This window comes from Zingiber officinale, chromosome 8B, assembly GCF_018446385.1.
Source record: "Zingiber officinale cultivar Zhangliang chromosome 8B, Zo_v1.1, whole genome shotgun sequence".
Lineage (NCBI taxonomy): Eukaryota > Viridiplantae > Streptophyta > Magnoliopsida > Zingiberales > Zingiberaceae > Zingiber > Zingiber officinale.
In genome coordinates, this window is record NC_056001.1 from 113,901,195 (window position 1) to 113,973,283 (window position 72,089).

Below are 72,089 nucleotides of genomic sequence, written 5' to 3' on the forward strand. Positions count from 1 at the left end.
GTTCATGATTTAAAAGAGAGTTTAAAAATTAAATATTCCATTTTATAAGTTTCTACAAAAGATTAAGAAAAGATTTGATATCTTTCCTTATTTGTATATTGAAAGAAGATTTTAATTTTTAAAGATAATTTTCCTTTTTGAAAATCATCCACATGTTTAAAAGAAAGAATTTAATTTATGAAATTTTCTTTTACAATCCACCATGAAGGGAAAAATTATTGGAGAAATTTTTTATAAATTTCTGGAAATAAATTAGGAAGTTTTAATTCTTGTGTTAATTAAAACTCTCCTTGTTTTGGAGTTTATAGGTGGTCGGCCATGTTAATAATAAAAAGGAAATTGTTTTTTAATTAAATAAATTTTCCTTTTCATGGCAAAAAAATTAAGGAAGTTTTTATTTAAATTTCCTTATTTGCCAAGACCAAGGATTATAAAAGAGGGGGTAGAGATGCCTTCATGGGTGAGAACTCTATTCTATTTCTTCCTCTCTTTTCCTCCTTGGTGTGGCCAGCCCTAGAGGTTCTCCCTCTCCTCTTCTCTTCTTCTTTAGTGGTCGTTTTCATCTTTCTCTTGGAGCTTTTGATGGTGGCCAGTTCTAGCTAGGAGAAGAAGGAGAGAAAGGAGGCTTTGTTTCTTGCATCCCTTGGAGCTTGGTGGTGGTGGCCGAAATTCTACATCCTTGGAGGATTCTTGGTTTGGCCGAAACTTGCAAGGAGGAAGGAGAAGGGCTTGGGTGGTTCTCATCTCGGTAGATCGTTGCCCACACAACGTCCGGGATAAGAAGAGGAATACGGTAGAAGATCAAGAGGTTATTTGCTTACAAAGAAAGGTATAACTAGTAATTATTTTCCGCATCATACTAGTTTTCTTTGTATAGTTATTTTTGGAAATACCAAATACAAGAGGCATATGATTATAGAGTTTTCAAATTTGTTTCGAATTTGTATTTCTTTTGTTTTATTTTTTGATCTTGTGATTCGATTGTTCTTTTTGGTTAAACCTAATATTATTTTAGGAAATTAAATATTAGCTTTCCTTAAAAGGTTTTGTCTAGGAAGTGGTGGTTGCTCCCATATCCAAGAAGGCCTTGTGCCTCACCATGTTTAACCTGGAAGCCAATTTTGGAAATTAATATTTAATTGAATTTATAACATAGGTGGATTTGGATCAATAGTGTTAAGTTCCGCTTGCGATCCAAGTTTAAACCATTAAGAACAGATAAGTTAAATTTGGAATCAATAATATTAAGTTTCATTTGCGATTCCTAATTTAACTTCTAAAGAATACAATAGGTTGTTTAGGAAAAGGTTCGACACTTGTATAAAATTTTTGTACAGTGGAACCGGTACGATCTTCCTAGGACCAACCAACACTTTTGGGGATATGCTCTAGACACAACAGCCTTCACACTTAACCGTGTTCCATCCAAAGCTGTGATAAATACACCATATAGGATATGGACTGGGAGAGATGCCCAGATATCTTTTATGAGGATTTGGGGTTGTGAGGCTTACGTTCGACGTCAAGTCTCAGACAAACTGAGACCTAAATCTGATAAGTGATATTTTATAGGATATCCCAAGAAAACGAAGGGATATTACTTCTATATTCCCAGTCAACACAAAGTGTTTGTGGCTAAGACTGGGGTATTTCTAGAAAAGACTTTGTTTATAGAAAAACTAGTGGGAGTACGTTCGATCTTGAAGAAGTTCAAGATATGGACCATAGCACTGAAGCCTTGATGGAAGTTGAACTGGAACCACAAAGTGTTGTGGATGATGAGATTGCTCCACAAGGAGTTGAGGAACAACAACCAGTTCAAGTAGACCTACCTCTTCACAGGTCTGATAGGGTACGTCATCAGCCTGAAAGATACTCATTTCTCTTGTCTGACCATGATGATGTTATGCTCATTGAGAATGAGCCTACCTCCTATTAAGAAGCTGTGATGAGACCAGATTTTGAGAAATGGCTAGAGGCCATGAGATCCGAAATGGAATCCATGTACACCAACCAAGTATGGACTTTGGTTGATCCACTTGAAGGCGTCAAACCCATTGGGTGTAAGTGGGTCTTTAAGAGAAAGATTGACATAGATGGACTTATTACCTATAAGGGTCGTTTGGTAGCTAAAGGTTTCAAGCAAATTCATGGTATTGACTATGATGAAACCTTTTCTCCAGTAGCGATGTTTAAGTCCATTCAAATCATGCTTGCTATTGCAGCATACCACGATTATGAGATCTGGCAGATGGATGTCAAAACCGCGTTTCTGAATGAAAACTTGCTCAAGGATGTGTACATGACACAACCTGAGGGTTTTGTAGATCCACTACATACTGGCAGAGTATGCAAGTTGCATAAGTTCATTTATGGACTAAAGCAAGCTTCTCGGATCCGAAATCTTCGATTCGATGATGCGATCAAACAGTTTGGTTTCATCAAGAATGAAGATGAACCCTGTGCCTACAAGAAGGTTGTTGGGAACACAGTTATCTTCCTTGTTTTGTATGTGGATGATATACTACTCATTGGAAATGACATCCCTTTGCTACAGTCTGTAAAGACTTGGCTGGGGAATTGTTTCTCAATAAAGGACTTAGGTGAAGCAGCCTATATTCTAGGCATAAAGATCTATAGAGATAGATCTAAGAGATTGCTTGGCCTAAGTCAAAGTACATATATTGACATGGTATTACTACGGTTTGTCATGCAGAATTCCAAGAAAGGATTTCTGCCGATGTCACATGGTGTGAGTCTTTCGAAGACTCAAAGTCTCTCTTCTAGAGAGGAGAGAGACCACATAGATAAGATCCCTTATGCTTCAGCTATAGGATCTATCATGTACGCCATGCTATGTACTCGTCCTGATGTTTCGTATGCTTTGAGCATGACGAGCAGATATCAGTTAGATCCTCGTGAGCGTCACTGGATAGCGGTCAAGAATATTATTAAGTACCTGAGAAGGACTAAAGACTATTTCTTGATATTTGGAGGCGATGACGAGCTAGCTGTAAAGGGTTACAGTGATGTCATCTTCCAAACTGACCAGGATGATTATAGATCACAGTCTGGGCTCGTGTTTTGCTTGAATGGTGGTACTGTGAGCTGGAAGAGTTCGAAGCAAGACACAGTTGCTGATTCTACAATAGAGGTCGAGTATATTGCTGCATCAGAAGCAGTAAAGGAGGCAGTTCGGATCCGCAAGTTCATTATTGAGCTTGGGATGGTTCCTAGCATAGCCGATCCTATAAAGCTCTATTGTGACAACAATGGAGCAATTGCACAGGCTAAGGAACCTCGCTCACACCAGCAGACCAAACACATACTACGGTGCTTCCATCTCATTCGAGAGATCATCGATAGAGGTGATGTGAAAATTTACAGAGTACCCACAGAGGCAAACGTCGCTGATCCCTTGACCAAGGCTTTGGCATAGAGAAAGCATGATGGTCACACTAAGTCATTGGGCCTTAGAGTTTACACTGATTGGCACTAGTGCTAGTGGGAGATTGTTAGTGAGAGCCCTAGAGCCAATCATGTGATGATTGTTGTATGGACTCGATGTATCATATTCCTATATATTTATAAAGGTATTTCTTTATGGTTATTATACTTACTTGTATTGGTATCAAATAACTAAGTATAATAGCATCCTTGAGTAGAAGGTTCTTATCTATATCAATCGATTAGTTGAATTGATAGTGAGATGATATAGAGAACACTACTCTTAATCATTCCTAGTCAAGTATTAATATTCAGGGACAATGTTAATACGATGAAACTAGCATGTAGGTCAACTCGATGATTTGATCTCACAAGTCATGGATATAGAGATATCAAGTTGACACATGGATATGCATTGGAGAATGTATACTGGATGACCCGCCATGAGAAAGTATCATGGATCGTTATATGAGTGTCATATACTTTCTCATGTGACTATTAGTATGACTATCAATCCTTGGACCTGAAGTCACCATGGTTCCCTACATAAAGAGTTGCATACTTTGGCTTCGTCAAACGTCACCCGTAAATGGGTGGACTATAAAGGCGACTACTGGGTATGTAATAAATTATGCAGAGGGATGTGAGTGATGTAGATGGGATCTATCCCTCCTATATGATGGGAGTGACATCATGATTCTTGATAGAGTGAGACCAATAAGTGTAAGGTCATGCCCAAATGGGTCAATATGAAATATTGAGCTCATTTGATTAGAGTGAGTCTACTTGGAGTTTAAGACATAGATTGATTAGAGGATGACATGGTCTATGCCTCGATTTAATCAATCTGGATGTCAAGGATAGAAGGGCATTGTCACATATTTTGACAGTCACAATTAGTAGTCACAAAGGTGATGTTGGATCTCAACATTCTTGTAACTTGGGTAGTAATGATGTGTTGCTAGATACCGCTCATTACTTATGTTTCTAAATGGGTTTAAGAGCATTGCCAACGTTACAAGAACCTATAGGGTCACACACAAAGGGCAATTGATGGAAATTAGGTCCATATGATGGACCAAGAGGATTAGGTTCATTGATGAACCAAATTGGATCAAGAGTAATCCAAATTAGACTAATTAAGTTAAACTCAATTTGATTCATGTGTTGAATAAGTCTAATTTTGACTATGATTCATTGAGTCAATTTAATTCAATGAATAGAGATTCATTCAATTAAATTTGACTTGAATCAAAGGTTAGATTTGATCAACCATGGGAGATAAAAGGTCAAGTTTGAATTGACTTGAGAGAGAAGATGAAGGGTCAAGTTTGACTTGACCAAATGCCACCTCATTGTGACTTGGCATGGGGTCGGCCAATGATGGTGTTCCACATCATCAAGGCTACATCATTGTGTGCCACCTCATGAGGAAGACCAAGAGTCATGACTCTTGGTATTACATGGAGGTATTAAAGCACCAATAATGTAGCCGGCCATATTGAATCAATGTAATTCACTTCTTCTTCTTCTTCCTCTCTAGTTTTTCTCTCCTTCTCATCCTCCATTGCCGAGACTTCTCAAGGGTGCTAGCACATTCTAAGTTGTTCTCTCCACCTTTTTTCCATGTGGATACGTGTAGAGGAGTGTTCACTTGACACTCTACGAGATCCGGCAACCTTTGGACGAGTGGGATAAGCGAAGGGCATCGCTACAAGGGTAACGCTCTTTTCATGTAGATCTAAGGTAGATCTAGTGTAGACAAACATGTACAAGATTATTTTATATATTTTCACACGGATTCATGGCTAGCTTCGGGGTTTTCGCAACGTAAAAAGTGATTTTTACGGCTCGAATCGCTAACACCGCCGTCGAACCTAGACTTAGTGGAAGTATACCAGAGCCCAAGGACGGTGGCGGGGGGTTGTGAGGAGCTTTCCATCAAAAACAAAGAGATTGAAGAAGTGCAACGAAAGGATTCGATTGAAAGGAGGAGGAAACTTACTGGAAAGATCGCTGGAGAGAGAAAAAACGAAACATCATCAGAGAACTTGAAGACAAAGGTGCGCGAAGGAAGAAGGCGACGCACACGAGGTTTATAAACCTCATGGAAGATCGACCTGGGCCGTCCGATCCAGGGTTGCAAAAAACTAGGAAAAGATCCAGCCATTGAATTCAAAAAGGTGCCTGTCACATCGTTAGCGGATATCCGCATGTCACAAGAAACGTGCGGCGACAGAGAGAAGGGCACGTGATGCTTGGCCAATAGACAATATTAATGAGGCTTAATTAAAAGGTATGACTACATGCTCGGCCATAATGATCAGGGATTTGCACGGTCTCTGAGAAATCTAGATGGCATCATGGCCCTCGGCTAAGGAGCGCAAGAAAAAGATTTTTCTCCAAGTGCTGCCACACACCGCCTGAGCGGCGCAAATAAGCGATCATTACACAGTCGAACGGCTGAAGCACAGTTTTCTTTGAAAAGATTGGGTCGAGCGGTGTTTGCATACTCGATCTGGCAAGGTGCGGCCGAATGACGAAGGCGTGGGAATCATCAGGGACTGCACTAGTCCAGTCAGTCGGACTTGCAATCTCCTTCGACTAGATTTGAGGGGGAGGCTTGTGATGCGGCGACGAAAGGAGACCTACCTAGCACGGGGTCAACTTTCATGGTGGAGGTCAAAGTCAAGATGAGCAACGCTCAAACGTCAAAGAGTCGAACGGAGGATAAATGCAACGGTCGGTCAGGACAGTCAGGGACCGATCGGCAGGAGGCATGTCCGAGCGGGTAACCCTTCCGACTCGAGAGGATATGATAAGCAGGCGCTCAAGTCATATTATCAGGACGTCGGTGGGGACCGGATGGTTTGTCCGAATGGAGGCAGGTTAGTATAGCTACCGCAGGAAATAGCAACATGAGTTTGCTAGAGCGGATGGGGTCCTGGCCGATCGGCTACCCCGCTCGGCCAACAATGGGACCATTGTAGTATCTCCCGACATCATTTTGGGAGATCGTGCCACTAACACAAGGCATGGTCGACAGGTGGATCGTACGACAGAAGCTTCTACTGTTGCATCAGGGATATATATGACCTGTTAAGGTATAATGTCAGAAGTACTTTCATGACAAGGCCTTTTCATGGGACACCTGAGGGAGCGTGCTCATACCTTGAGAAGCGTATACGTTGCCCACCAGGGCTCTATATAAAGAGGGGTCCATTACCAACGGAGGTATGCATTATTCTTGAGTTCTACTATTACTACTGTTGCTCCGCTTTTCTCCACATTATTTCGATGACTGACTTGAACGTCAGAGTGCCAACGCCGAGGACCCCTTCCCTAATCCGGCACTAATGCTATTTATTTTGCAGAACGGAGTGAAGTTCACGTCTGGTCAATGAAGCTGCCACCTCCCATTTTTCTAACTTCACGGTTTCAGACATGATTATATACGAAATTACTTCTTTCATGGAAATACTTTACCTTTTTTGATATTTTTGTTAGAACTTTCGAGCCGCAAAAACCGATTTTTGCGTTGCGGAAATCCCGAAGTTCTTAGCCATTGGATCTGTGAGAAGATAAATTTTTTTATGTACTTAGTTTTTCTACTCTAGATCTACTTTAGATCTACATGACAAGGGATATACCTTTGAAGCGAAGCCCTTCGCAAATCCCGCTCGTCTAAGGTTCTATGGATCTCGAGTGTGTTCAAGCGGACATACCTCTAGAAGTATCCACACGAACAAGAGATGGAGAGAACAAACTAAGAGTGTGCTAGCACCCTTAGAAGTCACGGTAAGGATGAGAGGGAGAGGGAAGAAGAGAGGAGGAGGAAGATCACTTGAATGAGCACACCAAAAAAATTTTTCACACACTTGTAACTCCTCTCCTCTTTAAGTGGCCAGCCACTCATGGAAGACCAAGAGTCATGGCTCTTGGTTTTCCTCATGAGGTGGCACACACTTGAGCTAGCTTTGATGATGTGGAACACCATCATTGGCCGGCCCCATGCCATGTCACAAATGAGGTGGCAAATGGTCAAGTCAAAATTGACCCTTCATCTTCCCTCTCAAGTCAAGTCAAACTTGACCTCTTATCTCCCATGGTTGAACAAATCCAACCTTTGATTCAAGTCAATTTTGATTTAATGAATCTTTATTCATTGAATTAAATTGACTCAATGAATCATAATTTAAATTAGACTCATTGGACACATGAATCAAATTGAGTCCAACTCAATTAGTTTAATTTGGATTACTCTTAATCCAATTTGGTTCATCACATGAACCTAATCCTCTAGGTTCATCAAATGAACCTAATCTCCATCTAATTGCCCTTTGTGTGTGATCCTATAGGTTCTTGTAACGTTGACAATGTTCCTAAACTCATTTAGAAACATAAGTAATGAGCGGTATCTAGCAACACAACATTACTACCCAAGTTACAAGAATGTTGAGATCCAACATCACCTTATGACTACTAATTGTGACTCTCACAATATATGACAATGTCCTTCTATCCTTGACATATAGATTGATTAATTGAGGCATAGACCGTGTCATCCTCTAATCAATCTATATCTTGAACTCCAAGTAGACTCACTATAATCAAATGAGCTCAATATCTCATATTGACTCACTTGGGCATGGCCATGCACTTAGTGGTCTCACTCTATCAAGAATCATGATGTCTCTCCCGTCATATAGGAGGGATAGATCTCATCTACATCACTCACATCCCTCTGCATAATTTGTTACATACCTAGTAATCGCCTTTATAGTCCACCTAGTTACGGGTGACGTTTGACAAAGCCAAAGTATGCAACTCCTTATGTAGGGAATTATGGTGACTTCAGGTCCAAGGACTAATAGTTATACTAATAGTCACATGAGAAAGTATATGACAATCATATAACGATCCATGATACTTTCTCATGGCGGGTCATTCAGTATACATTCTCCAATGCATACTCATGTGTCAACTTGATATCTCTATATCCATTAGATCAAGTCATCAAGTTGACCTACATACTAGTCTCAGCGCATTAACATTGTCCCTGAATGTTAATACTTGACTAGGAATGATTAAGAGTAATATTCTCTATATCGTCTCACTATCGATTCAATCAATCGATTGATATAGATAAGAACATTCTACTCAAGGACGATATTATACTTAGTTATTTGATACCAATATAAGTAAGTATAATAACCATAAAGAAATGTCTTTATAAACATATAGGAATATGATACATCAAGTCCATACAACAATTATCACATGATTGACTCTAGGGCTCTAATTAACAATTTTCGCCTTAATTCGGTATCGTGTCCTCCTGAAAAGGAATCTTCTCATGTATCTACATCTGATCTATGCATTGCTGATTGCTGTTTAGAATCATATAGATTTCAAACTAATCCTATTTTAGCTTTTTCTTTTTGGATGATTTTTTTGATGGCGACAAATAGATTTTGTTATCGGTGGATCATTTTGGAGTTTGGAAGGCGATGTGAAGTGCATTTGGAGTGTTGTTTTATTATTATTATTTATTTTTTAGAAGCACTAGAGGTGAGATTTTTTTACTTTTGTTATATTTGCTTGATGGTAGTTCAGGGAGGATTGAAAAATCTCTTGTACTAAAGTGAAAATCTATTTGTTTGATTCTCATTCAATGTTTGATCTCATAACATATAGACTTGGATTTTATTCGTGAATGTGGACTTGTTGTAGTTTTATTTTCCATATGTGCTTGTGTTATTCTACTAGGGAAAACAACATTTTAGCCATGCTGTCTTTTGGTGGAAATATTTTATATTCTAGAGGAACTGGATTTGAATCTATAAATTGTGGTTTGAGCTAGTAAGTGGTGTTAGAAAGTCTCCAGTCTCATCTAATAATATCCAAGGCACTTGGGTTTCCAATACATTATGTAGGAAGATTCAGATTTGCAGTAAAATTAATCCAGTAGATACTACAAGCTATCGAGAAATAGTTCATTCAAACTGTCTATAATTATATATTCATAATTTCATTTGTCTCTAAACCTGCATCATTTTATCTGACTTTTAACTTCATAACCGGAGGATTTTGTAGTTAAGAAATGGCTGATTGATACTAGCCTTAGCAGGATCAAGGTGTTATAGTTTGCAATCTCAACTCTGAAACACATTTATAGTGAAATATAATTCTCATAGCAGTCTGATTAGAGTGTTTGTCCGAGAGTGTTGATAAGTGAGAGAATTTCAAGGTTAATTTTATAGAAGCATATTTTATCCTTGTATCTGAGATTTCCTGATTATCGCTGTTTTTTTAAAACTTGTGTTATATATATATATATATAGTTTAGATATTAAATATTTAAAATTATAGTTAAAATAAATTTTAATCAAAATTTTAATTTTTTACTAGTTAAATTATATTTGATCAATAATTTTTTTATTTTTTATAGATTAAAGTTAAATTTAATTGGACTAAAATTTATTTTCATCCATAATTTAAATTTTTTACTAGTCAAATTATATTTGATCAATAATTTTTAATTTTTTATATTTAATCAATAATTTTAATTTTTATAGTTTAAAGTTAAATTTGATCGTTTTCAATTTTTTTTTACTCATGTTAGTTTTGACTGATAATTTTTATTTTTTAATATTAAAATTAGATTTAGTTGGTAATTTATTTTTATTTTTTTTATTAAAATTTGACTCATAATTTTTAATTTTTTACTTATAAAAAATTAATTTAATAATCAAAATTAAATTTGTTTAACAAATTAAAAATACTTATTGTTAACTTAATTGATATCTTTTTATAAAAAGACTTTTGAAAGTAAAAAAGATATTTTATATTGTACTATTATTTCTCTCTAAATTAATTTTATGTTTCTTTCTTTCTTCTACTTTATTATCAGTTTTTACAAAATTATTATTGTGTCCTTGTATTATACACACCTTTTTAATAATTTGCTGTCGATGTTTATTAGCTAAATATTTTTGATTAAATAAATTTAATTAATAATTTATTGAAGTTAAAATTTATAAAAAGATAACTTATTTCATAAAAGTCTTGCAATATAGAATCCTAGGGAAGGATCTATTATACGTCGTGCCTATATCTACTACTCGAATCTATTACATGTAGATCACATAATAATAATTTTTATCGTTGCGTTAAGACTTTACTTCGTCGAAGTTAAAATTGATTGATATTTTTAAAAAAATAGTAATTAAAATATATATGAATAGTATTATAATAATTTATTACTCATTGTCAAATTAGTTAACATAAAATATTTTTTATTTTTAAAATTTTACTAATAAAAAAAGTAAGGTTTAACCCAATATAAAATTATTAGGATGTGACCTAGTTGATCATTCTTCCTAATTGCATAAATAATTATTGACAATATATGAAATTATTCTTTTAAATTTTACTAATAAAATAAAATATCTCTAATAATATTTTCAATATTTATTTTTTAAAAGATATTAAGATCTTAATTTTTTTCTCGCCTGAGACCTCTTACCTAATGCCTCAGGAATGGTTAAGACAGGCCTGTATTTTCATCAAGGTAGATTTAATTTGAACCCAGTACCTTTAGTTTCAAAGCCTTTACCAGCTACATAAGTTGACACCTTTATAATTTCCTTCTTATTGTTTGAGCAAGCAGGTATGTTTTGGGTGTAATTTCTTGGTCAAAATTTTTAGGGCGCTCGATCATTTTAGTTGAGTTGTCTAGATGTTCTTCTGGATCAGTTCTGACAATACCCATAAACAAACCTTATCTGAAACTCGGATGCCTCCGGATGTTGTAACTGTGAGAAGAACGTAACGTTGTTTCCGAACTCAATTCGACTTGCACTAGAGGCAAAAGGTTTCTTCTTTTAGAAACAACATTATATACTGATATGGTATTGCACCCATGCACACAACTTAGTGACTGATCTGCTGCCTGTGTTGAATCCTAGCGTTATATTCGATGGATTTATTTAACTCACGAAAATTTGCAATTCTATTGTAATCTGAATTATAAAAAACTAACAACAGCAAACGTAATCATAGAAATACGGCAACGCTGCCGCGCGTGGGGGTAAGTGTACCCATTATTATAGTAACCCGTCCAACCAGCCTCTGCCACCGTCATGTTCACCTTCATGATCTTCTCCTCTGCTGGTCGATATCCTTTTTCTTCTCCTTCTTAGGCTCCACCACCTCAGCTTTCCAATTCAGCTTCGCCTCAAAGATCGCCGGCAATGCTTTCCCGTTCATTGTTCCTTGGACGGTGACCAGATTCCTCTCTGGGTCCACCACCACCTTCTTCACTCCTGGTTCATATATTAATTGAATGAATTAAAATACCAAATTAATATTATGATTATGATTATTTACAATATTGAATTAAAACTCATCCATTGTAATTATTTAAATAAATACTGAAATTTATTAAACCTTTAATCTCTTCCATAGTTTTGTGGATTTTGTCCATGTGTCCCTTGCAAGGGCAACGTAACTCTACTTTTAGCACCACCGTTGTCGCCTTCACCAAAGTAAATTAATCAACAAAATTGTAAGATTTATTATTAATGATTTAAAATTAAAAATCACAAACCTTAATTTTCTTGTTATCGGATTCGGGTTTACTCTTAGCGGGGGTGAGGACCTCCAACTTTTTCTCCGCTCGATCCCGAGCCTCCACCTGCTTCTCCGTCTTGACCAACACCCGATCACGGACCTCCACCTTCCTCACCGTCTTGACCACCACCCCTTCCCGGATCTTCACCTTCGTCTCCGTCTTGACCGCCACCCGATCCCGGATCTCCACCTTCCTCTCCGTCTTGGCCGCCACCGTCATCCGCTCGCTCTTCCCCTGCAGAACCACCACCATCACGTCGTCCCCGCCGCGCGCAGCTGCTGTTGCTCTTCCCCTGCAGAAGCAAATAGAACGGCGATTGTTAGCTCAATAGAAACCTAATTAAGCTAACGTCTTAATTAATTAGACTAATGACCTTGCTCGTCCCAGTTTTAAGCCTTAATCTTCGTGAGCGAGAGGAAGGTTTAAATAGAAGGTCGGATGAGAACGTGATGGCCCAGTGTTTGAATTCCTTGGGAGACCTGATCTGGATAGGAACCGTGCGATGGAGATCGGATGGCAGATGGAGTCAACCGAGTCGTCGCCGCGACAATGTCATTGTCGACGCGGAGGACAGCACACTTGACTTGACTTGAGTTGACTTGACTTCAATGGATTTACGATTGGTCCGCAAAATTACATCGTAAAGAAAAAAAGGTGAAGGCTAGGGTTCTATTGCGAATTGACGGTATGAGTGGCGAAGAGAACAGCAATGCCTCCTGTGACGGGGGAGCAAGGCGTGACTCTTCCTACTGAACGAACGAGACGACTCTGACGGAATTCTAAAAGTGAGAGAGGTTCGCCGGAATCCTTGTCACTTTGTGGCATTTCCTCGCACAGTTGCCGAGCATCCGCCAGTTCAAACAACAGAGAAGAGAATACTCACTTGGAAGAGTAGAGCACTCAATGGAGCCAATGGGCCATGTTTCAAGGCCCAATTCTAGGAAAGGCGCCTTGAAATTTGATCTAATAGGCCGGTCCAAGCAACACGGTTCACTATAGCATCGTTCTGGTTCGCTTGATCATCTCCTTCTCTATTTGTTGATCTAGTAGACTGGTCCATTGAAAATAGGGATGATAATTTTTTTCAAATTTAGTAGAGAATATGATATCCGACTTAAATAGAAAAAGGTACGAAGGGAATTTTTAGATCCAATTAGTAATCGGATATTTAAGTGAGTATTTTCAATTCAAATACGAAGGAGATATGATAAAATCTTATTATATATATAAATGAGCGACGCTCACAGAACATGCTTGTTTTTTTTTAATTAAAATTTACGCTTGTGTCAATAACCTTTTGACTTTAAAGTTTAGGAAATATATATATATATATATATATATATACGAAAAGTTTTTTTTTTTTTTTTTTTTTTTTTTTTTTTTTTTGCCCTCCATTCTATTTTTTTATGATTGATATATGGCGCTTTTAAAGTCAATAACTTGACTTGATGTTTTTATCCACGTTTCATAAATATTAGGATTATATCCAACAAATACAACATACGTTTTCCCCTATATTAAAAGAATATTCAGAATTTTGTATAAATAAAATATTAGAATTTAAAATGAAATGATTTATCATTCGTTGATAAACGGAAACGTTGTTTTACAAGTTTCCTGCATAACCAATATGAAAAACATAATTGATAGTATACATAATTGACAATAGATGACGGTATAACTAGGGGTGTAATCGAGCCGAGCCGAGCCTGTTAGGACCAAAAGTAGCTAGAGGGGGGGGTGAATAGCTCGTCGCGTGCTCGTCGCTTGGCGTTGCTTGTTTCTTCAAGGATATGCAGCGGAAAATACAGAAACAAATCACACAACGCTAACAAGGTTGGTTTACTTGGTATCCACCTCACAAGAGGTGACTAGTCCAAGGATCCACACCACGCACGCACCCTCCACTATGAAACACTCCTTTTCGGTAACTACCGAGGGCGGAGAAGCCCTACAAGACTCTCAGTACAAGAAGAAGAAAGGGAAATACAAGTTAAGCAAAAGCTTACAAGATGTGCAGTAAAAACCCTAACCCTAACTTCTTCCTCTTGCAATAGATCCGCCTCTTGACTTGGAAAGCCTCCAAGAACCTTCAAGAACTAGCGATCACGTGCTTGTAGAGAGCTGTGGAGGAGCTGGAATGAATCTGAGAAGAGCTCGTAAAGCGATGCCGAAGACCACGCTCGCCTGCGGCTTTAAACCCGACGCAACGGTCGGATCCCGATCGATTCGAATGTTCCGAATCGATCGGGGAGGCTTTGGATCGATCCACGGATCGATCCAGAGCGCCTCTGTGCTCAGGAAACGCGCCTGGATCGATCCACGGATCGATCCAGCGCTTATCGCGCGAAGCAGCATCGTCCCGATCGATCGGCTGATCGATCGGGACCTCTGGATCGATCCACGGATCGATCCGAGCTTCTGACTCGGAAGAATGCGGATCGATCCACTGATCGATCCACGGCCTGGATCGATCCACGGATCGATCCAGCACTTGGTTTTTGCCCAAAACCAAGTCCCAAACCTCCCTAACCAACATCCGGTCAACCTTGACCTGTTGGTACATCATGCCTCGCATCTGGTCACTCCCTTGACCTGCTAGGACTCCCCACCAAGTGTCCGGTCAATCCCTTTGACCCACTTGGACTTTTACTCGTCGTGCCAAGTATCCGGTCACTCCATTGACCTACTTGGACTTCCACCAGATGTCTGGTCAACCTTGACCCATCTGGACTTCCTTCCTTGCCAAGTATCCAGTCAATCCTTTGACCTACTTGGACTTCCCAACACCAGATGTCCGATCATCCTTGATCCATCTGGATTTCCTTCCTTGCCAAGTATCCAGTCAATCCTTTGACCTACTTGGACTTCCCAACACCAGATGTCCGATCATCCTTGATCCATCTGGATTTCCTTCCTTGCCTGGCTTCACTCACCAGGACTTTCACCTAGCTTCACTCACTAGGGTTTTCCATCTGCCTAGCTTCACTCACTAGGACTTTCACCTGGCTTCACTCACCAGGACTTTCACCTGGCTTCACTCACCAGGACTTTCACCTAGCTTCACTCACTAGGATTTCCTTCTGCCTAGCTTCACTCACTAGGACTTTCACCTGGCTTCACTCACCAGGACTTTCACCTAGCTTCACTCACTAGGATTTCCTTCTGCCTAGCTTCACTCACTAGGACTTCCTTCTGCCTAACTTGCCAGTTAGGACTTCCCAGTCAAGTATCCGGTCAACCTTGACCTACTTGACTCTTCTTCGATCAATATCTTATTGTCAAACATCTAAACCCAAACCAAGACTCAGCTTGGTTAACCAGGTCAACCTTGACCTGAGGGATTTTGCACCAACAGAGCCGAGCCAAGCCGAACTCTTGAATGTTTGAGCTTGGCTCGTTTATAATCGAGTCGAGCTCGAGCTTTATTTAACGAATATATTCATGGATCACGAGCTTATTCGAACTTTTATCGAACCTAAACGAACTTAATAAATATAAATTATAAATTTAAATATTCATTAAAAACTAAATTATATATTTAGAGAAAATTATAATATTATTATTAAAATTTATAATTTTATTCTAATAAATAAATTTAATATATTTGTCTATATTTTTCATAAGTAGAGTGTAAAATATATAAATTAAATATTAAAACTATTAATTTTTTTATTTAAAAGTTGTTTAATGAGCTTAACGAACATGTTCACGAGCTAACGAGTCGAATATTGTGAAGCTTGAGCTTGGTTTGTTTATCTTAACGAGTCTCATTACACGAGCTCAAACGAGCTTTTATCGAATCGAGTTTCGAATAGTTCGTGAGCGGTTTGGTTCATTTACACCCCTAGGTATAACACAGAAGCAAAACAAAGATTCAAATCATGTTTTAAAGCTAATATAGGCAAGGAGTTGAGATAATCTTTGAACTCTTCGAACGTCCAATCGCACTTCGCATCCCATTGGAATTTTGTCGCCCGACGCAGCACCTTGAAGAACGATAGGCTCCGGTCGGATGATTTGGATATGAATCTGGACAGAGCGGTAACATGCCTAGTTAGCCGCTGGGCTTCCTTCAAGTTGCGTGATGGTGGCATATCATGCAGAGCCTTCGGATTCGTCTCAATCCCCTATTCGGTGACGATGTATCCCAGGAATCGGTTGCTCTTGGCGCCAAACAAGCATTTGTTCGAGTTCGGCTTTATTCCATAAGCCCTTAGAGTTTGGCAGGTCTCCTTGATGTCTGTGCAAAGATCAATAACTTTTGTAGATTTTATTAATATGTCATCGACATATACCTCTATGTTGCGGTTGATCTGCCGCCGGAACACCTTGTTCATGAGCCTCTGTAGGTGGCACCGGTGTTCTTTAGTCCGAACGACATGACGTTATAACTGAATGTTCCGTCGGCCATGATAAAACTGACCTTTTCTTGATCTTCTCGAGCGACCGACATTTGGTGATAACCTTGATATGCGTCGAGCATGCAGATCAGCTCGCAGTCTACCGTAGAGTCTATCATCTGGTGTATCTGGGGCAACGGATAGAAATCCATCGGGCATCCTTTATTCAAGTCGCGGAAGTCTATGCAGACCCTCCATTTGTTGTCCGGCTTGGGGACCAGTACGATGTTAGCAAGTCAGCTCGGAAAATTATACTTCCCGTATATAGCCGGCCGCCAACAATTTCTCTATCTCCGCTCGGATGATCAAGTTCTGTTCCATGCTAAAGTCCCTTTTCTTTTGTTTTACTGGCCAAGTGTCTGGTCGAAAGTGTAGCTCGTGCTGAGCCACACTTGGCGAAATATCGAAAATCTCATATGTCGCCCAAGCGAACACATCATGATTTTGTATGAGGTAGGCTACCAGCTCTACCTTTTTCTCGCCCTCTAGATCAGCAGCGATGAAGGTAGTTGCTTTCAGGCAGTTAGGGTGGATCTGAACATCTTCTTTTTCTTCATAAACCAGCGTGGGGTTTTTTTTCAATGATGGAGTTTACCTCCAAACGCTTTCGAGCGGCTCTTTATTCAGACTTGACCATCTCGACGTAGCATCACCGAGAGGCTAACTCGTCTCCTTTGACTTCTCCTACTTTATCGTCCACCAGGAATTTGATCTTCTGGCAGTAGGTGGACACCACCGCTCGGAACTCAATAAGTGTCGGTCAACCCAAAATGACATTGTAGGCCGATAACGTATTTACCACTATGAAATTTTTGGACCTTGTCTGCTTCAGGAGTTCTTTTCCGAGTGAGATGGCCAACTTGATATGACTGATCGACAACACTTCGTTGCCCGTGAAGCCATAGAGCGGAGTCGTCATTGGCAGCAGTTCACTCCGGTCAATTTACAATTGATCGAATGTCTTCCTATATATGATATTTACCGAGCTCCCTGTATCAATAAAAGTTCGATGGACTATATAATTGACAATTACCGCTCGGATGATTAATGCATCGTCGTGAGGAACCTCCACTCCCTCCAAATCCTTAGGGCTAAAGCTAATATCGAGTCCCTCAGCTTTCTCCTTGCTGCATTCAACAGCGTGGATCTCGAGTCATCGCGCATGCAACTTCCTTTCTCGTTTAGAATCTCCGTCGGTCGGCCCGTCGTCGATCATTCCTATCTCCCCCCGAGCGGCATTACTCTGGTTCTCATCTTCCCTTGTGGACGGTATGGTCCATTCAGAAGAGGCTCAGCAGGGATTCGGTCCCTCTATAGTTGGTGGTGATGTGGCTCGCTCGTCCTCTCCTCCTTCCTTCGTTCTGCATATCGACTTCGGTGACACTAATCTAGAAGTGGCGATCGACGGCGATATCCGCACGGAATCGACCTACTAGCTGCCAGGTCATAGCAGTCCCTAGTGTTGTGCTCGTCGACTAGTGAAAGATGCAAAACATCGATGCCCACCTCTTGCCTCTTGCACGAGCGGCCGCCACCTGCTGTACGGCATGTGGCCTAGTCTCCTGGTATGGAGGGGCTCCCAATTGAGGACCTTTGGGTGGTTGATGATTGCTCGGTTGACGTTGCTCAGATGCTCCTACAGGCTCGATGGTCGTCTCCTTCTTCCTTACCGTCTGGGTTTCTTCCACATTAATGTATTCATTGGACTTCTTTTGGAGATGACCAAAGTCCTTCGGTGGCCGTCGAATGAGTGATCGGAAGAACTCTCCCTCGGTGAGCCCTTGGGTGAAGGCGTTCACCGACACATCTGAGGAGACTGCTGGAATGTCCATCGCCACCTTATTGAAGCGCTGGATATAGGCCCTCAGGGGCTCTCGGGGCCCTTGCTTCAGCGAGAACAAATTCACGCTCATCTTATGGTGGTGGTGACTACTAGCAATGTGATATAGGAATGTTGCTCGAAAGTCCTTGAAGCTATCGATCGAACTGTTCGGTAACCGTTTGAACCATCGTTGCGCCGATCTAGATAGAGTGGTAAGGAAGACTTAGCATTTCACCTCCTCCATGTACTGGTGAAGGGTGGTCGTGTTGTCAAACTTAGCCAAATGGTCGTCGGGATTGGTTGCTCCATTGTACTCCCCGATTGTCAGTGGGGTGTAATACTTTGGCAAAGGGTCATTTAGGATCCCCTCCGAAAATTGTTGATTGACCCGCTCAACCAAGTTGTCTTCCCTAGGCGCTTTTCCCTTTCGTGCGTCCCGTACGGATGCCTCATCCGAGGAAGATCCCCGGTCTCTATCTGCTCAGCCCCTTTCTTCTGGGGGGGAGCCCATGATAGCACTCGGTTGAAGGAGATTGGCGTATTACGGGCCTCCCCCATAGGAGCTGATCGGTCTCCTATTTAGGTCCCGAGCGGAAAGTTGATCCACTCGATCTCCTCTTTCAGCCTGTCGACCTGCTGCAAAGGCAACAGACTCATGCGTTGGCTGATTGACCAACACTTGTTGCTATTGCTCCAATATCTTCATCACTCGAGCTTGTATTAGTGCATCGAGATCCTCTTGCATCAGCGTCACTGTTGTGAGTCGTCGAACATCTTTCATCTTCTTATTCGGATGCAAGCTACGTTCCTACAGACGATACCAAAATGATCCTGTCTGAAAGAGGGAAGCTGGAAAGCTGGGGATGGTGACTACTGACGGGATGAAGGTCTCAATCCTGTAAAATAAAACCAAACCAGGGAAGGGATCCCTGACGTTGACCCTACGACGCTCAAGTTAGAATCAGGAAGAGAGAATGAGTAATCAAGAAATAGATAAATCTTGTCTTTCCTCATACCTGGCGTACCCTTTTATACCTTTCTTTATGAGTGCTCATCTGCCCTTATTTAATTATATTAATTGTCAGAGGAAGACTTCTTTTTCTTGACTTTCGTGCATTAATGATAGATGGAGTATTCTTATTTGCCTTGGCTTCTTCATATTTAATGATAGACAAAGTGTTCTCTTTAATTTTCTCGTCCTCTCTTGTGTAATGTCATTCCTTGTGTCGGACGTGCGATCCGAGCGACTCGTTTTCCTGCCGACCGAAATGACCAGCTACGGGTTTGTCCATTCGCCCGACCGACCCATAATGCCCATTCATCTGACCGGCAAAGTGATCCGTTCAGCCACTCCTTTGCCGACCGAGATTACCAGACAGTCACTCGTCCGACCGACCTTTGATGTCCATTCGTTTGACCGGCTGGGTGATCTGCTCGGCCACTCCTTTGTCGACGGGGATAACTAGACAACCACCTTTGGTCGAGGCTCTTTCCGTAAGCTCCAACGTTGACCGCCTTGACATTGATCGACACTGTGTAAACTGACCCGTGACAGGTAGACTCTCCCTTATCGCCGCATCAACCACCATGGTAGATACAACAAGAATAAGGAATACTGAAAAATAGACAGATTTGCACAACTCGATTGGCAAGTTTGGAAAATCATCAGGGTAGTCGCTAAATGTCTCTCACCCAAGTGCCCATAGATGGCGCTAATTTAATCCAGTTTAAAAATCACCATGCTGATGTGGTAGTAAAAATTTATCTCGGCATAAAGAATGATGACATCGAAGCCTTCTCCTAAATTTCTTCCCATAGCGCCATGATTTTCTGCAAAAGTAATAAGCATCAAAGGGTTCATCGATAGTTGTCCTGGCAATATTACTTTGATACCTAAATTATCATGGAGGTTTAGTGATAACAGAAAGAAGATAGAAAATGAGAAGTATTGTTAGAGAATCTCTTTTACTTTCTCTTCCCCCTAAGTAAAAAAGAAAGCCCTAGAGACTGGTCTCATTAGAGGATCATTAAGAGGTCATGAAGGAGTCATTAAGAGATCATTAAGGGGTATTGTTGTAACCGTCTTACCCTTTAATTTTAGTAACCGCTGTATGTCAGAAGCTCGGGAGATATGCAAGTCGGCAATTTGACAGGCCGACAAGTTGGATCGGCTCGGAAGATCGGACGAGCTCGGAATATCTACCCCATTTCTTTAGTAAATATACCACCTCTAATATGAATTACTACTCATACAAGATGGAAGGATCGAAGTCGAAGATATTTTGTAGATGATTGAAGAGTTAATGTTGAAATTTAACATGAGATCATGAGTCATATGGTAAAAGATGATTCGTTTGTCCTACCATCTTCATCAATTTATCTTTAGATCAATATAGAGGAGATAAATCACGAATAACTATTAACCATTAGTGCAGGTAGTTAAGGCATGAGGAAAAACATACTCAAACACGTCGAGTTTCGACTCCAAAATCTTATATGATAACATCCCATATTTTAACTATCACGCTATCCCAAAGGACTATGAGATCACGAGCTATGGTAGCAAAAGGCCAATACGCTCATCTTCATCGCTCCCGCCAATCCGTCCCAGGGCCAACACGGAGGAGATAAATCACGGGTGGCTACTAGTTTTTGGAATAATGATTAGCACATAAAGAAGATATTTATCTTAATTTTATCGAGATTTGAATCCCAAATTTTATGATGATAACATTTCATAAGTTAACTACTAGACCAGATCACGAGCCATGATAGATATATAGGATGGAGGATTCGTATCTTCCACCTTCCGAATAGAGGATTATCTAATTGTTTTTTTTGGCTGTTAACAAAAAAGCACCGCTAAACCAGATCGAGAACCTCACAAGTACACTGTTAAAGAAATAATACCCACTAGAAGAAAAGATCATAAGCAGAGAGTACTAGTACTTGCAACAACATGGAAGATTTTGATACTTAAGTATTTGAGATATAGAAAGACGATGAGATGTCTCTCAGGCTCATCATCATTCATCAAAGTCCCTTTAATTTATGCGCATAGACTAATGATCAATACAGAATTGCTAAGCATTTTGAAATTCAAGTCCATTGTGCAGTAAAAGGTTCATATTATATATAAAAAAGAAACTAAGAAAGTGATGGTGTATTAAATTGGAAATAAATAGGACTACCTTTCCCTTCAAAATATCCTCTATTCTCTTTGGTTTTATAGGAGGGTGCAAGATATGAATGAATCCTCCATCCTATCCATCATGTCTCATTGTCTCATGTCAGATTTCATCATGAACTGTTCAATCATAAACAAAATATCCTCCACTTCCATCCTTCCATCGTGTCTCAAGGTGGTTATGCATCTGATTTTCCCTCGAAGAAATGTCCATTTGTCACATTGCATCGACCTCCCAGGGAAAGTTTAACCTTTCGCAATAACCAACACGCTTAGGTGTGGAGCTAGAGACTTCGCTCTAATTGAAGCATAGACTCAAGCATCACCTCCACCCACCACAACCAACGATTGCGACTCTGACGGAATTCCAAAAGTGCAAGAGGTTCGCCGGATTCGAGATCATCCTTGTGCCATTTCCTCGCACAAGGCCCGAGCAGCCGCCAGTTGCTCACTGCGAATACTATCGCACTCGATGGAGCCCATGGTCATGTTTCAAGGCCAATTCCCAGAAAGGCCGTAAAAATTGATCTTTGGGCCGGCCGAAGGAACTAACTGTAACATCGGACCCGTCCTCCTGAAGCCTATGGGTCATATTTCAAGGCCCAATTCCCAGAAAGGCCTTGGAATATGATCTGGTACGCCGGTCCAAGGGACGCGGATGTTTAGAGCAATAGGCCCGGTTCACTTGGCCATTCTCTTCCAATTATCAGCTCGATTTGCCTGCCCTTGCACAACTTTAAAAACAAAAAAAAAAAAAAAAAAAAACTGTTACATCAAAACATTATGTATTGATCGTTTGTGCTACGACCGTACACTAAAAAGATTGATGGGTTTCTTGGTGACAACAGAGAGAAAAAATATTAAGGAAAGATAAACTATAAAGTTGATGAATAGTGTAGTGCATCTATATTAGAGTTTTTTTAATCTAAAATTTAAAATTTATGATAAATAATTCATGAATAATTTGATATATTAATTTATATAAAATATAATTATAAAAATAATATATTTGAAAAAATATTTATGAATAATTGTATAGATTTGTTATCTTCTTTCTCATCTAATATTTATAATATATTGTTCCGCACTTACATACGATAGAAAACTTTCATATTATAAAAGTATACATTTTATAAATAAATAAAAATTTAACATAAATAATAATAATAATAATAACAACAACAGTATATAGTTGAGCTCCATTAAAAACTTATTAGGTTCGGCTCAATTCGAATGATTTATCGAACACATCAACATTTGCATGACAATAGAAAGAGAATTTTGGTTATCTGATTCCCTTTGTTTTTTTCGAAAGAGAGTTTTGTTGTTGCTGCACGTGCGTCAACCATGCACAACTTATCCTATGTTACGCAATTTCAGTAGATAAACTAAGATTATAATTTTAGCTACGATGGACTATAAAAAAATTTCTCCTTAATAAAAAATGGATAATGTTGATCATTTAGATGAGTTTTCATAAATATTTTTTAATTTATCCTAATGATTAATAAAATTTTTTTATGAAATTAAATTGATCATCTTTAGAATCAGTTAGTTCGAAGATCTAAATATCTGAATTACTACAAAGAGACAAATTGAATCATATTAGCTCGTAGCTCCAATATCGTCAACCTTTGAACTTGGATTGATTAACTTAATTTGATCATCACATACAATTTAAGTTGTCCAACCCCTTAGGATAAATTTTTAGTAGATACAAAATGTCTCATTAATCTCTCTTATGTAAAGGACCGATGTGTTAGGATAAAATATCCACTATACTAAATAAAATATCCTCATAATTTACCTACTTGTATCCAATGAAGAGCCGATGATATTGAGCGATCGAAACGAGGATCAATTCTCTGAATCCAAGTTGTTCTATTCAATACATCGTATCTAGCTAACTTATTATGGAGCTTCCATGCTCCTCGACTTTAATCCTCTTAGTTTGATTCCATACTCATCAACACAATCTAGGAAACTCATCCACTCGACTCGGTAGCTCAAATGACTTGAACAATTCAACAGAATGTTTCCTCACTCGACCGTGCATGACCATCATGACCAATTTATTTGGTCGGCCATGTTAAAATTCACCATTTCGCTCAGTCTACCCAATCAACTCAACTCGATCAATCCATTTAGCCCATCCAACTCACTCATTTCATTCAACCAATCTAACCCACTTGCCATCTATTCATCGGTGAAGGTTAGACGTAAAAATTCTCAAAAAAACAAAACAAAACATTTTTTAACGGAGAGAGAGGTTCAAGTTAGAAGATAAGCTTCTCTTTTGGCATATTAAACAATTCTAAAGAATAAATTCTGATTACATAGTGTCTCAGACACAGCATTTTAGTTTTCTTTCTCAACAAATACAAGTAAAGTTCTTAAATATTCAATGCATACCTCTTTTGCTCTTTATCACATCAGTCTCATTTCCCAATTAAATTGAAATTTTCAGCCCCTATCAAACTTTCTCAAGTTCTCAATCTGGCAAAAAATTATGCCACTATATGCTTTGGAGTTGAATGATCGTGATATGATTTGCAGAAGTTGGCTCACCATCAGCACTGATAAAATTTGTCCTTTAAATGTTGAAGTTCTTCGCAACTGGAAAATTTTGCGACAACAATATCAACAACAAAGCACATTTTAAAGATGGTTTGAAGAATTTCAATGGCAAGACAAGATACAGCAGATTAGTGATAGTTGGGAAGGTTAATACAAGGTTTTACAAGATTATTATGGTTAAACAGGAGCATGTTGATTACGGTTAAGTAAAGAGGATATGAGTATCATTTTGTTTCACAACTAGAAGAGCTGTTCTCTTTAAGTTTGTTATTTCATGCTGACTCATCCTGGGATGATCGGCTCAGCCCTATGAAAATTTTCCATTAGCCACCAGGACAAATCGAGAAGCGCTCGCGGTGAGGAAGCATCAGCTCAATGTTTTTAGGTTAACTGTTTATTTACAGAAATTCATCCATTAATTTGCCGAATGAGTAACTGAGAAGACACTATGCCGCTGCACCATTGCCTCGGGGGCAGCACCAAATCATTAATTACTCATAAAGAGGATGAATTACTACTTATCGCTAGTACGCTAGTATATCTGTATTAATCATTTCATGAATCTTTTGCTGATGAATAAAACTAGAAACCAAAGAGAGTGGGATTGTAATCAATCCATATTTAGATATTGAGAAGTTTACAGCAGGGAGTTCAGCAAGAATATTAGTGTGGGAATGAAGTTTCAGCTTATTATATCAAATGATGCACAAGTGGTCTTTTTGCTTATTGTTTTTCCATTCGCTGATAGTTTATTTGTACTATTATGAAGTCTAGATTGGTCACTCAATACATGATTGCAATAATATCCATGGACTGGAAAAAAAAAGGGTGAGATGATCCTTCAGTAACAAGCAATGATCAATGACCAAAGATAAATGAAGTTACATATAAACATCCAAAGAAAAAAAAAAAGTAAACAACAATGGATGATAATGTTATAACAAAGGTTTGTTTCCTTGAAAATTCATCGAAATAGTATGAAAAGGAATTTAAATTGAATAGTAGACCAACAGCACAGCGGAAAATAGGCATGTCTAATGTGTTAGCTAGTGGTTAAAAATGTAGGCAGAGTGAAAACTAGAAGGAAAGAAACATAACTTGAGATTCAACCAAACTCACCTTTTGAATTGGCATCGACGACCACAAGTCGTATTTTCACATTATTGGGTGGCAAGTGCAGAAAAAGAGGTATGAGGTGCTGGTTCAGCGGGTTCCGGGTGCACACAATAATATCATCAATCTTCGTTTCCTCCTTCAACCTCTCCGTCAATTCGAGTACGCTCGTCCCTTTGAAAGTCAAATGAGGCCACTCCACACTGTCATCCACATTTCCAGCATCATCTGCAATGGCATAGAACACACTCCTACCTTCAACTTTGTGCACTGGAGCAGAAAAAGAATCCAATGACTGCAAGAACAACAAGAATCTGACTTTTAATACATTTGCAGTTAGAAAAGGATGGCTTTCCAAGTAACTACATGTAATATGAGATTTGGAAACTAAAAAAGGACTAGAAACACTCTCTGAAAATTAACAAAAGGGAAACAACAATCATCAAAGAGAATCAAAACATAAAAAAGCAATTTTTTTATTATGATAGAAATTTTAAATCACATCGTGGTCAAATATGCAAAATATAGTCCCTGATATTGGTAAAATTAGTCGTTAATAGCATTGGTGATCGAATGTGCCAAACATGTATGCTGAAAAAGATAACAGTGTAAATAGCGTTTGATCCATGTGCAGCAGTTTTAGCCTAAGGAGGTTTGGCTCGCGTCTCTTCAAGCTAGAGAAACCGTAATGAGGAACAACTTATTCACATTCAGAGATTTTTGTCATGTGGCATCCTCCAATTGGCAGAACTCATTAAGGGAGACCAAGTATACAAAGGAGTCGAGAGATTGACTAGCTACAATAACAATCAAGAGCTATGATCCCACAGACAGTAAAAGCCCCATCTTGGACAATCTTGATCACGCCGAAGCTTAACGACATGCTGAAGCCCCATCTAAGCCCAATTATCATATCCTACCTATTCCATTTCAGATGAGTTGTGTTTACTTGACTTGTTCATCCAAGCTTCATTCGAATTGCTATCAGTTCGGGAGAATTAGATTCCAGCTCTACTCACCTCTGACAGAACTCGAAGCCAATGCCTTCGAACCAAAATCTATTCTAGGTCTGAGAGTCTAGCAGATTACTTATCCGTTGTGTTTTTGCCCATACCATTCCTTGAACTTGGAGAACAAGTAAAAAAAATGAAGAATTTTCATCGATTCAACTAGTCAAAAGAGGGTTAAAGCAAGAGAAAAGACCTCCAATCTGGACAACTTCTCCGACGAGGGCGGCATAGCTATCGGATCAGGGGTGGAAGGCGGATTGGGTTGGACCTCCAATTTGGGCAATTTCTCCGAAGAGGACGCCGCAGCCTTGTAACCAGGAGCGGAAGGCGGAGTGTGCAGGACCTCGACGACGTCCACATCCCAGAAGACCCACTCCTGGGTCACAGTCCGGTGAGGGACGTCGTGGGTGACGGAGTTGCGCCATGGGGGAAGACCGCCGTTGCCACGAAGGTAGTTACCGTATCGGGTCATGAGCTTGACCCTTGCGCCGTCCCGGACAGGCTCCCACTCGAGGGAGGAATCGAGGCGGGCGGGGAGGGTCTGCGTGACCTTCTTCCCGGTGACGCCGAGGAGGAAGGGCTCGTTGGAGGCGGTGAGGTAGCGGCCGTAGCAGCTGCGGAAGCGGAGGACGTGAGGGGCAGTGTCGACGCGCTCCACGGTCCACCTGGCGTTTCGGGAGGATCCGTCGCGGTCCTGGGCGACGCGCTCCTCGTCGTCTTCTGCTGCCAGGTACTTGTCGTGGTGGCTCCGCAGCCGCACTGCCTTCGCCCGGGCGAAGAACTCCATCGCCGATCGAAGCCCTAGAAGTGGAGGCCGATTAGTTCTTCGATTTGGGATCGAAAGGGTGGATCTAGAGATCCAGAGGTGGCGGTGGAGAAGAGGAACGACGACGAGGGCGACAACGAAAGAGAAGAAGCGCGTTATCAACGATGATTAGCTGCCTGCTAAAAACACGCTACGGTTAAATGTCCAATGGAATATTAATGAAATTACAAGATAATAAAAAACGGATTTAGTCAGTACCTTTAATAACTATCTAAACAAATTTGTCAACTAATTTATTTTACTAACTTTTATGCTAAATTCTTATTGGCGGTATCGTTTGAATCCTGTTTGACGGTGCACATTACATTTCTCGTTCGAATGTAACGGCAACGAAGGAAATGACCGTTGAAAATGGGCCGCTTCGCCGACCCAGAACACGGGATCAGCTCCAACTATTTGAAGTAGGAAGAGAGAGATGAACGGTCGAAATAAGTTGATGACGGTGCTTTACGATTCGAGCATTGGTGGAACAGTATCCTGATCTTATCCATTTCATCTGACTTTGTCTTGTTATGTAATAAAGGGCATAGGTTTTTTTAAAAAAAAATTCCTCTCTTTTTGTTTTCTTCTAAATGATAAGTAAAGAATTTTTTTAATTCATTGCTGTAATTGATTTTCAAACATATTTCTCTTTCAAGTCAAAAGATTGACTTGATCAGGTTGATGGAATACTTGCACCAACCCAATTAACGAAGCTTTTAGATCAAATTGAAGATTTCTAATATTTGTGCACGAATAATAAACTTACAAGTAGAAGATATAAAAATCGAATTGTTAACTCAAGATTCTTGAGGCAAATAAATAGTTAGTCTCATTGATTAATTTTGATATGATCCGTTGGTCCTATAAAATTTTTTTATATGTCATTAAATTAAATCAGAAAGTATAGAAGTTGAATATCTTTTAGTTACATGACTTATTTAAATTAAAAATTTCTATAAATATGTTATAGTTGTGGATCGAATTATAAATATCTAGATGTACTATTAAGGTACCATAACCCCGAAGACTCCTTTACAATTTAAAAAAAAAAAGAAGAAGAAGAGGAGGAGGAGAGAACAAACCACCTCAATATAAAGGCTATTATGTTAGTAAAATATTTCATGATTTATCTTTTTTACAGGTAGCTCGGAGAAGCATTGGAGAAGAGATACCCTGGAAAGTAAGTAAACATGATGCTTCTGTAAACTAACATGGATCGTCATAAACGACCAAAACGATAGTCCTTAGAGCATCCACATCAATTACCCTATCCAAAGATTTTATCCTAAATTTTGAATAAGATAGCTAAAAAACTTTTGTATTAGCTACCCTATCAATTCCCTAAATTTAGATTTGATGAATAGTAATTCTCTAAATTTAGGGAATGAAACTTCTATCCTAAAAATAAAATAATATTTTTTTAAAATCTCTCTCCTTCCACTCAATCTTTTCAATCTCTCTCCTTCCACTCATTCCATAAATATAATAATAATAAAAAAAGAAGAAAATAATAAAAAATTAAGGATGATGGAAATTTTAGGATAGTTGATGTGGTATGTAGTGAAAAGTGATTGCCTAAATTTAATAAAGTGAGTCATTTACCCTAAATTTTAAATATAGTAATAAAGAATTTGATGTGAATGACTCACTTGGCATGGAAAGTCCTGGTGAGTGAAGCCAAATAGCTTAGAAAATCCTAGTGAGTGGAACTTGGTGATGGAAAGTCCTAATGAGTGAAGCTAGGCAAAAGGAAATCATAGTGAGTGAAGCTAAGCAGAAGAAAATCCTGGTAAGTAAAATCAGGTGAAAGCCGTAGTGAGTGAAGTTAGGTAGTAAGGAAGTAATGAGTGAAGTCAGGCAGTAGAAATCTAGGTGGGTCAAGGTTAACCGAACATCTCGTGTTTGGAAGTCCAAGTAGATCAAGATTGATCGGACACTTAGCATGTAGGGAAAGGTTCAAGTGGATCAAGTGATTGACCGGACACTTAGTGACGAAGTCCTAGTAGGTCAAGGTTGACCATATGCTAGGCAACGAAGAGTTTCAACATGTCACGATTGACCTGATGTTGGGATTAGGAACCCTAGACTTGAATTAAGCAAGTTAGGATTGGTCAATCTAGCAAGTGATCAATTGAACCAGAGCACAATCGATCAGTTGATCAATTAGAAGAGTGCTGCGAGCAAAGATGGGTCAATCGATCAACTGATCGATTGACAGTCATTCTCGCAAGCATAGAGAGGTTCCCAATTGATCAGTTGATTATTGGGCTACTCCAATCGATCAATTGATCGATTGGGACTAGATTTCTCGCGAGGACGCGAGGCAGACAGAATCGATTGGTCAATCGATTCTAGGGTTTTCTATCAGAGCACAAAGGCGCTCTGGATCGATCGGTCGATCGATCAAAGTCTCCCCAAATCAATTGAGATATAACTGTTGCACAGGTTGTGAGATTTAGATGACTGGGATTGCATGGATCTAACATGGCAATCAATTGGGAGCAGGCCCAATCAATTGGGAGCTCTAAAAGAGCATATATAAAGGCAATGGCGAGTTCAAACGGTGCATCTCTTCTTCGAGCGCTTACACAATTCTTCTCCTCTACTATTTGTCGGACTTCGAGCTTGGAAGAGAAGTGTTGTTGCACTTTTCAACTGGTCCAGAGGCATCTTCATCGACAAGAGATCAAGTAAGAAGAGGTTCTTCATTTGTAATCCTTATTTGCTTCTTGTTTTGAGTTATATCTTATTGTGTGAGTGTGTACGAGGTTTCTCCACCTTTGGTTGCTCCGAGAAGAAGTTGTTTACCTAGTGGAGAGCGTGTTTTGTGTGAATCCTTGGATTAGTCAGCTCTTCTTCAGATGTATACCAAGTAAATTCTATTGTTAGCGTTGGAGAGCTTAACTTCGAGTATTCTATTGCAAATTATCATTATCGAAGTGAAGCGAGCTATTCATCCCCCCCCCCCTCAAGTTTCAAAGTGTTCCAACAAATAGTATCAGAGCTAAGTCGTTCTTCACCGGACTCATCCCCAGAAGGGCAACGAGCTAGAGGAAGAAGAAGTTGAAGCCAATTTTCTACAAGTCAAAGACTTCATAAAAAGAGCTTAATTTCAAGATGGATTCCCGAGATAGACTCGGATTTGACACAAGAGCACCTCCACCATACACATCTTCGAGCTTCATTTCTTGGAAATCAATGATCAAAAATTTCTTCATGATGGAGATAAAGCAATGGTTTGCTCTAATAGAAGGATTTGAGGCTCCAAGGGATAATAAAGTCAAAATCATCAAGAGAAGCCATTGGAGAAAAGAGCAAGTTCAAAGAAGCAAGGCTAATGATAAAGTGACCAAATTATTGGTCAATTTGTTGCTGAGCAACATATTGAGCATAATTAGGGAATATCAAGACACCAAGGATTTTTGGAGCAAATTGATGGAAATCCATAAATAACTCTCTGCTACACCAAATCAAGAAGAATTTAAAGAGGACAACTCATTGGATCAAGAAGAAGATGACTCCGAAGTTGAGAGGTGCTCAACATCGGAAGAAGAAGAAGAAGGCCCATCCTCTAGAGAGCACGAAGATAAAAGCCAAGGAACATACTCCTTATTTCATGTGCATGAGGATTCGAACGTTGAGAGATACTCAACATCCGAGGATGAAGAGGAAGAGACATCAACCTCAAGGATTGAGGGAGAGCGTGGACCATCAACACTGAATCAACAAGAGGCATCTACATCCGGATCGAATGGATCTTGTGTCATCCCTACATGTGAAAGGTATAATAATTTCAATTGTTAAAAATAAAAATCATAATGTATGTTTTGAGTATAGGGAACATGAGCATTACAAGAGCAAGTGTCCTAAGTTGACCAAGAAAAAAGGTCAAGTGACACCCAAGGTTAAGGAGAAGCCAAGGAAGGCTGGCCCTAGATAAGGAAGGACAAATAACACATTGTGTGTTTCTTGTGCAAATAAAATAGACATTATCGGAGTCAATGTCCAAAGGGGAAGAATCCGACCAAGATCTGGGGAAGCATTGTTAGTGCAGCTTGCACTAATAATTTGGTTTTGATGTATGACAAATAGGTTAAAGTTAGATGTAGTGTTTGTCTAACTTTTCTACCAAGTGTATAGGAGTTGACTGGTCTGAAGGACTTGATACTAGGCTGAAATCCTGCTAGGTGTGCTGGACCCGATGGCTGGTGCGAGGTCTAGCTAGGTCTGCGGGACCCGATAGCTGGTGGGAAGTCTAGATAGGTCCACGGGGCCCGATATCTAGCGGGAAGTCTAGTTGGGTCTACGGGACCTGACAACCAGCCGAAATCCAGTTGGGTATGCGGACCTGACAACTGGTGGGAAGACCTGGTGGGTTAGATGCAAGTCAAGTGATTGCAAGTGGTAAGTGAAGGTAAGTAACTGGAGAAGAGATCTGGTGAGGACGCGTTCCCTATTGAGGGAATTGTAGGCGTCAATCCAACTTAGATCCATTTGATAAACTTAAGTTGAGATATTGACTAGATCCTATTCTCGAGGGGACATGATCTAATTACTACTCCTATCTGTTGAGTTGTACTAACTTTATTTTGTAGGATGAATCTATTTTTGTTATCCTGAACTAACCCTTTTTTGTAAGAAAAGAAAGAGTTGAAAAAGGAGTCGGGGTGCTCGGACCAGTCTCGCATGGGCGGGCCTGGGGTGCCCTGGCGATCCGGGTGCTCGGAGTCAGTCTAGGCGCCCGGGCTGCAAAATTCATCTAAAAGCTAATGTGGAGGGGGTCGACTGATCGAGCCATGTGGTTCAAGCGCCCGCGGGGGCGGGGGCGGGGGCGGGGTGGTTCTAGGCCCCTGGAATGGACCTATTTAAAGGCCTTCGATCAGGAGCTGAAAAATAAGAACTACAACAATTTTCTCTCTTGTGTGCAGCTCCGACGACACCGAAAGGCTGCTCCGAAGCTCGAAGAATGAAGAGTCTTTCATATTTCCTTTCTATGTTGGTAACATTATTTTTCAGTTCTTGTAACAAATTCTTGTAACACTTTTTACGAACTGATAGTGGATTTCCCAACGAAAGCAATCGACCCTAACAATTGGAACTCCTCATGCCTAGCATCTAGTCAACCTTGACCTGCCAGGACTTCTTCACCAAGTGTTCGGTCAATCCTTTGACCCACTTGGACTTACCGTCTAGTGCCAAGTGTCTGGTCCTCCATGATCCACTTGGACTTCCTTCCACCAGATGTCCGATCACCCTTGACTGATCTAGATTTTCTTTTGCAAGTATACGGTCACTCCTTTAACCTGCTTGAACTTCCCAACACCAGGTGTCCGGTCAACCTTAACCCACCTAGTTTTCCACGTGTCTGACTTCACTCACCAGGACTTTCCTTCCGCCTAGCTTCACTCACTAAGACTTTCAATTTCATGGCTTCACTCACCATGACTTTCACCTAACTTTACTCACTAGGATTTTCCCACTGCCCGACTTCACTCACCAGGACTTTCACCTGCCTAGCTTCACTCACTAGGTCTTTCACCTGGCTTCACTCACCAGGATTTTCCAACTACCTCACTTCACTCACTAGGTCTTTCACCTACCTAACCTCTAGTTAAGACTTTCTCAGTCAAGTATCCGGTCAAATCTTTGACCTACTTGACTCTTCTTCACATCAAACTAGTCAAACCTTAACCAGAAGGGAATTGCACTAACAATCTCCCCAATCGAACGATTACTCCTGCAATCTCCATATATTGTCAAACATCGAAACCCAAACATCAAGATTCAAGCTTGAGCCAACTCAAGCTTAATCAACCTGATCAACCTTGACTAGGGGATATTGCACCAACAAAGTGGTCAGGCCAAAGTTATAAGGGAGGTCATCCCTAGAATTAGCCTTGAAAAGAACAATGTAATTAAGACTTCTAAGAAGTCTAAGAAAGTTACTAAGAAAGTCACAAGGGAAGTTATCCCTAGAGTTGACCTAGAGGAGGTGAGAGTGACCAAGGCTTCTAAGAAATCTAGGAAGGTCATTAGGAGGGTATCAAGGAAAGTTATCCCTAGTGAATACCTAGAACACTCAAGGAGCACCAATTAATTTTAGGTTCCTAGGAGTGTGTTATCTACACTCTAGATAGATTTAGAGAGTGTCAACTACAATTAGAAGGGTAGTTAACTTAACCTTGAAAAAAATGATACTTGGAGGGTATTTTCAAGGTAATTGTACTCCTTGAAAATAAGAAGGATTATTTGTTTACTCTTTGGAAATGTAAATTGTGTCAAAATTTGATGAATTGAATTTAATTAAAATTGGCACAAATAAGAAAAGTCAAAGAAATGTCATGTTTAGATTTTGACATTTTCTTAGGGAAAAGGGCAATTTAAAATTAATTTTTGTTTAGCAATTAACTAGGGATACTTATATAGATGATATAGGTATATTATTTATACTAAATTGCCCTGATTTATTACCTATCATATGTCATGACATCATATTTGCATTCATATTATTATGAAAATAAAAATAAAAAAAATACCATGTCATGTCATACATGCATCATGTAGCTATAACATATTTTCTTTTGAAAGATATTCATTTTGATGTATGCCATAAATCATCATGCATTAATTTAATTCCTTGTGATTAAGGACAAAGGTATTAATCAACAAATGACATCCTAGGTGGATGATCATAATTTAAAATACCTAGATAGATATGCATGATCCCTTGGTTTAGGGTAAAACTAAAATTTACATCTTACAAAGACCATAAGTTGATTTGTTTGTATTTTAGTGCACAATAGATACAAGTGAAATGTTAGGAAGACGAACAAAACTCAAGATGTTGTTTTAGTACATCTTTTTGAGTTTTAAGTTCATCAAAATACATAGTTATGTGTTATCCAATCATTGGGAAAGCTAGTGTACATGTCATGTGCATTTAGCCTAAGGGACATAGTTGGAAATTAGTTTGAAAATGATTTCAAAATACTTTTAGAAAACCTTGGTGAAGGATATCTTTTGATAGCAATCACCATTGTATAGTTAGACACAAACTAGAGCAAAACATTGAAGTTTTCAAGAATTCTAAGTTTCTGTCAATCTTTGAAAATAAGAATTATTTTCATAGAAAACTATTTTTTCTTGATAGTATATGACTTAAATAATGTCTATGCAAAATTTTATGATTTTTGGGAAAATATAGAATTATTTAGGAATTTTTGAATTTTGAATGAAATTTAATTTTAGGAAATCATAAACTCAATCGATCAGTTGATCGATTGGACACATTCAATCGATCAGTTGATTGATTGAACACGTTCAATCGATCGGATACACGTTCAATCGATCATCCGATCGATTGAATTAGATTTTTCTCAAGCAGAGCCTTGTGGAATCGATCCTTTGATCAATTGACCCGGACTGGATAGATTAGTTGATCGATTTAAGTGCATTTTTCCACAAATAGAGCTCGCACAATCAATCAGTTGATCGATTGAATATCTTTGATTGATTCAGTCCCAACTTCACTCGATGGAAAAAGCTAATTTTGACTCTGATTTCATTCATTTAAGCTACATTTAGTCATGTTAACCATCCCTACCCCTAAGAATTTCATTTATAAATATTTAAGAATAGTTTTCTTGATGAAAACAAGAATTGAATGGTTAAGGAGACTTTGAAGTTTAGGATGAGGTTTGCATTCAATATTGATTCTTGAACCTCAAAACTTTAAAATTTTGGGTTTTCTAAAGTCTTAGAAACTCCAAGTCATTATTTGTACAATGATAGAAATTTAAAGCATATTTTGAGGGGCATGTATTTTTTTTTTTAAACAATGGAAGATTGTAAACCTTCGTTATTATGAATGCTCAAGAGTGAGCATTGGAAAGCAATGGAAGATTGGATATTTTCATTGTGAAATATGAATGCTCTAGGATGAGCATTGTATGATGGGTTAATGCTCAAGGGTGAGCATTGGAGAAAATGAATGGTATGGGACCTTCATTGAAATGTTGTGAACAACAAGTGAAGTTGTGAACAACATGTGGATAATTCTTCAAGGAGAGAGTTTTTGATGTGTGTCAAAGGGGGAGAATGTAGATGATACGATGATGAGGGGCCCACCCAGTGGAGGGTCATTGCCATGGTGGAGGTCAAAGTCAGGGCGGTCAGCGCCCCTGTATCATCGGCCGATCGAGCGGCCCACTCGCCCGACCGGGATAGAGAAGGACTGATCAGATATCATCATAACTCGGCCCTTTACCGAATTTCTGACGCTTAAGAAAGAAGTATCGACGAGGCACACGCCGAACTATGAGCCCGCTCAGACTTACATCGAGTCTCGGAACCAGTAAAGCGGAGCCACGATCGAGTAGATTACATTCAAAGCAGAGCTTGGACAGTGGAAGGATGGCCGAGCGACTTTCCCGCTCGGCCCGAGGATGATAGCGGTCGGACGATTGATGGTTGGCCAAGCGCCACCCCCCTCCCCCCGCTCTGCCCAATAACGGACAAAGGGAGGATCTGGCGATATCCTTTTAAGAGCTCGCGCCACCGATAGACGACATGGTCGGCAATATGGTCAGGCAGTGGATCGTACAACGGAAGTTTCCACTGTCACATAAGAGATATGCTTGGGTCATTAAGGTATGATGTCAGGGACACTTTCTTGACATGTCTTTTCAGGAAAAGCTTTGAGAAGCATGCACGCCTCGAGGAGCGTGCACACGCACCCCCGTAGCCCTATATAAAGGGTCCCAAGCTTCAACGAAGGTATGCTAGTTTTCACTGTAGCCACACTGTTACTCTGCTTCTCTTACTCCGCTTCTTTGCTTCCACACCACCGATGACTGACTTGAGTGTCGGATGCCAAGGAACCCCTCCCTGGCTAGGCATTGACGCTGCTGTGGTTTTGGTCATTTGGGAGGGAAGCTTTAATGGTACTGGGTTTGGGTTGTGGAGCTCCACTTAAACCACAACCCAAATCCACTAACCAATGCTTACCTCAAAGTTGGTGGAGACCTTGCTGCACACCGGCGGCGGTGAAAAAACAACTTCTGCCAATGGACTTCAGAGCACGGTGGACCAACAAGAAGTTATTCCTAGCTGGTGGGGAGAATCTGGAGGCCATGCATGGAGCATAGGGCAACTTTCGAGGGATGTTTTCTACCTAGCACAATGGAAGCAAGGGGCACAGTGGCAACAAGGGGCTGGGGTGGCTGGCCAGTAGGGAGCACACCGGTGGAGGGGGAGGCGGCGGAAGGAGGGGGCTACGACTGGGAGCAAGGGAGGGGGCTACAAGGGGCTGTCCAAACCAGATTTATTGTTGCATTTACAAGGGGCCTTAATGGACGATCGTCGGAGATCCACTTGTGATCAAAGGAGGAGTTGCATGAAGGGTTAGGGCGTGGATGGGCAGTCGGAGCCCTATGGAATCACCGAGCAGCAAGCAAATTCAGATTTGGCAGACTAAGTGGTTGTTGAACTGAGTCGTGTCGGAGGAGGAGCCGAGCACATATTGGATCCCCATACTGATTTGGTGCTGAAGATCGATACTGGATTTGCTGCGGATGGCTAGAGATGCGGGAGGATGCACGAATAGTGGACTGTGGATGTGAGATGCCTCGACTGACGGATAGTACGAACATTGCTGAGTACATGTACGTGAGAGGTCGATGTGAGAGATGTACGGTAGTGATGTATGTGCAATCAGGTTGGGTTTGTGATGAGGTTGACTATGATGTGGGTTGGTGTATTTGCATATACACCAGCCCTATACGGTACTCGAGTCTCCACAACCGAGCTAGCATTATCTGGAAGTGACGTATTTGGGGTCGTTCATACCTTTGGTCTGTATATGTTTTTTCGATGATCTATTTACCTATTCATCAAAAAAAAATTGATGCTGTTGTGGTTGTAGGTCCCTCTAGTTCGGAGTCCACTCATGGTCAACAGGAGTGCCACGTCCCCCAGCATCCATCGCCTTGACTCTCGGACAGGATCAAATTTAGCACCGTTTGTGGGAACGCAACCTGCATCCGAGCCGAGAGGATGGAAGACGCTATACGACTTCACACCGTGACGCTCATCCAAGAGGAGCTTGACATGCTTGTATAGTCTCGAGCATAGAAGATAGTCGAGCAACAGCAGCAAAAGGCGCTAGCCGATCGACTGGCGCAACAGGGAACATCGGCATCAGGGGGCCGAGTGGCGTACGAGGACCGACCGGAATAGCTCTCCATCTGGGGACAAAATAGAAGGGCTAACCGGCACCCATGGGGAGGCACCGCCGACCCCAATACCAATTCCACTGGGCTTTGTTCCAAATGCCCTCGGAGATCGCACAGGCAAATCAAGAGCGGGGGTCCTCTTCAGACGAAGCGCCCGTTCAGGACTCACGGAAAGGCAAGGCATCTCAAGGCGACGTGTCTCCTGAACGGATCAACCGCCAGTTCTCTGAAGCAATATTACACGACCCATTGCCAAGACACTACTCTCTACTTGCGATCGGAGAGTACAACAGATCGACAGACCCGGATGACCAATACACAGATGGGGTGAAGTGTCGGGTCTTCCTCACTACACTCTACAAATCAGCACAACGCTGGTTCAGGAGACTACCAGACGGATCGATACGAAACTTCAAGGATTTCTGAACGGCCTTCCTACACCATTTCTCGAGCAGCAGGCGCTACCAGAAGACGAGCGTCAGTTTGTTTTCCTTGAAGAAAGGGCCGAGAGAAACTCTCCGAGCGTACATCCAACGCTTCAACCAGGTAGCTATGGATATCCCCTCGGTCTCATCCGAGACTATGATGAATGCCTTTACACAGGGGCTCATCGAGGGAGATTTCTTTCAGTCACTTATCAGAAAGCCGCCCCGCGACTACGACCACATGCTCAAGAAGGCTAATGAGTACATAAATGTGGAGGAGGCCCAGGCAGCAAGAAGGAAGGAGGCACCAACTGAACCCTCAGCGCTGACCGAATGTCGATCGCCAAACAGCCACCAACCGTCGAGGGGGCCAAGAGCCGAAGGACGGCCACATCAGGAAACAAGGGCGCATGTAGTGCAGACCGGCTAAAGACATCGAAAGGCAAGGTATGGATGTTTATGTTTTGCTCCTTCAACCAGTCGACATCACACAATACATGTGACTGTCGCGGCCTGACGCCGATCGCTAGGCCAGCCTCGAGGGGCTATCATCGCCAATCTCCCTCTCCCGACCGACGACACAGGCATCAATCCGCCAAGCGGCGGGAAGATGCAAGAGGATCACCCAAGTGACAACACCATCATCAGTAGAGGGAAAGTGTCGATCATCCCCTAGCCTCTCGTGTGCAAAATAGGTCATCCACTCGAGAGGAGGAAAACAGAAACAATGCCGCTCGGGGAGAAATAAACATCATCGTCGGCGGACCAACCAGCGATGACTCTAACCGAGCCAGGAAGTCATACGCTCGGCGTGTAATGACCCAAATTTCCTCATTATGAGTCCTAATAGTGCTTTAAAATATTTAGAAATACTTTAGAAATATTCTAGAGATTTTTAGAAATTTTTAGAGTATTTTTATGTAATTTTTGGAGTTCGTTTGGTATTTTTACCAAAAGAAACAAGTTGCAAAAAAAAATAAAGAGATTAAGCCGAGGTTCAAACCGGAGACCTCTGATTAAGAGGAGCCTTTAATTGTCTCGGCTGACCAAGTGCCCAAGCGGGCAGTGCTGATTAAAGGAGTGGAAATATTTTAAGTAGTAGTAGTAAACAGAAAATAATTAGGAATAAAAAGGTTTCAGCTGAGGTTCGAACCCGCAACCTCCGACCCAGTCCACAACTTAAGCGGAGCGCGATAGCCAAGTGCCCAAGCGGGCGTTGCTAATTAAAGGAAGAGTGAAATTTATTTAAGTGTAGTTAATAAATAGAAGATAAATAGGAATAAAAGGGATTTGGCCGAGATTCGAACCCGCAACCTCCGACCCAGTCCACAACTTAAGCGGAGCGCGATAGCCAAGTGCCCAAGTGAGCGTTGCTGATTAAAGGAAGAGTGAAATTTATTTAACTAGTAGTTAATAAATAGAAGATAAATAGGAATAAAAGGGATTCGGCCGAGATTGGAACCCGCGACCTCCGAGCCGACCTGAACCTTAAGCGAATCTAGCTGACCAAGAACCCAAGCGGGACGAGCTGTTTAGAAAAGATAGCGAAATAATTTAAAGGATAGTTAGATAACAGAAATATTAGGAGTTATAAAAGAATAAGTTAAGAGGAGAAGGGGATTATTGTCGTGACCTAATTTCTTCCCCTCCCTTCTCTCTCGTGCGCGGCGTTTCTGCCCGAGCGAAAACAAAACGAAGCCCTAGCTTCATCTCCGGCGGCCGGCGAGCACCTTTCTCCGTGAGGTCTTCACACCTTCGTGATCCCCTCGTCGAGAAGAGCAAGTAGATACAAAGAGATCGTTGAGAAAGCACATCTCCGGAACCCTAGAAGCTCCCCTTTGGTTGTAAGTCCAAGAACTCCAAGAATAAGTGCTACTCACCTGCGGTAAGGGTAGTTTCGAGCTTTGATTTAGTGTTTCTTTTAGTTTTCGGAATATGCTGTAAAGGATTGTGGTTGCTTGGGAATTTAGAGTAGATCCAAGATTTGTTTTTCCCTTGTAATTAGAAATTTAAATTTTTATGCAGATTTTAATTAAGCTTATAGTGCAGATTTTTATTTAAGCTTATAGTGCAGATTTTAATCAAGCCTATAGTGCAGATTTTAATTAAGCTTATAGTGCAGATTTTTATGTAAGCTTATAGTGCAGATTTTAATTAAGTTTATAGTGCAGATTTTTGATGGAACTTGTAGTGCAGATTTTTAGTGGAATTTATAGTGCAGATTTTTTGTGGAACTTGTAGTGCAGATTTTTGGTGGAACTTATAGTGCAATTTTTTAAAAAAGATTATAGTGCAGTTTGGTTAAGTATTATAGTGCAGAATTTATGTTTACATAGTATGTAGAAATTGTGCAGCATAGAATGCAGAATCTTGATTAGTATAGTATGTAGATTTAGTTTTCAGTTTACGATTTTGGCTTAGTATTCCAGTTTAGATCATGTTGTAACATGTTTAAAGATCTCTATTGCTCTATAAAAGTATAAGATTTACATAGGTATCAAGCTTTAACAGATTTTTAGTGTGGAATAGCTATATATGTGTAGCATTACAGATTTTGATTTGTGTAGCATTGCAGATTTTGAATTGTTTAACATTGCAGTTTTGATGGTTTAGCATTGGAAGATCCAATTAAATCTCTAGTAGCTTAATTAGATTTGCAGATTTTATTATGCTTACAAGTGTAGATTTTATTAAGTTTACAAGTGTAGATTTTATTAAGCTTACAAGTGCAGAATTTTATTAAGCTTACAAGTGCAGAATTTTGTTAGTATAGTATACAAAATTTTGATTAGCATAGTATGCAGATTTTTGTTTATGCATTTCAATGTTAGAATTTGTTTAAACATTTCAGTTTTTAAAGAAGCATTCTTTTATTAGAGGTATTAACAAGTATAAGAAAGATAAAGAAAAGAAAGAAAAAGGCCAAGGCCTTAAGTAGATCCCAAAATCAAGACTTTAGGGATTTTGGCACACAAGGTGCTTGTTAAAATGTCGAGGCATTATATATTAGAAGTAATAAAAGATAATAAATATTTTATTTTTTTAAGAGGCTAGTACCCGACATCCGAGGTTGTCGTTAAACAAATCTAGGTGACCAATTCCGAGGTCTTGGCCCTGGTAAGACTGAGGTCTTTACCCTCGTAGGACTGGTGGGTCGCTACCCTAGTTTCTATTAGGGAGCGCGCTTTGGTACTAAGCCTGGGCCCAAGAAGAGATTTATTATTATTTTGAAGTATTAAAGTATAAGTTTTTAAACAAAAGAAATAAGCTTCACATAAGTTTAAAATTCAGCAAGTTTAGTTTTCTTGTATGCTGACATGTTGTTTAGATTTGCTTACATGTTTAGTATTTCAGTATGATATGTTTCTTTTGCTGTTAGACGAGCATGAGTAGTATCTTCTTTTGAGCATTCAGTTCCTAGACTTCTTCCAGTCACATGCATATTCGAGTTTTGTGAGTTAGATAGCGCTTACTAAACAATTTTGCTTATAGATGCATTTTCCTCTTACTGCAGATAAAGGAAAGGAAAAGTTATAGCAAAGGAAGACGACAAGGAGGTGCGGATGGATGCGTGATGCCTGGACTATAGAAGCCTTGGGATTTAGCATAAGAATTTATTAAGATTGCCATGTATTTAGAATTCTTCCATTTAAATTGTTATGCATATTAGACCTATTATCTGAGTTGTATAATAGTTGCATGCATGTTCAGATTAATACATTTATTTCAGCATGATTAGATTGATGTATAGTTTTAGTTATGTTCATATGTTGGAGTAGAATGTAGAGATAAGTTGTTTATGTTTTCCGCTGTTATCAGTTGCATGTTTAGAGAGTTTATGTATTGATAATTACATGTGTGCAATATTAGTTTTAAGAAAAGTTAGTAGTCCAGAAGCGCCCCATCCTCACAGACTAGTAGTGAGGAGGGTGGGGTGTTACACGGCGGTTGGAGATTCACACCGTAGGCTGTAGCTGAGAGAAGGCGAATGGGCCCGAAATCAGCTTCGGACCCCGGGACCTCGAGGGCGTAGAAGTCCGCCACGATGACGCTCTCATCATCCGATGTAACACCCCACCCTTCTCACTACTAGTCTGTGAGGGCGGAGCGCTACTGGACTATTAACTTTACTTAACTATCCTTGTTCACATGTTGATAGTAATTCTTAAAACTCTCGGAGAACTCAAAACATACAATTAACTAGCAGCGGAAGACTAAATGACTCATCTAATACATTCTTAATAAATGACAATCTTAATAAATTCTTATGCTAGGTCCCAAGGCTTCTATAGTCCAGGCATCACACATCCATCCGCACCTCCTTGTCGCCTTCCTTTGCTATAACTTTTCCTTTCCTTTATCTGCAGTAAGAGGAAATGCAACTATAAGCAAAATTGCTTAGTAAGCGCTATCTAACTCACAAAACTCGAATATGCATGTGAATAAGATAAATCTAAAACTGATTTGTGAAGTTTTGAAAACTATTTTCATAATAGATAAAAATAATAATAATCAAACTGCTGATGGGCCTGGCAATTGTACTTGCTATGCGCGCATCCCTAACTAGACCCGAGGTAGCTAGTCCCGAATCTAGTAGGGTTTACTAGGCTATCTAAACCTAGGGACGACTATGGGAGCCCAACCCAAGGACAACTGAGAGTCCAGCATACTAGGTTATCTAAACCTAGGGACGACTATGAGAGCCCAACCCAAGGACAACTGAGAGTCCAACACAGTGCCACTGATAAAAGTAAAATACTGATTTATAAGCTGATTTATCTTAATTACTTCTTCTTTAAATGCCTTGGCATTTTAACGAGCACCTTGTGTGCCAAAATCCCTAAATTCTTGACTTTGGGATCTATTTAAGGCCTTGGCCTTTTTATTTCTTTTCTTTATCTTTCTTATACTTGTTAATACCTCTAATAAAAGAATGCTTGTTTAAAAACTGAAATGTTAAACAAATTCTAACTTTGAAATGCATAAACAAAAATCTGCATACTATGCTAATTAAAATTCTACATACTATACTAATCAAGATTCTGCATTCTATGCTACACTATTTCTGCATACTATGCAAACATAAATTCTGCACTATAATACTTAACCAAACTGCACTATAATCTTTTTCTTTAAAAATTGTACTATAAGTTCCACCAAAAATCTGCACTACAAGTTCCACCAAAAATCTGCACTATAAATTCCACCAAAATCTGCACTATAAACTTTAAAGAAATCTACACCATAAGCTCTTTAAGAAATCTGCACTACAAGCTCTAAAGAAATCAGCATTTTAAGCTCTAAGAAATCTGCACTACAAGTTTAATTAAAATCTGCACTATAAGCTTACATAAAAATCTGCACTATAAGCTGAATTAAAATCTGCACTATAGGCTTAATTAAAATTTGCACTATAAGCTTAAATAAAAATCTGCACTATAAGCTTAATTAAAAATCTGCACTATAAGCTTAATTACAATCTGCACTATAAGCTTAATTAAAATCTGCATTATAAGCTTAATTAAAATCTGCATTATAAGCTTAATTAAAATCTGCACTATAAGCTTAATTAAAATCTGCACTATAAGCTTAATTAATTGCATCAAAATTCGCACTATAAGCCTACATAAAAATCTGCACTATAAGCTTAATTAAAATCTGCACTATAAGCTTAATTAAAAATCTGCACTATAAGCACTTCTCATGCTTCGAATTCAAGAAGAACAAAGGTCCGAAACTACTCCTACTGCAGCTGAGAAGCACTTACCTTGCTTCTTGGACTCACAACCGAACAAGAAGGGCTTCTAGGACCTTGGTCGGCCGCTGGAGACAATGCCCTAACTCCCTTTTGTTTTCTGCCCGAGCTCCGCCGTCACACGCATAAGAGAAGGAGAGAATGGTTTAGGTCACGGGAATAAAACCCTCTCCTAACTTATCCCTTTTATAACCTAGTATTTCTGTTAACTCCTTAAATAAATTTTTATTTTTTTCTAAACAGAATTGCTTCTTGGATTCTTGGTTAGCCAAATCTTTAACCGGGTCAGAGGTCACGGGTTCGATTCCTCAGCCGAACCCTTTTTCTCCTATTTATTTCCTATTTATTAATTACTGCTTAAATAAATTTCGTTCCTTCTTTTAATTAGCATCCCTCGTTGGAACGCTTGGTCAGCTGTGCTTTTGCTAAATTAGAGGTTGCGGGTTTGATTCCTCAGCCGAACCCTTTTTCTCCTATTTATTTCCTATTTATTAACTCCTGCTTAAATAAATTTTTTCCTTCTTTTATTTAATATTACTCGCTGGAACACTTGGTCAGCCGTGCTTTTGCTAAATCAGATGTTGCGGGTTCGATTCCTTAGCCTCCCCTTTTATCCCCATTTATTTTCCGTTTCCTATTAACTATTACTTAAATAAATTTCATTACCCTTTTTAATCAGCAACCTTCGCTGGGACACTTGGTCAGCCGCGCTTAAGGTTTGGCTCGGGTTAAAATCTCGGCTGCAATCTTTTTCTTCCTATTATTTCCTGTTATCAACTTCTACTACTTAAATACATTTCATGCTTCTTTTAATCAGCAACGACTGCTTGCACACTTGGTCAGTCGGACTCGCTTAAAGTTTGGTTTGGCCGGAGGTCTCGGGTTCGAATCTCGGCTTGGACATTTTTTTTGTCAAAACTTCTTTCGTTTAGTAAAAATACCAAACGACCTCCAAAAATTGTATAAAAATACTCTAAAAATCTCTAAAATATTTCTAAAGTATTTATAAATATTTTTAACCACTATTAGGACTCGTAATGAGGAATTTTGGGTCGTTACAATTCCCCATATCTTATAAAAAGTTCGTCCTCGAACTTAAAATAATTCCGGATATTTCCGTCTCATACTGTCCTCATGTTCCCAAGTAACTTCCTCGTGCTTCTGGTTCTGCTAGATGACCTTCACTAGTGGTACTTCTTTGTTCCTTAGTCTCTTAACTTTCCTATCCACTATCACCCATAACTTCTCTGTCCTTTTTGTTCTCCTGTACTCGGTCCTCAGTACAAGCGGTACGAGGATATCCTCTTCTTGACATCTAGTTATGTAGAAAGAAATTAAGCAGAATTCTTAATTTTATAAGCACTTCTAAACATCTCCCTATTCTGTACATATAATCTAATACTTCTAAGGATTTCTCTTTACTGTAAAGAATAAAGAAAGCATACTAAAAAAAAATTAAATACTTTCTTACTTGAAGACGGCAAGGTTGGTGCTGATGTGTGATGTTGGAGAATAGGAACTGCTCTGATACCAACTTGTAACACCCCACCCTTCTCACTACTAGTCTGTGAGGGCGAGGCGCTACTGGACTACTAACTTTACTTAACTATCCTTGTTCACATGTTGATAGTAATTCTTAAAACTCTCGGAGAACTCAAAACATACAATTAACTAGCAGCGGAAGACTAAATGACTCATCTAATACATTCTTAATAAATGACAATCTTAATAAATTCTTATGCTAGGTCCCAAGGCTTCTATAGTCCAGGCATCACACATCCATCCGCACCTCCTTGTCGCCTTCCTTTGCTATAACTTTTCCTTTCCTTTATCTATAGTAAGAGGAAATGCAACTATAAGCAAAATTGCTTAGTAAGCGCTATCTAACTCACAAAACTCGAATATGCATGTGAATAAGATAAATCTAAAACTGATTTGTGAAGTTTTGAAAACTATTTTCATAATAGATAAAAATAATAATAATCAAATTGCTGATGGGACCGGCAACTGTACTTGCTATGCGCGCATCCCTAACTAGACTCAAGGTAGCTAGTCCCGAATCTAGTAGGGTTTACTAGGTTATCTAAACCTAGGGACGACTATGGGAACCCAACCCAAGGACAACTGAGAGTCCAGCACAGTGCCACTGATAAAAGTAAAATACTGATTTATAAGCTGATTTATCTTAATTACTTCTTCTTTAAATGCCTTGGCATTTTAACGAGCACCTTGTGTGTCAAAATCTCTAAACTCTTGACTTTGGGATCTACTTAAGGCCTTGGCCTTTTTCTTTCTTTTCTTTATCTTTTTTATACTTGTTAATACCTCTAATAAAAGAATGCTTGTTTAAAAACTGAAATGTTTAAACAAATTCTAACTTTGAAATGCATAAACAAAAATCTGCATACTATGCTAATCAAAATTCTGCATACTATATTAATCAAGATTCTGCATTCTATGCTACACTATTTCTGCATATTATGCAAACATAAATTCTACACTATAATACTTAATTAAACTGCACTATAATCTTTTTCTTTAAAAACTGCACTATAAGTTTCACCAAAAATCTGCACTACAAGTTCCACAAAAAATCTACACTATAAATTCCACAAAAAATCTGCACTACAAGTTCCACCAAAAATCTGCACTATAAACTTTAAAGAAATCTGCACCATAAGCTCTTTAAGAAATCTGCACTACAAGCTCTAAAGAAATATGCTCTAAATAAATTTGCATTTTAAGCTCTAAGAAATCAACACTACAAGCTTAATTAAAATCTGCACTATAAGTTTACATAAAAATCTGCACTATAAGCTTAATTAAAATCTGCATTATAGGCTTAATTAAAATATGCACTATAAGGTTAAATAAAAATATGCACTATAAGCTTAATTAAAAATCTGCACTATAAGCTTAATTAAAATCTGCACTATAGGCTTAATTAAAATCTGCACTATAAGCTTAATTAAAATCTGCACTATAAGCTTAATTAAAATCTGCACTATAAGCTTACATAAAAATCTGCATTATAAGCTTAATTAAAATCTGCATTATAAGCTTACATAAAAATCTGTAGTATAAGCTTAATTAAAATCTGCACTATAGGCTTAATTAAAAATTTGCACTATAAGCACTTCTCATTCTTCGAATTCAAAAAGAACAAAGGTCCGAAACTACTCCTACTGCAGCTGAGAAGCACTTACCTTGCTTCTTGGACTCACAACGGAACAAGAAGGGCTTCTAGGACCTTAGCCGGCCGCCGGAGACGATGCCCTAACTCCCTTTTGTTTTCTGCCCGAGCTCCACCGTCGCACGTAGAAGAGAAGGAGAGAATGGTTTAGGTCACGGGAATAAAACCCTCTCCTAACTTATCCCTTTTATAACCTAGTATTTCTGTTAACTCCTTAAATAAATTTTTATTTTTTTTCTAAATAGAACCGCTGCTTGGATTCTTGGTTAGCCAAATCTTTGACCGGGTCAGAGGTCACGGGTTCGATTCCTCAGCCGAACCCTTTTTCTCCTATTTATTTCCTATTTATTAATTACTGCTTAAATAAATTTCGTTCCTTCTTTTAATCAGCTTTGCTTGCTGGAACGCTTGGTCAGTTGTGTTTTTGCTAAATCAGAGGTTGCGGGTTCGATTCCTCAGCCGAACCCTTTTTCTCCTATTTATTTTCTATTTATTAACTACTGCTTAAATAAATTTGTTCCTTCTTTTATTTAGTATTGCTCGTTGGAACACTTGGTCAACCGTTCTTTTGCTAAATCAGAGGTTGCGGGTTCGATTCCTCAGCCGCCCCTTTTATCCCCATTTATTTTCTGTTTCCTATTAACTATTACTTAAATAAATTTCATTACCCTTTTTAATCAGCAACCTTCGCTAGGACACTTGGTCAGTCGCGCGTTGCTTAAGGTTTGGCTCGTGGGTTAAAATCTCGGTTGCAACCTTTTTCTTCCTATTATTTCCTGTTATCAACTTCTACTACTTAAATACATTTCATGCTTCTTTTAATCAGCAACGACTGCTTGCACACTTGGTCAGCCGGACACGCTTAAAGTTTGGTTCGGCCGGAGGTCTCGGGTTTGAATCTCGGCTTGGACATTTTTTTGTCGAAACTTCTTTCGTTTAGTAAAAATACCAAACGACCTCCAAAAATTGTATAAAAATACTTTAAAAATTTCTAAAAATCTCTAGAATATTTTTAAAGTATTTCTAAATATTTTTAACCACGATTAGGACTCGTAATGAGGAATTTTGGGTCATTACATTCGAGTAGTAATCTCAAATTATATCATTCATCAAATTTTTGTTGACACAGAGAGCTCAGTGAACATAATTTTCAAGAAGGCTTTCGATCAGCTCCAGATTGACCAGGGCGAGCTATTGCCAATGACGACCCTATTGTATGAGTTCACTAGCAATGAGGTTCTACCGATCGGCCAAACCAAGTTGACTATATCGCTTGGAGAGGAGCCATTCAAGAGGACCAGAACCACAAACTTCATCGTGGTAGACACTCCCTCGGCTTACAACGTCATCCTGGGATGATCGACCCTCAACAAGTTCCGAGCAGTAGTCTCAACCTACTGCCAAAAGATCAAATTCCCGGTAGATGATCGGGTCGAGGAAGTAAAAGGTGACCAGTTGGCTGCTTAGCGCTGCTATGTTGAGATGGTCAAGACCGAGGCCAGATCTGCCCGGAAAACTCCCCGGCTAGAGGTAAGTGTCATTACTGAAAAGCCACCTACCCTAGCCTACGAAGAGAAAGAGGAAGTCTAGATTCATCTCGATCGAGCAGAGGCAATGACTTTCGTAGCGTCCGATCTAGAGGCCGAACAGAAGGCGGAGCTGATCGCCTATCTCCAACAAAACCACGATGTATTTGCATGGACGACACACGAGCTTCTCAGGATCTCCCCGAGCGTCACACAACATGCACTGCATGTTTGACCAGACGCTCGATTGGTAAAGCAAAGAAAAAAAGACTTCAGCGCCGAACAAAATTTGATCATCAGGGCAGAAATAGAGAAGCTGCTGGAGGTCAGCCACATACGGGAAGTTCAATTCCCGAGTTGGCTCGCAAATGTCGTACTGGTCTCGAAGCCGAGCAACAAATGGCGAGTCTGTATCGACTTTTGGGACCTCAACAAAGCATGCCCAAAGGACTTCTACCCGCTACATTAGATTGATCAGATTGTAAACTCCACTACTGGGTGCGAGCTGATATGCATGCTGGACGCATATCAAGGGTACCACCAAGTGCCACTCGCCCGAGAAGATCAGGAAAAGGTCAACTTTATTACGACCGACGAGACGTACTGTTAGTTTGGACTGAAGAACGCCAAAGCTACTTATCAGAGGTTGATGAATAAAGTGTTTCGATGGTAGATCGGCCGTAACATGGAGGTATACGTTGACGAAATATTAATCAAATCCCTCCGAGCAGCTGACCTATGTATAGATATCAAGGAGACCTGCCAGACACTTAGGACATATGAAATCAAGCTGAATCCAAACAAGTGTCTGTTCGGCGCAAAGAACGGGTGATTCCTGGGCTACATCGTCACCGAGCGGGGCATCGAGGCAAACTCCAGCAAAATAAAAACACTACAAGACATACCGCCGCTAAGAAATTTGAAGGAATCCCAACGTCTCATCGGTTGAATAACAGTATTGTCTCAGCTCATCTCCAAATCATCCGACCAGAGCTTACCATTCTTCAAGATATTACGCCAAGCCACCAAGTTTCAATGGGACTAGGAGTGCGACCAGGCATTTGAAGAACTTAAGGAGTACCTCAACTCATTGCCTGTACTAGTTAAGCCAGTTGTCGGCGAGCCCCTCTAAATTTACCTGTCTTCGACCGAAGATGCAGTCGGTTCGGCTCTAGTTAGGCAGAACGACGAGGAACAACCGGTGTATTTTCTAAGTCATATATTGAAAGACGCTGAATCCCACTAAACCGGTCTCGAGAAGTTGGCTTACGCGTTGGTACTCGCCGCTTGGAGGATTCGCTTGTACTTCCTTGCTCACTCCATCATCGTAATGACCAATAGTCCCTTTGGGCGAGTCCTCTTCAATCCAGAAGCGTCTAGACGGCTAATCAAATGGACGACAGAGCCCAGCGAGTTCAACATCCAGTATCAGCCCCGAACAGCCATCAAAGCACAGTCCTTGGTGGAATTCATTACTGAGGTACAAAATCCTGAGCCAAAAGCCGTTTGGAGGATATATGTGGATGGTTCGTCTACTCGGCAGGGGAGTGGAGTCGACATATTGCTCATCTCCCCACAAGAGGAGCGGATGCAGCTATCCGTTCGGCTGGACTACAGGGCAACAAACAATAAAGCCAAATATGAGGCACTCATAGCCAGCTTACAAGCCACCCGACACGTCAGAGCCATCAAGGTCCTCATCCACTCGGACTCTCAATTGGCCGCTCAACAGCTGACCGAGACATTTGAGATAAGTACGCGCAACTCAAGCTCTACACCGAAGCCTTCGAAAAACTAAAGGCCAACTTTTTGGAGGTTGTCATACAGAAGATCCCCCGGTTAGAGAACCAGGTTGCAGACGAACTAGCCAAATTAGACAGCTCGTTATCGCCGATCGCATAGCACAACAGATCGAGTAGGTATCCTTAGTGGCTCATATTAACCGGATGGAGGGGCTTACCTTCCCAAATGATTGGAGGTCGGCATTGTCGGAGATTTTGCGGTCAGGAGCTACACTGTCCGATCAGGAGGAGGTTCGCTTATTGAGGAGAAGGGTTGGTCGGTTCACCCTGATTGGGGATCAGCTCTACAAGAAGGCCTTCTCTAGGCCTCTACTTAAATGTGTCGAATTGGAGGGCGCCGACTACATACTACAGGAGGTACATCAAGGATCTTGCGGAAGACACTCGAGCGGCCGCTCATTAGCAAGAAAGATTCTACTGGCCGGATACTTCTGGCCGACCCTCCAAGAGGATGCCGCCCGGACGGTGTCTACCTGTCTATCTTGCCAGAAACATTATAGGCTCTCGCACCGACCGACTGAGGAGATGAAGGTGTCTACAGTCTCTTGCACATTCGGCCAGTGGGGCATGGACATTGTTGGGTCATTCCCCATAGTAACAGGTCAGTGGAAGTTCCTGCTCGTCACAGTGGAATATTTCTCCAAATGGGTTGAAACCGAGCCGCTGGCAAGAATAACCGAACGGATGTTCATGAAGTTTATCTGGTAGCACATCATCTGCCAGTTCTACATTCCACACTGGCTTGTCTCAGATAATGGAAGGTAATTCGCCAGTCAAAAACTCAGAGAATGGTGAAGAGGGTATGGTATTCAACAAGCATTCACTTCAGTGGCCTACCCTCAGAGCAACGGGCAAGCGGAGATCGTCAACTGCGAAATTCTTCAAATCTTGTGTGCTCGACTCGACCACGTTGGAGGGAGTTGGGTAGATGAACTCCCCAGCATACTGTGGGTGATCCGCATGACTCCCAAAGAAGGGATCGGGGTGACTCCTTTCCACCTGGTGTATGGTGGCGAAGCAGTCGTCCCCGTCGAAGTCGGAATTGAATCCGAGCAGATATAGGATTACAGCGAAGACAATGCCGAGCGGAGGCTTTTGGAGTTGGACTTGGTAGAAGAATCGTGCGCTAAAGTCGTCGTCCGACTGATGGCATACCGACAGAGGACGAAGCAAAGCTACAATCGGAGGGTGATCCCAAGGTGGTTCCAGGTCGGCAACCTGGTATGGAAGAAAGTGAAGTCGGTCGGCAACGTCAGCAAGCTAGAGGCCCCGTGGGCCAGACCCTTCAAGGTCGTGAAGAAGCTCCGGTCGAGCGCCTATTACTTTGAGGATGACAGACGACGACTAGAGCGGCCGTGGAGCGTGAACCATCTCCAACCTTACCGAGCGGGGTGAGAGGTGTGTCTTGTAATAGTTAATGTCTTTGCATCCCTGTACTTTTTGCATACAAGGCAAAAGTAAAAAATAAAGGGTTTCAAAGCTCTGTGCCAGACGTTAAACGCGTGTCTCCATCGATGGTCGAGCGGCGACCTTAAACCCATGACTTCGTGAAATCGTCGGGCGACAACATTAAACGCGTGTCTCCATCGACGGTCGAGCGGTGACCTTAAACCCATGACTTCGTCAAATTGTCAAGCGATGATGTTAAACGCTTGTCTCCATCGGCGATCGAGCGGTGACCTTAAACCTAAGTCTTCGTCAAATCGTCGAGCAGTGATGTTAAACGCGAGTCTCCATCAATGGTCGAGCGGCGACCTTAAACCCATGTCATCATCAACAGTCGGGCGGCGACCTTAAACCCAAGTCCACTACAAAAAAATACATGTATAGGAGCTGTTTATTAGGAGCGATTTTAACACCGCTCTTGATAATCAAACAATAGAAACAATTTGAACTAAATCGTTTCTAATGTCTTACCTTTTTAGAACGGTTTTGCAACCGCTTTTGTTGAATAGTTCTAACACCAATTTGAATAAACCGTTGTTGAAACCACTCCTAATGATTCAACTATTAAAAGTAATCTTGAAACTACTGATATTGGGTATATTTAGCAGTGGTTCTATGTTAAACGCTACTACTAACTATTTTTGTTGCTCTAATCTCTAATAACAATTATCAAATAATATACTTTTAGCAGTCATATGTAAACCACTTTTATCGAAGTTAAAATTGATCAATATTTTTTAAAAAATAACAATTAAAGTGTACAATTTATTTAATGTAATTTTATTTTGTACATCTCAAATTTAAATTTATTTATTTAATATAAATATTTATTAGTCAAACAAATTATTCTTTAAATAACTTATAAAATCTTCATTTTATTTATATCGGTTTTCATTCTTTTTTTATTTTTATTTTTGTTAAAAGAAAATTCATAATTTTATATATACCAATTTTCTTTCTTTTTTATTATGTATTTTTCTTAAATTTTTTTCCTTGATATTTTTTTCCTAAACACATAACTTTCATTCACGCAACCTCCACACCTTCATCTTCCTCTATCTATCTCCGAAATTCTAAATCTCATGTCAAAAATCTTTCCTCCTTTTCTATTCAACTCCGAACCTAAATCTCACGCCAAAAACTTTTCTTCTTCCTCTATTCAACTCCAAAATCCTAAATCTCACTCTGAAAAATCTTTCTCTTTCTTTATTCGATTTTATCCTTCCTCCAATTCGCACTACTAGAATATAACTTTGATATTTTTTATAAATATTTTATAATGAAATTTATTAAAAATTATTTATTTTAAAATTAAAAAATAATATTAGATTATTTATGATCAGAATATTATTAAATATTATTATTATTTATATAGAACTATTATTTTTAAAATATATTAACCTTATTATTTTTTCTCTTAAATTTTTGCTTTTATTAGCTTCTAATAGAAATTTTTTCCTTTCCCCTTTTCAGCATCAACTAGAACCAAAGTCTTTTCCATAGATCATCTTAGTCTCATATTCCTATAGGTAATCAAAATCGTTTACTAAACCCAACATTATTGGACTTATTAAGAATAAATATATAGTAAAATAAAATTATTAATTAAATATTTAATAATTAACTAGCATATAAAATTATCTATATTATAAATTAATAAATAAATGAATAAATATGTCTCTTAATCTTCTCCTAATTACTAAGAATAACAATATAACAAAAGAAACTATTGACTAGTTATTAAATAATTAACTAACACATAAAAATATTAATAGTTGTAGTCTAGTTGGTTAAGAGATTAAGTTCTAATTTAGGAGACCTAGGTTCGAATCCCAATAACAACTAATTTCTTTTCCAACTTTAAAAGAAAATAAAAATAAAAATAGGGTAAACGGGCACTTGACCCATTGACCCGGTTAAGAGCCAGAGGTCAGGGAGTCTACCTGTAAGATTAGTGCTCCTATAATTATGACATTTAGGCATTTTGAAGTCGCTCCTATATCCTCCTATATCCATGATGTGTAAGAGCGGTTTAAAGTCATTCTAACACTTAAAGAGTTTTATAGTGGTTTGAACCACTCTTGAATATATAGCTATAGAAGTGTTTTGAAATCGTTGTTATATGTATAACATATAAGATTGGTTTCAGACCGTATCTATAAAGTATAATAGGAGCGGTTTTTTAATTTTTACCAACGGTTACGAAAATTGCTTCGATAGGATATAGGGACGACGACAAGAGGAGCCATTTTCAAACCGTTGGTAAAAGTGTAGGAGTGGTTGAAAACCGCTCTTAAAAGTCAAAAAATCCACCTCTATACGGGTGTTTTTTTTTTGTAGTGGTCTTCATCAAATCGTCAAGCGGTGACATTAAACACGGGTCTTCATCGATGGTCAAGCGGCGACGTTAAACCCGGGAGAAGGTATAAACCTTCCTCAATTCCTTCAATGGCACTCGTATGGCCAAGTGGCTAGCCGCAGAAACATCGCTCAGGCAAGCGTCATCGAAGGTGCTATCCGTTCGGAGTGATACGCACAAACACCATAGAAGGTTAAAGGCAGTCATACAAGGAGAATTATAAAAAGAAAGTTCTGCTGAACGGGCGAACATTCATTGCAAAAAATGGGGTGCACCGCCGAACAGGCAGGCTTACATTCAAAAAGAATTTTCTACAAGATGGGCGCTCAGCCTCACTCTAGATAATCAAAAACGTCATCAGGCAGCGAGTCGTTCAGCTTGTTGCGATTGATGACGTTATCCGTTAGTACGGTGGGAAGATGGTCATCTGCCTTGAGCTGCTGGAGCGTTCCATCAATAGCCAACTTGAAGATCCAGACGATCCGCTGGATGACCTTATAAGTGAATTTGTTCGAGCGAAGGTAAGCCTGCTTCAGCGCTTCAAGCCTGCCCGGTTCACCTTCTTGATATGTCACCAAAGCCGAGCGAGAGGCTTCCAAAGCATCCTCAGGAGCTTTGAGCTTCCCCTGAAGAGAGGCCTCCACAGCCGAGCAGCTGTTTCACTCGGTGATCAGGAAGTCCTCAGCTTCCTTGAGCTTCTGGGCAAGAGCCCAGGCTTCTTGGTTCTTTAGCTCTAAATCATTGATGGATAGGTTCTTCCTTGTCATGGAAGACTAGATTTTCTTATCAAAAGTGCTAACCTGTGTGTTGAGCCTGCCCAGCATTACTTCCTAGTCAGCAGTCTTCTGCCGCTCGGCCTCGAGGAGCTTGTTGGCCTTCTCCAGGTCGACCTTCAGTTTGGTGACCTCAGTAATAGGTGGACCTTGGGAGGAGGATGCGTCACTCGAGATCTTAAGCTTCTTCATCTCATCCTTCACAAAAGCGAGCCGTTGGCACATGGCTATGTTTCCCACCCAGTACTACAGGCGAACGGGAAAACGTTAACGTCGATCGGAGGTAAATCATGAATTGCTAGTAAAATACATACCTCGGTGGACATTTGCAGGTGGTTGTTGGTGAGGGCCCCATAGGGAATCTTCGTGGCTCGCGCCCTGACTTCCTCCCAAAAGTCGACGAGCAACCCGCGGATGAGGATTTTGTACTCGGGAGTGCGAGGCTGGGCACTCGGCTCAAGGTAATCCTCCGTTGGTAGGTGGAGGATCGTCGACTGCTCGGTGCCGACTGGGAAGAGGCCACTAGACCGAAAGGTGGGACTGTGGACGCGGGGAGGATACTGAATCGCAAAACCCTTCGTCGAGTCGGGGGCAAAAAGGCGACCAGTTGTACAACGATGGTCTCTGGCGGCAGCTCGACCAGGGACGGCGTTCGATCAGATGAAGTGGCCTCCGCCATTTCTGGGATGGCCGCAGGAGATGAAGTACCTACTTGCTCGGCGGCCCTCACAACCGAGGTGGCAGAACGGGAAGGCTGGTCCACTCGGCGTCTCTTGCACCTAATAAGGGGCTCGCCATCGCCAGAAGACCCGGAGCCCTCAGTCCGGACGGCAGGCTGCAACTCAGGGGTTGGGAGTGGCTCTCCAGCAACTTCGATGCTAGGCGCCCGGTCGGCAGTGCCCTCGCCCACAGTGGGCATCTCCCCTGTCTCGACGAGCGTGCCTTCATGGGAGTCGACTGACGTTAGACCTCGGCTTGCCAATTCCTTTGCAGCAGTCGCCTCAACCTCGACGTCCTTAAGCTTTGTGTAGCCGGCCACCTGTGCTTGCATCATGACTTTGGCTGCAAGAGATAGAAAAAAAAATCAATTAGACTCAAAAGAAAGGATCAGATAATGACATACCTAAGCCACTCGGGAGCTTGGTGCAGATCGGGCTCAGACCGAAGATGTACATGACACCCTCCAGCAGCAGCTTATGGATGCCATATTTTTGACCAGCCATCAAGGATGTTGCATGCAGATAGTCCACTCGGCTCTTATGCTTCTTCATATCGGGTTGAGGTGGTAGTCTGACCTGCCAGCATGTCCGAAAGTTAGGTCGTTAGGGGAGTCGCATAAAGAAGAAATACTCCTTCCAATGTTTGTTGGAAGTTGACATTTTGTCAAAAAACACTAAGCCAACCCGGGACTGAAAGAGGAAGGTTCCTAGTTCGGACTGTTTGAGAAAATAAAAGTAATGGAAAACTCGAGGGCTCAAAGGAATGTCGTGCTGCCGAAACAACACGATGATGCCACACAGCAAGCGAAAAGAATTCGGTATGAGCTGTGAAAGGGGAACACAGAAGTAATTACAGAGTCTGATGATGAAGGGGTGGATAGGGAATCGAAGACAGGCCACAAACTGGTCTTGGAATAGACATATGGTGTCGGTCGGCAGATCATTTGGTCGATCGGACGAAGAGGCTAGAATGATCTCGTGATCAAAAGGAATATTGAAGATGTTCCTAAGGCTCTCAGCATCGCCCGCGTCGAACCTGGTCTCCATGGTAGTATACCAGAGTCCAGGAGCAGGGTCTGACGGCTGTGAAGAGCTTGTCATTGCCCAAAATACGAAAAAAAGGGGTTCAAAGAGAAGAAATGCGAACGAGAAACACAAAAGGCGCTGGAGTGGAAACACAAAGATTGAAGGCAAACAAGGTTCAGGAGGGGAACTCACAGTAGAAGAAAAGGTGGTCGCGGAAGAAGGGAAGAAGATCGCCGGAGCAACAATGGCACAGGGACACTTCCCCAGAAGCTCTTGCAGAAGGCACAAATTGGGGAGAAGAAGCCGACGCTGCGGCTATATAAACTTCAAGCTCGGCCGACCGAAGCCGTCTGATCTAGGTCACAGAAACCGGAGCACAGATCTAGTCATAGAATTCAAACCGCCAAATGTTACATCAGCGCCTGTCAATTCGGACATGCGGTGACTGCGGCGGTGACACATGGCATTTCCCCACTAGTCCGCATTTAATGAACGCCATTAACAGGCGTAGGCGCGTGCTCGGTCTTAATGAGGGTGATTTGCACGAATTCCCAAGAGATTCGGGTGACATCAATGTTGACCGCACGCATTCGAAGACATCGAAGGAGAAAGCCCAAATATAAATACGCGAAGCGCCGATTGGCTTCAAGGATTGGTCCTATAGCCGACCGTCATTCTTCAGCAGACCGGTCGGAGTCCATCCAGTATCACGGCCGATCGGCCAATTGATCTCCAGACTTTTTCTGTCCAGTTAGTCGGACTTGCAGGCTTCTTCTACTAGACTTGAGGGGGAGGCATGTGATGCGGTAATGAGGGGCCCACCCAGTGGAGGGTCATTGCTACGGTGGAGGTCAAAGGTCAAAGTCAGGGATGTCAACGTCCTGTATCATCGGCCTGTCGGACGACCCACTTGCTCGACCGGGATAGAGAAGGCCCGATCATATATCATCATAGCTCGGCCCTTTACCAAACTTCAAACGCTCAAGAAAGAAGTATCGACGAGGCACACGCTGAATGACGAGCCCTCTTAGACTTACATCGAGTCTCGGAACCAGCAAAGCGGAGCCACGACCGAGCAGATTACATTCAAAGTGGAGCTCGGGCAGTGGAAGGATGGCTGAGCAACTATCCCCTCGGCCCGAGGACGATAGTGGGCGGATGACTGATATTTGGCCGAGCCCCCCCCCCCCCCCCAAGTAACAGACCAAAAGAGGATCTGACGATATCCTTCTGGGAGCCTGCGCCACTGATAGACGGCATGGTTAGGTAGTGGATTGTACGACGAAAGTTTCCACTGTCACGTCAAAGATATGCTCGGGTCGTTAAGGTATGGTGTCAGGGACACTTTCCTGACATATCTTTTCAGGGAGAGCTTTGAGAAGCACACACGCCACGAGGAGTGTGCACGCGTGCCCCCGTAGCCTTATATAAAGGGCCCCGAGCTTCAACGGAGGTATGTTAGTTTTCACTATAGCCACACTGTTACTCTGCTTCTCTTACTCCGCTTCTTTGCTTCCACACCGCCGGTGACTGACTTGAGCATCAGAGGGTCATCGCCGAGGAACCCCTCCCAGGCTAGGCATTGACGCTACTGTGGTTACAGGTCCCTCTAGTTCGGAGTCCACGCACGGTCAACAGGAGCGCCACATCCCCCAGCATCCATCGCCTCGACTCTCAGACAGGTTCAGTAGAGTTTAAGTCAGGCATTCATTACCTAAAAAAGGAGTTTGTCCTCTTAGAAAGGGGAGAATGAAGAAAATCCTTCGTTGCCCAAAGGGGAAGTTTGCCCTCTCAGAAGGGGAGAATGAAGGAAACCCTCATTCATACTTTGACATGAAGAAGAAGTTGAGGCTATGGAATTATCCTAACTTAAATATATTGTCAAATATAAAAAAGGAAGAGATTATTGGTGTAATATCCCCTGGGTCAAGGTTGACCAGGTTGACTTAGCTTCGATGTTTGATAATATGAAAGGATGAAGTCAAGTAGGTCAAAGTTGACTGGATACTTGACTAGGAAGTCCTAACTGAGGTTAGGCAAGGGTAAGTCCAATGGGAAGGTTGGCAGAGGAGGATAATCCAAGTGGGTTAAAATTGACCGAACACATAGTGTGGAAAGTCCTGGTGAGTGAAACCATACAGCTTAGAAAATCCTAATGAGTGAAGCTAGGTGATGGGAAATCCTAATAAGTGAAGTTAGACAGAAGAAATCCTGGTGAGTGAAGTCAGGCGAAAGCCCTAGTGAGTGAAGATAGACAATGAGGAAACATGGTGAGTGAAGTCAGGTAGTAGAAATTCAGGTGGGCCAAGGTTGACCGAACATCTGTATTTGGAAGTCCAAGTAGGTCAAGGTTGATCGGACACTTGGCATGTAGGGAAAGGTCCAACTGGGTTAAGGGATTGACCGAACACTTGGTGATGAAGTCTCAGCAGGCAAGGTTGACCAGATGATAGGCAATGAAGAGATCCAACATGTCGCGATTGACCGGATGTTGAAATTGAAAACCCTAGACTTGAGTTAAGCAAGTTAAGGTTGGTCAATCAAGCTGGTGATCGATTGAACCAGAGCCCAGTTGATCGATTAGGAGAGTGCTGCGAGCAAAGGTGGGTCAATCGATCAGCTGATCGATTGACAACCATTCTCGCAAGCATAGAGAGGTTCCTAATCGATAAGTCAATCAATTAGGCTACTCTAATCGATCCCTTAATCGATTGGGGCTAGATTTCTCGTGTGGATACGAGGCAGACGGAATCGATTGGTCAATCATTTCTGGGATTTTCTTTAAGAGCACAGAGGCGCTCTGGATAGATCGGTCGATCGATCGAAGCCTCCCCAATCAATTGGTTAATCGATTGGGATATGACTGTTGCGCAAGTTACGAGGTTTGGATAGTTGGGATCGCATGGATCTGACGTGACAATCAATTGGGAGCAGGTCCAATCGATTGGGAGCCCTAAAAGTGTAGATATAAAGGCGATGGTGAGTTCAAATGGTGCATCTTTTCTTTGAGCGCTTACACGATTCTTCTCCACTACTGTTCGCCAGACTTCGAGCTTAGAAGAGAAGTGTTATTGTACTTTCCAACGGGTCTACAGACATCTTCATCAACAAGAGATCAAGAAGAGGTTATTCATTTGTAATCCTTATTTACTTCTTGTTTTGAGTTGCATCTTGTTGTGTGAGTGTGTACGAGGTTTCTCCACCTCCAGTTGTTCCGAGAAGGAGTTGTTTACATAGTGGAGAGCGTGCTCTGGTTCATCGAATTCAACACCTTTTGGTACTCACACCACCTCTTCATCATTGCCTACGGGCTCTACATTGTCCACGACTACCGCCTCTACCTAATCAAGAAATGGTGCAAGAGCGACGAAGAGTAAACAAACCCCTCGCTAAATTTTACCATCTTCCATATAATTGGTCTTTTAAGAAAGAAGGAAGTTGGCCGGAGGTGTATGGGGGTGATCATAGATAGAAGGGATTGTGATTTTGTGGTCATCGAGAATGTAATAAATTATGTTCATTTGGTCCACCTTGTCGTAGTTAAAGTCTGATTTGGTGGAGGTATACCACAACTTGGGGGCTGGGAAGGAAGAGAGCGCGCCATGGGAAAGAAGATGAAAACTAACGATCGAAAGAAGAAAAAGGGGAGGACTTACTGAGAGGAAATTGCCAGCGAGAACAGAGAGCAAAAAACAATGAGTATAAGAGAAGGAAGATGAAGGCAAATGCAATATGACGCAGAAAGAAATAATAGGGGTTTAAAACCATGTGGATGGTTGCCCCGAGCCATCTGATTGAGGGTTGGGGAAAACAAGGCTTAATCTGGGTCGTCGAATTCAAAAAGGCAGAAGCCGTCACATCAGATCTCAACAGTCATCCGTCATATCACACATGTTGCGACAGGGAAAGGCGACACGTGGCATCCAATCACAAGTGCCATTAATGAGGAATAGAAATTAGTGACAGACAAATGATTAAAAAGCATACACTCCATGCTTTACATTAATAGCAAGGGATTTGAACAGTTTCCAAGAAATCATAGTGATATCAATAGGAATTAAAAAGCACTAAGTATGGGTGCCCGATCAAGAAAGAAATCAGAAAAGGCTAGCAAACAGCTAAATGTCGTCCACGACGGGTCTGAGCGGCAACAACCTCAAAGTCCCCTGATCGGAAAAGAAATCAAAAGAAGGCTAACAAATGACTAAGTGTTGTTTACGACGAATATGAGCGGCATCTACCTCTGAATCTCCCGATCGGGTGGAGATCCCCTTTTTGAAGAGTGTTAAAGCAATGATTGTGCAAGCAGAGTGGCGGCTCTAAATCCTAGAACGCCTAACTAGGAAGAAGAGTTGCAAAGAATACTAATTGTTTAGTTAGTCGGACTTGCAGCCTCCTTCGACTAGATTTGAGGGAAAGACTTGTGATACGGTGATAAAGACATACCCCACCAAAAGTGGGTCAAAAGTAGTGAAAATCGATTGATGTAGAGGTCAAAGTCAATAGGGGTCAAAGGCTCCTGCAAACGCTATGGGGGCTGCCTGATTAGATTACATGAGCGATCGGACATGACTATCCGACTGGGCCTCTAGCTTGGTATGGAAAACTAGACTGTCGGCACCATCCTGGGCCTCCAGCTCGATCGGAGTTGGCATAGCAACCGTGGACCGGCAAGCTCTCTTCATCGGTAAATAACAATTTCCCTGATCCGCGGTCAGAGTCGTTCGGACCTCAAGGCCAATCGAGCTCAATTTTCCTCCACTCTGTTCTAGGAATGTGTCGAGTGAGCGTCGAATTAGGTGTTGTACCCCATGAGACCGAACAGGCATCCTCCCGACCGGTCCACGACTGATCGAACTATAGCAGGACCCATACATGTCTTTTTGTACTCTTTTGAAAGTTTATGTTGCTGACAACAAAGCATGTCCAACCTGCAAATCATATTTTAGAATATTCTAGCCTGTCACATCAAATATTTGCATACTCACTTAAGGAAAAATATCAGTGACACTTTTTGATCTGTCTTTTCCAAGGATGCTTGAGAAAACGTGCATATACTTTGAGATGCGTGCATAAATACTATAGTGGCACTATAAAAAGGGGTCTTCATCCACAGACGGAGGTATGCGATACTTTGTTATTCTATACGCTCTAGGCCACTGTTCATTTTCTACTATTTTTCTCCACTGAGTCAAGAACTGACTTGAGCGTCAGAAGGCTAATGCCGGAAAACCCTTCCTAGCCCGTCACAAATGCTCTTGGTTTTACAAATCAATGAGGAGTTTTCATTAAATCAATCATAGAATCACATTCTCAATCTACCATCTTCTCTACTTTTGAACCGAATCAAACAATTTACCATTATACCAAGAAAGATTCTAATAACAGGGAGGGATGATCTTTTAAAAAGGCCCCAATTATTACCAATTCTCCTAAAACAACCAATAAAAATTAAAACTTCAAATTTAAATTTTCTTAATTTAAACCACATCAATCATGTGGCAAAAAAAGACCATGCTTTTGAACAACTTCTGGAAAATTAAATACAATTTCAACAATTGATCTCATCGTGAAGAAGTTGAATGAAACGGTTCTATGCTTTACCGAGGTTTTTAAGTTGCAGTGGTTAAATCTTTCGAATGGTTAGTTAAGTATTTAATAATTGAATTTTAGTTACGGTCTATTATATAAAGTAAAATAATAATTCTAAAAATATTATACAAGTCTTTTCAGATTTTCTTAATAATCAGTGAAAAACTTAGGTATACTAATCGGTATTAATCAATTCAAACAACTAAATACTAAATTTAAAACCAAAAAAAAATTGAAGGGTCTTTACTGGACCATAAAGTGCGTATTTAAAAGAAAGAATAGCATTGCTCATTTCTGGGAGAACTTCCTTTCCTTTTCAAGGGGTTTGTCATTGAAAATTATATATATAAAAATAATATATATATATATATATATATATATATATAATCCATCATTTTATTCCTATTTTTATGTATCCATCATTTTATCTATTTATTTAGGATCGATCCTAGGATGGTCAAGATGGAGCCAATGCACAAAGTTCCACCTCGGACAGAGCTCCACTTCTATTAATAAAAAAAAAATTAGTATTTATTGAATAAAAAATTAATAAAAAAAATCCAATTATAGAATGGAAAATGATTGTTGATTTTTTTTTATAAAAATGTTAATAATAAAATAGAGAAATACCCACAAAAAGAAGTTCGATCATATCATTTTTTCCTCTATTTTTTCTATTTCTTTTTAAACCCTAAATTCACTTTTGCTCCTTGTCTCTCATTCAAACTCTTCGCTTTCGTCCACTTTGATGGTCATCGACAGCCACCTTCCTAATTCTCATATTGTGCGTCACCATCGATATCCACTGACACTACACACGTGCTTAGACTCTTCAAGACTTTAATTTAGGTAGAATTTTTTTATTTGATTTATGTTAATTTAGCTTGGTGCATGATTAAATAAAAAATAATTTTAAATTATTTAATTAATTTGTTTGATCTATTATTATTATGATAAAATTCTTATCCTATTAATAAAATATTAATAAATTTTTTTTTTATAAATTTTATTATTATTTTTATATAAATATAAAAGGTCTAGATTTTTTTTTATACATATCGAACCTTTCAAAATCTAGGCCGACACGCTTATCCCTGAACTAATATTTTTTCGCTCGTATTTTTTTTTTCTAAAATATAATAGGAACTCCAAATCCATGACATTGTTTTTTTTTTAAAAAAAATTGACGATTTATTTTTATTTTTGAAAAATAATAATAATATTCCATCTAATTATCTCAAAAAAACTCATATTATTTTGCAAAATGGACAGTGAGCAATAGGGAAAAAATAAATCCAGATATTGACAAACAAAAACATAGAGTAATGTGGCTGCTGGGATTCGAGCCCAGGTCTCCACGGCCACAACGTGGAATTCTCACCACTAAACTACAGCCACAGATGGAGTAAACTTGATACTTCTGCTAACTAACGTTTATATTCATAAACGATCAAACCTTACAATAACATTAAATTCTTGTGAATTCTGAGATCTCGCTAGCCGCCGAGAACTGACGATAGTTATTAGAGAAATGACTCGGTTGTCCTGCAAGTAACGTCGGTAATGTGGTTTCAATAAATTCAGATATTAATGTAGCAATAAATTAAGAGATACTAATAATAAAAACAATGTGGCTGCTGGCATTCGAGCCCAGGTCTCCACGGCCACAACGTGGAATTCTCACCACTAAACTACAGCCTCATAAAATATTTTCTCTAGAAGATTCAAAATGACCACATTGAACAGGCCGACATGGCAAAAAAGCATGGAACGAACGGAGGCGGATCCTCTAGACCGCCCGTCCGGCGGATTGGTGGAATTTGACGGCCCTATTTCCATGGCCGATCGAAGCCCTAGAAGTGGAGGCCGATTAGTTCTTCGATTTGGGATCGAAAGGGTGGATCTAGAGATCCAGAGGTGGCGGTGGAGAAGAGGAGACGACGACGAGGGCGACAACGAAAGAGAAGAAGCGCGTTATCAACGATGATTAGCTGCCTGCTAAAAACACGCTACGGTTAAATGTCCAATGGAATATTAATGAAATTACAAGATAATAAAAAAAGGATTTAGTCAGTACCTTTAATAACTATCTAAACAAATTTGTCAACTAATTTATTTCAACAATTTACTAAAGGACGCATTTGAAAATCTGAATTTACCAAAAGGCGTACACTACTTTGGTATTTACCAAAGAGCGCATTTTTTTAAAAGCATTTCCTATTTTAATTTGACTTTTTCAATTGTTTTTCTTTTCTTCATTATATTTCTCTCACTTCTCTCTCTCCTCTGTCGGCAGAATATAGGAATAACATTGGTCAATCTTTAATCACATTTTAATACATTTGAAGAAGCCAAAATAAATAATGGATACTATATTTGGACTCCTTGCAATTTTAGAAATCCACAAGAACTGAAATGGTTGCAATCGGAGCTTTCTAGGTCGATCAGTGAGTTTCGGTCAAAACCCACTGATGGACCTAGAGAGCTCCGATTGCACTCATTTCAGTTTATATGAATTTCTAAAATTGCAAGGAGTTCAAATATGGTGTACATTATTTATTTTGGATTTTTATAGAACAAGCAAAATCAAAGAATTAGCATAAAAGCCCACGTTGGGCCTGATATGGAATCATATCAGGCCCAACGTGTGTCTGATATCATTCTATATCAAGCCCACGTTGGGCCTGATTTGAGTCCATAACAGGCCCAATGTGAGTTTTTTTGCCGATTCTTTAATTTTACTTGTTAACATCTATAAAAAGTCAAAATAAATAATGACTAATCGATCTAGAAAGCTCCGATTGCACCCATTTCAGTTTCTATGAATTTCTAAAATTACAAGAAGTGAAAATATGGTGTTCATTATTATTTTTGGCACTCCTAGTGGTAGACCAGAGTTTTTAAAAAATCCTAAATCTCTCTTTATTTTTTTTTATTTTTTTATTTTTTGTTGTTATTAGGCCTGATATCTCTCATATCAGGCCTACATTGGGCCTGATATGGGGAGATATCAGGCCCAACGTGGGCATGATATCAGACCCACGTTGGGCCTGATATGATTCCATATCAGGTCCAACGTGGGCTTTTATGTCGATTTTTTGATTTTGCTTGTTAGCATCTATAAAAAGTCAAAATAAATAATGCACACCATATTTGAACTCCTTGTAATTTTAGAAATTCATAGAAACTGAAATGAGTGCAATCAGAGCTCTCTAAGTCCATCAATGGGTTTTGACCGAAATCCACTGATCGACCTAGAAAATTCCGATTGCACCCATTTTAGTTCCTGTGGATTTCTAAAATTGCAAGGAGTCCAAATATGGTGTCCATTATTTATTTTTGGCTTCTTCAAATGTATTAAAATGTGATTAAAGATTGACTAATGTTATTCTTATATTCTGCCGACAGAGGAGAGAGAGAAGTGAGAGAAATATAATGAAGAAAAGAAAAATAATAGAAAAAGTCAAATTATCAGGAGGGTAAAATAGGAAATGCTTTTAAAAAAGTGCGCTCTTTGGTAAATATCAAAGTAGTGTACGTCTTTTGGTAAATTCAGATTTTCAAGTGCGCCTTTTGGTAAATTGCCGAATTTATTTTACTAACTTTTATGCTAAATTCTTATTGGCGGTATCGTTTGAATCCTGTTTGACGATGCACATTACATTTCTCGTTCGAATGTAACGGCAACGAAGGAAATGACCGTTGACAAATGCGCCGCTTCGCCGACCAATAACACGGGATCAGCTCCATGTATTTGAGTAGGAAGAGAGAGATGGACGGTCGAAATAAGTTGATGCCGGTGCTTTACGATTCGAGCATTTGTGGAACAGGATCCTGATCTTATCGATTTAATCTCACGTTGTCTTGTCATGTAATAAAGAGCATAGTTTTTTTTTTAAAAAAAAATTCCTCTCTTTTTGTTTTCTTCTAAATGATATGTAAAGAATTTTTTAATTCACTACTGTAATTGATTTTCAAACATAGATCAAATTGATTTGGTGTGAATTGAAAAAGATCGAGATGTCTAATTATAGGAGAGAAAATGTCTATATTATAAATTAGAAAAAAAATTCTATATAGTAATAAACTAATAATATTATTACTAATAATATTTGTATATTAAATTTAATTTTTTTTTTCCAACATAATTCCTTTCAGGTAAATTAAAAAACACACTAGAAATATTTTTCTCTAAAATTATATAGCATATTTAATAAGTATATTATTCGTATCAATTATATTAAAATATATTAAAAAGAAAGTTTAATTTCATCATTTTGTACTCCTTCATCATTCTAATTATATATATATACTATATATATATATATCCTTATATATATAATATAACCATACATATATATAGGGAGGATTTACATGGAAATTGGGGGGCCGTGGCCCCCCAAGCTCCCTTGTAAATCCGCCACTAATTATCATTTACTCAGTTTTTTATAAGATTATATATAAGATTATGATCCTATGAACTAACTCACGTAAACTAGTTGGTATCGAAGTGGTGGACTGACATTAATGGACAAGGTTCGAATTTCGACTGAGACAAATAGGCCAATGAAATTGTAAAGAGCAACGGTTCGACATGGCAAATGGCGGAAATTAAACAAGAGCATGGAACATACTTGCCAAGACTGTATGTAACAAGCATCGTTTGCTACACTGAGGAAACTTCTTGAACATGATCAAAATCCCAAAATGATATAAGAGTTTCAATGTTACGAGATAATCCACCATACATGCCGACAAAAAATTTCCGACTCAACCTGAAAAAATAAATGATGTAAAAAAATAAATAATAATAATAATATATTTTTTTTTAAAAAAAACACTTCCATCATCTATAAAATCAACGAAATGGATGTTTCAGGTTGGCAAACCTGAAACGTCTCCGATGGAGGAAGCTCCTGTTAGTACAATATTCCTTGCGTCAAGGTTGATCAAGTTGACTAACCTTGAGTTGACTCAAGTTTAAATCTTGATTTGGTTTCAATGTTTGACAATATATAGAGATTGTAGGAGTATTCGTCCGATTGGGGATATTGTTAGTGCAATTATCCTCTGATCAAGGTTTGACCAGTTTGATGTGAAGAAGAGTCAAGTAGGTCAAAGTTGACCGAATACTTGATTGGGAAAGTCCTAACTAGAGGTTAGGCAAGGGGAAGTCCTGGTGAGTGAAACCAAGTAGTTGGAAATCCTAGTGAGTGAAGCCAGGTGAAAGACCTAGTGAGTGAAGCTAGGCAGTTGGGAAATCCTAGAGAGTGAAGCTAGGTGAAAGACCTAGTGAGTAAAGATAGACAAGTAAAAGTCTTGGTGAGTAAAGTCAGACAGATGGAAAGTCCTAGTGAATGAAGTTAGGAAGATGGAAAGTCCTAGTGAGTGAAGCTAAAAAGATGGAAAGTCCTAGTGAGTGAAGCTAGGTAGATGGAAAGTCCTAGTGAATAAATCTAGATAGATGTAAAGACCTGGTGAGTGAAGCCAAGTACGTGGAAATCCAGGTGGGTCAAGGTTGACCGGACACCTGGTGTTGGGAAGTCCAAATAGGTCAAAGGACTGATCGGATACTTGGCACAAGGAAATCCAGATGTGTCAAGGATGACCAGACATCTAGTGGAAGGAAGTCCAAGTGAGTCATGAAGAACCGAACACTTAATATGAGACGATAAATCTAAGTAGGTCAAGGTTGACCGGTTACTTGGCACAAGGAGAAAGTCCAAGTCGGTCAAAGGACTGACCGGACACTTGGTGAAGATGTCCCAGCAGGTCAAGGCTGACCAGATGCTAGGCATGAGAAGTTCCAACAGGTCACGGTTCACCAAATGTTGAATTTGGGAACCTTTAAGCTTGAGTTAAGCAAGCAATGGTGGTCAATCGATAAGTCGATCGATTGAACCGAAGCTAGGGTGTAAATGAGTCAAACCGTTCGTGAGCTATTCGAAACTTGATTTGATAAAAGCTCGTTTGAGCTCGTTTAATGAGGCTCGTTAAGGTAAACAAATCAAGCTCAAGCTTCATAATATTCGGCTCGTTAGCTCGTGAACATGTTCGTTAAGCTCATAAATCAACTTTTAAATAAAAAAATAATAGTTTTGATATTGAATTTATAAATTTTACACTTTACTTATGAAAAACATAGATAAATATATTAAATTTATTTATTAGAATAAAATTATAAATTTTAACAAGAATATTATATATTTTTTAAAATATATAATTTAGTTTTTAATGAATATTTAAATTTATAATTTATATTTATTAAGCTCGTTTAAGCTCGATTAAAGCTCGAATAAGCTCGTGAGCCATGAATATATTCGTTAAATAAAGCTCGAGCTCGGCTTGATTATAAACGAGTCAAACTCAAACATCCAAGAGTTCGGCTCGGCTCGGCTCGATTACACCCCTAACCGAAGCCCAATCGATCAGGCGATCGATTGGGAGAGTGCTGCTATAAATAGCAGCCCAATCGATCGACCGATCGATTAGGCGCCTGAATCACGAGCACAGAAGCTTCCCTAATCGATCAGCTGATCGATTGGGGTTGGAATTCTCGTGTGACGCGAGGAAGGCTGAATCGATTCAAGCCTTTTTCAACAGAGCATAGAGGTGCTCTAAATTAATCACCCGATTAATTTAAGCCTCCCCAATCGATTAGTCAATCGATTGGGATGTGACCGTTGTGCAGGATGAAGGTTTTGGACAGCTAAGATCGCTGTGATCTAATGTGGCAATCGATTGGGAGAATGCCTAATCGATTGGGAGCCCTAGAAGTGCAAATATAAAGGCGACGACTAGTTCAAAAGCTGCAACGCTTGTCCCGATTCTTCTCCACCAAGCTCACGACTTTTTTGTCAGTTCTTGGAAGCTCTTAGGGACAAGTGCTGCTACACTTCCAAGGTTCAAGAGACATCTACATGCTACAAGAGTTTAAGCAAGAAGGTTTTTCATTTGTATTATCTTGTATTTACTTCTTGCTTTGAGTTGTATGCTTGTGTGAGTTTGTACAAGGCTTCTCCGCCTTCGGTAGTTACTGAGAAGGAGTATTTTTCATAGTAGAGAGTGTGTCGTGTGTGGATTGTTGGATTAATCACCTCTTCTTGAGGTGGATACCAAGTAAATCTATGTGTTAGCATTGTGAGTCTTGTTTCGAGTTCTTTCCACTGCATATCAACAACAACAAAGCAAGCAAACTAAGCACAATGAGCTATTCACCCCCCTCTAGCTACAAATCGATCCTAATAAGTGGTATCAGAGCGAGGTCGCTCTTCACCGAAATCGTCGCCGGAAAGGGCAATGAGATAGAGGGAGAAGAAGTTGAAGCAAGTTCAACAAAGTCAAAGACTTCATCAAAGGCTCAACTTCAAATGGAATTCCAAGATGGACTTGGATACGAAACAAGGGTGCCTCCACCATTCACAATGACAAGCTTTGATTCTTGGAAATTAAGAATCAAAAATTTCTTCATGATGAAGATAGAGTAATTGTTTGCTCTCATGGAAGGTTTTGAAGTTTCAATAGATTCGAAAGGCAAAATCCTCAAGAAAGGCAAATGGAGCAAGGAGAAAATTCAAAGATGTGAGGCAAATGACAAGGTAACCAAATTATTGGTTAGTCTATTACCAAGCACAATTATTTGTAAAATTGGAGAATATAATGATGCAAATGAACTACAGAGCAAATTGGCCAAGCTTCATGAAGAACCTTCCACTGCACCAAACCAAGAGAAATGTAAAGAAGGCGACTCATTGGAGCAAGACCAAGAGGAAGAGGATTCCGAAGTTGAGAGGTGCTCAACATTGAAAGAAGAAGAAGAAGGTCCATCCTCTAGAGAGCACAAAGACAAAGGCAAAGGAGTATACTCCTTATTTCATGTGCAAGAGGATGAAGATGAAGAGAACTCTACCTCTAAGATTGAGGGAGATTGTCATTCATTGACACTGAAGGAAGAAGAAGCTTCTACCTCCGAGTCAAATGAAGAAGAAGATGGTGTCACTTCCACGAGTAGACTTGACCACGGTTCGGAACCAACGGTTTGATGGTTCAGAACCGCCGATTCGACGGTTCCAGGCAGGTCGACCCTTAACCTTAACTGCCCAAGATGGTTATGGTTCATGGTTCAGAACCGTCGGTTCACGGTTCATCACGGTTCACCACGGTTCAAGATTATTATGTTAAAAAAATTAAAAATTAAAAATTAAACATAAATAATTACAAATTACAAATTAAAATTTATTGGGAAAAAGGCTTGCACTTATTTAAGTTGCTTACATATCCCCTTAGGGGAATCAAAGCCCACGTAGTTCTTTTACATTTTTATTCTTTTACATTTTCACTCACTTCCATTTCCCGTTCCTGCCATATTCGTTCCTTTAGTATTTGTTGGGGTTGCAAGGTTGCAAATATAGTCCCACATTGAAAACACATGGGAAAGATCATGGGTTTATAAGAGAAAGATATCTCCATTGGCATGAGGCCTTTGGGTAGAGCCCAAGAGTAAAACCATGAGGGCGTAGGCCCAAAGTGGACAATATCATATAATTGTGGAGATATCTAAATTATTTTCGATCCAACAATTGGTATCATAGCCCGGACTGCCAGAAGGTTTAACCGCCGACTGTGCACAAGAGCTATGGTCTGATTGAGCCATGTGGGTACAATATTGATCTCGAACAAAGAAAGTGGGAGCTCCTATGTTCGGATCAAGAGGACCAGACACCAGGCAGAAAGTCATAGTTGTGACTAAGCAAGGAAGTCCTAGTTGGTCGGGTGGACCGAGGGGCAGGAAGACTTGGTGGGTCGAGGATCAAACTTGGTTAGCCTGTGGTCCTTTGTTTGAGGGGGGATTGTTGGGGTTGCAAGGTAGGCATTTTGGGTAGAGCCCAAGAACAAAATCATGAGGGCTTAGGCCCAAAGTAGATAATATCATCATTTTGATCCAACTATATCAAGATCTTTAACTTCATCATCTGAAAGTTGCATTTCTTGGATTCTTTTATTCACTCTGGTCCAATCGTCCAATAATGCTTGGGCTTCCAATGAGTCGGGAGACAAAGTTGATCGTCGTTCATCTAATATGTTGCCGACGGTACTGAACGTCTGCTCCACAACAACAGCTGACATTGGATAAGTTAAAATTTCTTTGGCGATCACGGAAAGGACGGGAAAGCTTTGAGCCTTCTGTGACCACCACTTTAAGATATCGAAATTTTCGCTATCTGCTTCATTAAAATCAAAAGAAGTCGTAAAATAATTTTCAAGTTCCTGTGTGGAACTTGAGAACCTCGTGAACGTTTTGTCCATTCTTTTAATAAAAGTTGTGCTTTTGTAAGTTTTAAATTACTAGTAGTAGTTTGTTGTATTTCAGAAATATTAATTTATATTCCATATTTTGCATAATATTGATTATAGATATTATATAAATAAATTCTAACATTATATATAACATTAACTGGATCAGAAGAAGAAGAATCTTTAATTGAAATTAAAGCGTCATAATATAAATAACATTTCTTGTAAAACCTCTAATTTAAATCTAGGATCTAAAGCAAATGCAATTAAATAAATTCCAGGAATAAAATAAAAATATTTTTCCCATTTAGTTTTCATAGCTAAGAAGCAAGGAGATAAAGATTCATTATTAATATGTTCATTTAAAACTAATGCTATATTAGAAAAATTTTCTAAAACTAATTGAGCAATGGGATAATAAACGCCGGAAAGTTGTTCGGTTGCATCATTAAATACTTTTAAAATTTCATAAATACTACTACAAATATTCCATTGTTGTGAAAATAAATATATATTAGTATTAGTATCTTGTGCAAAAAATGAACATAGTAATTCTTTATATTCAAATGAATATTATAATAATTGGTATGTTGAATTACAACGTGTTGGTACTTCACGTGGAGATTTTTTAGGTCTCATTCCATTAGTTTTAAAAAACCTACCGTATTGTTTTATTATAGATGGATGAGACCATAAATAAGACATTGTAATTCTAATTGGTTTAATATAACTTTCTAAAATTTTTAAACCATCTTTAACACATAAATTTAAAATATGGCATACACAACGAATATGAAAAAATAAACTGCCAATAATAGGTTGACAAACAAATTTTAGATCATCTATACAAGCGGTATTGGAACTAGCATTATCTAATGATATTGAAAATATTTTATGAGTTAAGTCATATTATTCTAAAATTAAACATAATAATTGTGCGATGTT

The 72,089-nt window shown here is 39.9% G+C and overlaps 2 protein-coding genes and 1 non-coding gene across 3 annotated transcripts; all 3 read right to left on the minus strand.

Annotated features, from left to right (window-relative positions):
• Positions 1 to 11,404: 11,404 nt before the first annotated feature.
• On the minus strand, positions 11,405 to 12,519 carry LOC122015504 (heavy metal-associated isoprenylated plant protein 3-like). The gene is made up of 4 exons (XM_042572423.1): positions 12,456 to 12,519; positions 12,059 to 12,374; positions 11,899 to 11,986; positions 11,405 to 11,774 (listed from the first exon to the last, which is right to left on the minus strand). The coding sequence occupies exons 2-4, from the start codon at positions 12,332 to 12,334 to the stop codon at positions 11,602 to 11,604; spliced, it is 537 nt and encodes a 178-aa protein (XP_042428357.1). The 5' UTR covers positions 12,335 to 12,374; positions 12,456 to 12,519; the 3' UTR covers positions 11,405 to 11,601.
• An 11,282-nt stretch (positions 12,520 to 23,801) lies between these two features.
• On the minus strand, positions 23,802 to 27,124 carry LOC122017093. Its single transcript, XM_042574593.1, has 3 exons — positions 26,388 to 27,124; positions 25,191 to 25,479; positions 23,802 to 24,110 (listed from the first exon to the last, which is right to left on the minus strand). Exons 1-3 carry the CDS (start codon positions 26,979 to 26,981, stop codon positions 24,088 to 24,090), a joined length of 906 nt encoding a protein of 301 aa, XP_042430527.1. The 5' UTR covers positions 26,982 to 27,124; the 3' UTR covers positions 23,802 to 24,087.
• Positions 27,125 to 63,176: 36,052 nt separating this feature from the next.
• Positions 63,177 to 63,248, minus strand: TRNAH-GUG. Its single transcript has one exon. It is a non-coding gene; the product is annotated as a tRNA-His (tRNA).
• Positions 63,249 to 72,089: the final 8,841 nt, after the last annotated feature.

What these genes read in the sequence shown, in the direction of transcription:
- LOC122015504 (XM_042572423.1), bottom strand. Translation starts at nt 12,334, where the DNA reads ATGGTGGTGGTTCTGCAGGGGAAGAGCGAGCGGATGACGGTGGCGGCC. An exon ending in CCGATAACAAGAAAATTAAG is followed by an intron (nt 11,987 to 12,058) that starts GTTTGTGATTTT and finishes ACTTTGGTGAAG; the next exon opens with GCGACAACGGTGGTGCTAAA. An exon ending in AACTATGGAAGAGATTAAAG is followed by an intron (nt 11,775 to 11,898) that starts GTTTAATAAATT and finishes TATATGAACCAG; the next exon opens with GAGTGAAGAAGGTGGTGGTG.
- LOC122017093 (XM_042574593.1), bottom strand. Translation starts at nt 26,981, where the DNA reads ATGGAGTTCTTCGCCCGGGCGAAGGCAGTGCGGCTGCGGAGCCACCAC. An exon ending in AGAAGTTGTCCAGATTGGAG is followed by an intron (nt 25,480 to 26,387) that starts GTCTTTTCTCTT and finishes TTGTTCTTGCAG; the next exon opens with TCATTGGATTCTTTTTCTGC. An exon ending in CGTCGATGCCAATTCAAAAG is followed by an intron (nt 24,111 to 25,190) that starts GTGAGTTTGGTT and finishes AAAATTTTCCAG; the next exon opens with TTGCGAAGAACTTCAACATT.